This window comes from Muscardinus avellanarius, assembly GCF_963383645.1.
Source record: "Muscardinus avellanarius genome assembly, chromosome: 2".
Classification (NCBI taxonomy): Eukaryota; Metazoa; Chordata; class Mammalia; order Rodentia; family Gliridae; genus Muscardinus; species Muscardinus avellanarius.
In genome coordinates this window covers 25,602,386-25,674,474 of record NC_137787.1, presented here as the reverse complement: position 1 = coordinate 25,674,474, position 72,089 = coordinate 25,602,386, and positions in this window count along the sequence as shown.

Below are 72,089 nucleotides of genomic sequence, written 5' to 3'. Positions count from 1 at the left end.
CATATTTTTATGAGTACTCTATTATTCATAATATGTACAGCATGCCACTCATTGAATGATTACTTTAAAAATGGTAGCTAGTATCACTAATGTAATGGAGAATCACTATACGTTTGTGATGACTAAAGCATTAAATCAAGCAGGATATAGATCAAAATCTCTCATCACAGCTCTGCTCTTCCAATGAGATGGGAAAGAGTATAATAGAAGTGAATGCAGGATAGGCACTGGCACCTTGGAAACCGAGATGACTTAGCTCAGCATTGAGGAGTAGTATTAGATTCCAGAGTCAGAAGAGTGTAGCAAGTAGTGTCGACTGGACTGGTTGAATTAGAAGAGGTCACATGATTAAAGCTCTGGATGGAAATGAGAGGAGGTGGAGTGCGAGGCAAGTTTATGGTCCAAGAAAGAAATGATCAGGATGAAATATTAATAAGTCTGGACCTTATAAGGATGCCATCTGTAAGGTTGGTCATGATGGAGAACCATGATGGGGAAGACATAGAAGAGTGGACTTGAAGGTCAAGTCTTTTAAATTCATTACACCACATCAATTTCAAAGAATTTAACAATGTTGAGGGCAACATCTAACTTTTAGATATTAGGGGAAAATATGTGGCAGATTCAGAAATTTTGTAAATAATACAAAAGTGCCAGTGTTTCCTGAGGGGTGGAGGCAGAGAGAACGAAGGAAATGAAAAAGGGGAAAAATGATACATCTGGATGTCTAAATATCAGAGAAAGAAATTCGATTACTAATGGTGAGTTGAGGATCTAGAGACCCAAGAATCAACCATTTTCTTTTTTCCTCCTTAAATTGATAATAGAATGATAGTCAGAGATGCTGTATTTACTAAAGACTTAAATATATGCTCTGGTATTTTCTGAACAAGTCTAATCTTACTTAAGGGAAGTGAGAAATTAAATAAGGTTAGAAAAAGAAATTATAAATGAAGAGCTGTGCAAGGGGGGTTTTACATGGTAAAACAGAAATTTCATATGATGTAGAAGAGAAATGGATTAACCATGGACAATGAAAACAACAGAGTTGAATCACAGTTGAGAGTTGGGAAGCAGTCAGTAGTGTCGAGAGGGGAGTTTTAGACCTTAGGTAGCTAGCATGAATAATAGGAATTAGGGAAGAAGTTGGTTAAGAGGGCTTTGAATAATATCAAAGATATTCTGAAGCATAGAATTATCAGGAGAGGCAACCCTCTCCACAAACATGGGCATGCAAGAGTCAGTTTCAATATCTAGAAAAGAATGTCCATGGTACATTAAGCACCCACCCTCACCCTTGGAAATAATCATGTTTCAATTCTGGAAACTTGACGTTCAGAGATTACTTGAGGAAGTGGAAAAAAGAAGAGAAAATTCGTCATAGGATGTAGGAGCCAAACAACTCTACCTATGGAATAGCTTTCTCTATAACTGTGGGAGAATAAGAATAACTAAAATATTTTCATTTCTTCATTTTAGTAAATTGAATGTGATGATGTCTAGAACTTACCAAAAGATCCTGAGGTACCTTCTGAAATCTTCAAGCAAAGAATAAGTAGTTGTTTATTTGTTTTCTACTTTTCAATGGCCAACTCAAATGGTACCTCTTCATAAGGGAATGAGGGAATGCATGATGCTTGGCATGTACTGCAGTAGACAGTCAATTTCCCACTAGTTTTCTTTATATGCTACCTTCATTGTCTAACAACCCCATGTTTGGGGTAAAATTAAGCTAGTCCAGCTTCGCTAAGATTGGACACTGATTAGTGGATGCCAATTCAAGTGACATAATCATTGAGCAGGGATTGGTTCATAGATGGGGCCTGTGAATCAAGGCCCAACTTACTGCAAGAAATTTCTCTGGTCAGACAGATCAGCCTAGGGTCAACAAAAAACTTAAGTGGTCCAGTCCAAGGGAAGAGATTAAGACTTTAGTTGATGCTTGAAGGACAAAATTTATCAACCAAATCAATCATTCTCTCACTTTTTCCCCTCTCACTCCTTTATGATTGTTATTGATAGATAGTGTATGGCCATGATGTTAACCTGCTTGGAATAAATTTTGCCACAATAGAATGAAAACTGGAGAAACAGAACTGGTTCTTCATGAATACCACAGAGCTACTAGAACTCTCTTGCTTGCAACTTCCACTACTAGGAATATTTTGAGTTTGTACGTCAATACATTATCTTTTGTTGACTTAAAATAAGTTCATTATCATAGCCAAGATACATTTTTGAATTATGTTTACTCTCACTAAACACTTGATTTTTCTCACTTATTTTAATCTCACTACTTGCTACTTGCACTGAATTTATCTTTTCTCACAAACTTTGAGCTCCTTAAGAGCAAGGAATTTGCATATTTCCATTTTATATATCCCCATGTTTTGCATAGCTTTCAGAATACTTCTTTGCATGAAACAATGCTTTGAATGAAACATGTTTATAAAATAATAAATCAGATTTGGGAATATGACCTCAGTACCATATTAATCATGTTAAATATTGAATAAACTGAACATAAGAACATCATTGGTTTCATTGTTTCATTTTGTTTTCTTGGTTTTTTTCTGCTTATACAAATACTGAAACAGTGATTTCTATGTTTTATGTTTTTCACCATGGACCACAGGAATTCCTAAGATACAATGACAAATCATCTGAAGTTCTAAAGATTAGCAAAAATAATCATTGTGACGGTTTTATAGACAAAGCTAATATTTTGACATTTTCGTTAGCCAATGAGGCCTTATCTTGGCTAAAAGAGAGAGGAGGAATGTTTACAATGGGATACACAAATGTCACTAAAAAAAGTGCATTGCTTTTTTTTGGGGGGGGGGTGCTGGATATTCTACCTCTGATATATACCTCCAGCCCTATTTTTATTTTTTATTTAGAAACAGGGTTGCCATAAGTTGCTGAGGGTCTTGCTAAATTACTGAGGCTGGATTTGGACCTGTAACATTCCTGTCTTAGCTTTCCTAGTACTGGGATTAGAAGTGTGAGCCACCAGGCCTGGATTTTGCCTTATTTTAACTTAAATCTTGACACTTACTATATTTAATCTTGATGTGTGTGTGTGTGTGTGTATGTGTGTGTGTGTGTGTGTGTGTGTGTGTGTATTGCATATATCCTATATATCACCTTACTATAGTTAATATTTGATCACAGAAGAATCATTTTATTTCTCTTGGTATTAGTTTTCTCATCTTGGATTTTTCTTTGTAAAAGTTACTTTTTATTTTTTACTTTGAGATTAAATAAAATTGTATTTGCTGTTTCACAATAAAAGTAAATCTTTCCATGTACCTGCTATAGAGGAAACCTGGCTAGTTTTCTCTTAAGTCACACACCATGTAACAAATAAGTATAGATAGAAGAAATTAATAAATGAAACTTGTCCTAGTAGTGAATATGTTAGAAAGCTATAGAAAATAAATTAATTATATAAATAAAAAACACTTCTAAGTAAGATAAACACATTGCCTTTTAAAATAAATGTAACAAACAAAAAGGAGGTGTAAGAATTTATTTATTTATTTTTTGGTGGTGGTACTGGGGTTCCTTGAAGCCCTTCTACCTCTGGGCTACACTCCCAGACCTATTTTATATTTTTTTATTTGGAAACAGGGTCTCTTAAGCTAGCGAGGTAGGCTTTGAACCTGCGTGATCCTCTTGTCTCCGCCTCCCAAGAGCGGGGATTACAAGCGTGTGCCACCAATCCCAGCTAAGAATTCGTTTGGTTTAAATTCACTGTTTAACAGAGTTAATTTACACTTACATAATTACTTTTGACTGAAATTTCCATTGAAATAATGTATATATGTATATTCACATGCTTTGGGGAGAAAGAAGAGAGAGAGATGCTTTGTGCATTTTTTTTGTTTTTCCCAAGGACGACATCTTGCAAAACCATAATACAATATTCTAATGAGACTATTAACATTGATGCAACCCAAAAAATCTTATTCAGACTTTTCAGCTTTATTTGGACTCATTTGTGAGTGTGGCACATGCACAAGTGTATATACCTGCATGCATGTAAAGTTCTCTATAATTTTTATTTTTTTGGTACCGGAGATTGAACTCAAAGGCATTCTACCTCCTTGCTACACCTCAATACCTTATTTATTTTTTTATTTTGAAACATGGCCTTGTTAAGTTGCCGAGGACCTTGCTAAATTGCTGAGGCAAGCCTCAAGCCTATTGTTCTTCTGTCTTAGCCTCCCAAGTCCTGCGTTGCAGGCAGGCACCATCACATCCAGTAGTTTTCAACAAGTTTATCACCTGTTTTAATATCTATATCTATCATCACAGTCAGGCCATTGAACAGTTCCAACACCACACTCACCTCCCTCTTGTACTTCCTATACTTACTTTTTGAACTAAAAACCAGTTTAGAAAAAAATGAAGAAACTAACCAAAAAAACCCTTATGAAATAAGCACCCCTTCTACCACGGGATATTTCTACTCCTAGCAGAGAAAACCAGGTTTATTCGCTAACTGTAATAAACTTCTGATATGCATTTCTCTGAGCAACACTCATTAACAGATACATCTGACTATGCATTTCTTTGAATATACATACAGTTCTCTAGCCTCTACACATTACTTATCTCTGTCTAGAAAAGAACTGAGAATATAAGGTATCATTAATATTTTTATTAATTGTCCTTTATTTGAATTACAGGGACCTATTCATTATTATTAAAATCAAACCAGTTGCCATCTCCCTTAGGAACTCCAGAGTCTACTTTTACCTTTTATATGCAGCATTTGGCCAATGTTTTTCAGAAGTACACAACATTAAAATCACTTATGGAAAACATTAAAAGTAAAAGGCACAAAATAGTTAAATATAAAAGGCATTTAAATATTATTTAAAATATAAAATGACAAAAGACATTAAAACATTAAAAATAAAAATTGTATATAGATTTTTGATGCCCTCTAAGCATAAAATTATATTCAGAAATGACTATCAGCCAATAAGTACATTCACTGATCAAGGTATAAGAAATTACAGAAAACAAAAATTTATGAGAACATAAGAGAAATCTGGCAAGATGAACTCAGAAGGTAGACTGTGCATGCTTTAAAGAATGTCAGTACAAAGAGAGAGGCCTTCAGGAACTACTCTGGAGACACTTGACCTAGCTGTGTTCTCTTCCCAGTCATCGGCTGTCAGCTGACTGGGTCTCTAGAGGTTTTCTCACCAGGAAATGGAAATAAGCCCATTATTTGTAAGAGATTAAATATTGATCACAGTTTTATATTTGTTTCATATTAAAATCTATATGTAAGTGCTTCATTATTGAGTTTAGTTTCTGTATGATTGTTCAGTTCAGAAAACAACACAATAGAATTTGCTTCTACTGTAAATATTAAAAGAATGTAATGCTGCATCATATGAAATGATGAAGATGACTCTCAGTGTAAGATTCATCTCAAGCCACAAAGTAAATGTTGGTAAGAGAATAAGCAACAGGACAAAATATTGGAGACAGAAAACTAAAAGCAAAATGACCTTAAGAATTCTTGGCTCTGCCACTGACCAAGCAAAACTGTCTCTCTGGGCCTCAGCTTCTTCACTGGCAAAAGGATAATAATAACAGAATCTACTGTCTAGGGTTGTTGTGGGAGTTGTTATTTGACACACATCATATTTCCCAAGAGCCGGGTGTGATGGTGCACACCTGTAATCCTAGTACCTGGGAGGCTGAGACTGGTGGACTGCAGGATTGTGGCTAGCCTCAGCTACTTAGTGAGGCCCTCTGCAACTTAGTGAGACCTTTTTTCAAAATAAAGAATAAAATATAGGGCTGGAGGTGTAGTCAGGGGTAGAATGCTCCTGGGTTCCACGAAAAAAAAAAAAAAAGAAAAAAAGATTTCCAAGAATACAATATTTGTTCAATAAATGTGAGCTGTCAATAAATGAGATATCTTTCAACATTAACCTCAATTTTTATCCTGAGTACCTTATGTAAAATTACACTGAAAATAATTGGCATTTACAATTGCCCAAACAGCAGTCTAAGAGAACTTGCAATAACACATTGAAACAATGATTAAAAATCAGCTGATTTTGCCATTAGAATGACCATTTCTTTATCCTAAGAGTTAGCAGCAATATGACTGGCTACATACAATAGAATTACTGTGAAACCTATATAAAATTTTTCTAACTAAAATGTTTTTTTTTCTAGGTATGGTAAGAAGGAACAATCTCCAGAGATTTCAAAATGTTAAATTTTACAAGTATATGATCATTGTAGAGGGAATATTGAAGTAAAATGGGTATATAGACTGTTAGACTTGTATGAGACTTCAATTTCCTTTCTTTTCTTTTTTCTGTCATCATTCTGCTTGACATTTCCCAGCACCTTGCAATCGGTTATTGCTTATTTATCATATACCATATTTAATACCGAGCATGACGTTGTATTGATCAACGCATTATGTCTTCCCAGCTTGTCTATCTACTCTATTCTGATGGCTTTACACATCAGCTCTTTTGAATGATGTTGTAATTTGATTCAAAGTCTCCTGGTACATACTACTTCTTGAGAATATATTAGATACTTCAGCAAGCTGCCTTGGTTCTTTCTGGGCAAACAATAGTAGATTTTGCTTATACCTACAACAATTTTTCTTTTCCAAGCTTTTCTTCTTCTGCCTGTCTTTTACATGTTTTTTTTTTCTTCAAGATTCTATTGTAGGTTATCTCTAATTATTAATCGTCATAGTCTGCCTTAAGGTTTGGACATAGAATATTCTCCTAAAACTCATGTGGTTGCCAATGCAACAATGTTCAGAGGTGAAATAATTTAATAATAAGAGCTACAACCTCATCAATGGATTAATTATACAAATTAATAATTATTAAGATAGTAATTTGGATTATTGGTTATAGGGTGTGACTGGAGGTCTTGGGTCACTGGGGAACATTGCCTTGAACTTTATCTGCCCCTGGTCTCCTCCTCCTCCTCCTCTTCCTCCTCCTCCTCCTCCTCCTCCTCCTCCTTCTCCTCTTCTTCTTCTTCTTCTTCTTCTTCTTCTTCTTCTTCTTCTTCTTCTTCTTCTTCTTCTTCTTCTTCCTCTTCTTTCTCTCTCACTCTTTCTCTCTGTCTCTCTCTCTCTCTCTCTCTCTCTCTCTCCCCCTAAACATATACATACAACTTTCTTCCACCATGCCTGGCCAGAGAGCTAGCCAACCATGGACTTAACCTCTAAACCAAAAGCCCAAATACACCTTTTCTTCTCTAAGTTGTTCTTGTCAGGTATTTTGAGCATCATGATAAAAAGCTGACTAATACAGTCAGTCTGCTTGGGTGATTCCTTCTTTAGTTACTCAAATTATAAGCTATCTACTAAATGACTCCGAAGTCTAAACCTCCAGGTGACATCTCTATATTGAGTATATCTAGCTAACCTGAAGATATCTTCCTGTGTATGTCCTACTAGCATCTAAACTCAGCATGCCCACACAGAACAATCACTTTCCTGAACCTGTTAGTGCCTACTGTAGAGAATATTGCCTATGAATTATCTTTAATTTGATGCCACACTCCCCCCACTCCAGTTTATCAGTCACCATTTCTGTTGAATCTATTGCATAAATGTTTTTCTAATTTTTTTCTCCTTGGCCACCAGTGTCTCTTACTTATATTGTAATTATTTCTCTCCTTCCAAAATATGCTTCAAGATATTGTCAAAGCAATCTTTCTTAAATGCAGATCCAATTGTGTCACTCTTCCATGTAAAATCCTTCAATAACAGTAGTACTGAACCTCTTTGCTTTGAATCTTGAGGCCTTTAATGACCTTGAACTGTTTCAGAAGTCAATCATTTAGTGATAAAACATAAGTTTTGAGTCTGTATGCCTGGATTTAAATCTTATCCATCCATTTATCCATCCATCCATCTATCTATCCTTTCTTCCATCCATCTATTTTCTAATGGTATGCCTGGCACAATTTTTCCAGCAGCAAAAAAAAACAAAACCCTGCCCTTCTGAAGCATTGGTTCCAGAGGAATAAGATGAGCAATTACTGAGAGAACCAGTTTAGTATGTCAGAGGACAGTACAGTGGTCTAGAGCAGTGGTTGTGATGAGATTGATGTGTATATTTAATGACATTCTAGAGATGAAAAAAGACAGTAAATCTCCACTGTAGAATATTGAAGAGCTTATTCTTTTTACTAGGATCATCTTGGTGCTAAAAGTTTCTAAGGTAGTCTGCTTGCAAATTTTATTATCTAAAAGCATGTCTAGCTGCCAGGTAGAGAAAAAAACAGAAAAAACATGAGTGGCAGCCGAAAAAAAAAAAAAACAGAAAAAAATGAGTGGACCATTAAGAGGCTATCAACAATTATTCAGGGCAGAGACAAGACTAGAACTGTAACAGTGACATGATGAGGGGTGGTCTCACTCTGAGCATATTTTGGATGACTTTTTTTTTTAAAACGGGTCTGGGGATGGAGAGTCCTCGGGTCTTCCTTGATAGATTTGAGGATAGGAGGATGTGAAGTGTCAAGATGACTTCAAGGTTCTTGAGAAACTGCAAAGAATTGAATCATTCATTGTAATGGGGGAAAAATGAGATCATTTGGATTCTAGAGGGGAGAATTATTAAGAATCTGCTATTTTGAGATGTCTGTTACATACTCAAGTGGACATGTCAAATAGGAATCTGGCTATAAAAATATAGGGTTCAGGTGAGTAGTCTGAACGAGGATATAACATTTCCTGTCATTTGTAAATAATGATTTTAGTCACTGGACTGAATACGGATACTTGGTGATGAGTGTATATGAGGGGTATGCTAAAAATATTTGATGAATGGCTCATCTCTAAAAAGATGTATGTGTATAATTTTCTTTCTTCTCTCTTTCTTCCTCCCTTTCTTTCTCTTTTTCTTTCTCTCTCTTTCTCTTTCCTTCTTTCTTTCTCTCTTTCTTTTTTGATACTGGGGGTTGAAGCCACTATTGAGTTACACTTCTATCCCCTCCCCCTTTTTTTTTTTTGAGACAGTGTCTTACCAAACTCTCAAGGCTGGCCTTGGAACCTGCAATCCTCTAGCCTTGGCCTCCTGAGTTTCTGGGATTAGAGAAGTCTATTCCTTTTGACAGGACTTGCTTTTTCTAATTTGTCACAGCTCCTTTACACACCCAGCAATATGTATTCAATTATACAGGCCCTAGTCAGTCATCTATACAGCTTCCTTCTCCTTTTTGACAGTGGACTTTGCTAGACAGCAACAGCCTTTTAAAAATTTCTTTCTGGGTACTTTCCATTCTGTTTATTCAATGCATGGTATATTGCATGCTATTTGTCTCAAATGCCACCTTACTGGCAAAATCATCTGTCATCAGTCCCCACTTCCTTAGATCCAGGCCAATGTCAAATTGGATAGCAAAGGGACAAGTTAGAAATACCCCACTCCCTAAATATGGTTCTCAGTGCATATAAAGATGATTCTCCATCAGCTGAAAATTCTTTAATATCTTCTTGTTTAACTGGGAAGCTGGTATACTGCATGTAACTGCTGGAATGTCTCAGGAGTTGTGTTTTCAAGGAGAATTACCAGGTTGCCTTGAATATAATATGTAAGTTTTAGATATCCTAGAAGTTGAGACTAACAGGTCAAAAGAGATTTTTTTAAATTCTTTCAAAATATGATAAAGAAGACTTACTCAATCTCTCTTAAATTTTTAAAGTAAAGCAATAACTTCAGATATAATAAAAAGAGCCCCAAAGTAATTTACTATGGAAATGATTTCAGGGTAGAAAAATTAGGTATCAAATAGCCATGCACTTGATTTGTCAGCAGGCGAACTTAAAGATCAAGGGTTGCGTCGTCAGGGTGCTGAGCGCTGTCTCAGTTAATTGCCCGCTCACTGTGGCCCTGAGGTTAGCTCTCAACCATATGCCATATTTTTTACGTGATTTTTTCTATGGAAGATGTATGAAATATAACTTAAAAGCAATGAAAAATATTTCACATTAAAACCAGAATGGTTGTTTTATAGCCAACTGGCAGTCATCATTTTCTCTCTTTTAAAGTGTTTTCTGTTCTCTTTCTGCTCTGCCTCCCTTCCTTCTCATGGGTTTACAAGTCTTGTGATATTTTTTCTTTTTCCCGCAGAGCACAGTTAGTTTCCTGTGTGGTGCTCAATATGTCCACGACCTAGAATGCTCCTTGAGAGGTATGGTACTATTTTTGAGGCAAGTTATAGCATAAAACTGCATTAGCTGCCTCATTTGTGAAAATTATACCAAATTCCCAGATATGTGGTAAGCAGTTGCTGGTAAAAACATAATCCTAATGGTTTTCATAATTGATGCTTGCAAAACCAGAAATAATTCTGACCATGTTCCATACTCCTTACAGGAGTCCAGTGGTGAAAAGGGGGTTCTGCATTTTAGGAGGTTTAGTAGATATTACATTTAGTCTTTTTACTACTGTATTTCTAAAGCAGAAAGTAAATTATTTTTTCTTATACTAGTTGGTGGGTTATTAAAGAAATGTAGATATATATTCCTATTCTTATTAGAATTCCAAGAATGATGTGGCAAGTTATTTTATATGAGGTATGAACATTTTTCAGCTAGCACTTAAAATGCCTTTTAAGAAAAGATATCATTGCCAGGTGGTGGCACACTCCTGTAATCTCAGTAGTTGGGAGGTGAGACAGGAGGATAGCAGATTTTAAACCAGCCTTAGCAACTTAGCCAGATCCTGTTTAAAGAATAAAGTAAAATAAAATAGGGTCAAGGTAGAATGCCTTTGGGTTCAATTTGCAGTAATAGCAAACAAACAAACAAACAAACAAAAGTGAATAAAGAAGACATCATTGTACCTTTAGGTTTCCCTTTTTACATTGAAATATAAGATTGAGTGAGCTCTCTAAGTTAATTTTTAAATTATTTGTCCTGCTTTGTCATGCTTCTTGAATTAAACCTTCTGCAATGTTTATTGGCCTGCACATTAATCATAAACGGCTTGACCTTAATCAATTTCTAGTCTATCTTTTAGTCCAAATTCATACTTAGTGTTTAAATAACTTCAGGAACATGATCTCGTTTGTGCAAAGCTTCCATTGACTTTTGCTGGAGTCGGCAAAATTTTGTCTGCCATCCAGTATCTAATTCATTGCCACATCCCAGAATACAAATGGGGGCCGAGAAACTGACAAACTTTGTGCCATATAGCATGGTAATGTTCTTTTAATGTTTTTTTCCTGGTCTCTATGGGATTTTTTGATAAACACGTAGCATTTATAATGACATTTAGATTCCTGGTAGATAAATATTAACATAATGTATACATATATTTAATGATTTTATTGTATAAAATATTAATATTACCACTTATTATTACCATCATTATAATTTTCCTTTAGATTTACTTTTAGGTCCCCTGATTAAATGGAGTCTATGTACAGAAACAGGAAAGATTTTCTGATTATTCATTCTTAATGCATTTAAGCATAGTTTTAATGATGATAAATGAGATCTGAAACTTTTCTCTCCTAGAGAAGAATTAAAAATTAATTAATAGCTGAATGTGGTGACACATGCCTATAATCTCAGTACTGGGGAGACTGAGATGGAGGATTGCAGGTTTGAGGCCAGCCTGGGCAACTTAGTGAGACTTTCAGCAACTTAGCAAGGATTCTGTTTAAAAAACAAACAAACTAACTAACTAAAAATGGCTGAGGCTGTAGCTGAGGTAGAATGGCCCTGAGTTTAATCCCTAGTTAGGAATTCTAGAATGATCTAGAATGATGGTAGCATAAGGACATATATTCTATTCCCAACCACAAAAGGATGTCTGTGAGCAAAGTAAAGCAAAGGCAGGTGCAGTGAAATGGTCAGGGGGTGAGACTTCATTGGGAATGACACCAAAGAGAGACCATGAACATCAAAGGATTCCTCCCAGACATGGTAGTGTTTAGTAGCAGGCTTCTAGGAAGTTCTGGAAAACCTGCTACCACTGTAGAAACAAAGTTGGAGCTTCAGGCAGGCTAAGAGAAAGGATGGAGCCTCTGGGCTTCTTTCCCACCAGAGTTCAACAACATTCCAAAGCCAAGCTGGCATCTCTGGAATGTAAAGTGAGCACCCAGCCCTGCTTTCTTTGCTTCTCTGATCTGGCTTTGTGATAGTTCCCAGTTGCTAAGTTTCCTCAGGTGAAGGAGGGAATCGCCTTTTCAGGAGGAGCCGAGCTCTGAAGTGGAAAGGAACAGGAATGAGAAGGGAGAGGAGAGAATATTAACCACAAGGGTGTGTGGGGCCTGGGGGAACAGCATAAGGCAGACTGGACTCCATTCCAGTGAACTCATTCCTGGATGTGTGCTACTGGGTAAATTTTCTAACCTGTTTTCGCCTTAGTTTTCACATCTGTAAAATAGGAATAGCAAACTGGGAGTAGTGGTGCATGCCTATAATCACAGCACCTGAGAGGCTGGATCCTCCTCAGCAACTTAGCCAGACTCTGCTTCGAAATAAAAATAAGAAGGTCTGGCAGTGAAGGACAGTGATAGAGTACCCCTGAGTTCAGTTTTTCAGTTTTCAGTAACACACACACACACACACACACACACACACACACACACCTACATGTGAGTATAAAATCATGTCGGTTATATACAAAGGGATATGATAATACCTAACACACAGCAAGTGGTCTGTAAATGTTGATGGGATTATTAAATTAAATAATTCAATATATTTATATATATTAAGTTTAAACTGTTAAATTAAATATTGCTATTGTCATGTCCTGAGGGGTTCCCAGATTTAGAGATGGGAAACTCACCTCAGAATCCTGGGGTTTTTGGCTTCCTTGGTGAAAAAGAACTTCAGCACGTGCCAGTCAGGTAAAGCCAGGGATTTTATTTAGAAAAAGTGGGGAACAAGTTTAAGGGAGAATGTGGGCCACCTCGAGAGTGTGAGAGGCCCTTAAGGTCCTTACGATTCTACTTTTGCAGCAGACCCCTAGAAGGGGTGGCTAGGGATGCGTGGCAGGGATGGGGAGACACAGGGTGGTCAGTCTCCTTTCTTTGAATCCTTAAGTTCTTGCCATTTCATAGGTGGGTGCTGGGTGATGCCTGTGATAAGTAAAATAAAAAATTAAATGCGAGTAAAATAAAAATAAGTGAGTACGGCGGAGTGTGAAAAACACGAGAGAGGTCCGGTACACGTGGCATGTAAAGTTTTAATGGCACGGCTCTCCCGGGGATCAGGGCGAGGCACCGTGGGGCCCGCGCGCCTGTCCGAAGCTTGAGGACGCGGGCTCTCCTTTTCAAGGTATGCATCTCGCGAGAAGAGGGTTTACTCGCGGGAACGCCCAATTCTCGCGGGGTTTCAGCCCCTCCCTTGCCCTGCAGAGGTCATGTGACACAAAGTCACATGAGTGCAGGACCCAACTTAACAGCCTGGTCTTGACAAATGGCAAAAACTTTCTGTGGCATTTTTTTTTTTCTTTTTTTGCCAAGCATCCTAGGAAGTTCATGTTGCAGTTTTGGGAGTATGGTTGTGAGGAGACTATTCCCGGGGACCCCTGTTAGGGTCCTGGACGCACTTTCCCTCAAACCACAACAAAACTCAAAATGACCCAAAACAGAAAATTACCGCGGGTTCTTGCCTAAGTTAAGGATAAATATGCATAGCTTGGACAGTTGCTGAAGATATAAGGAAGTTTATTAAAAAGATAGAAATACAGAAAATAGAATAGAAAGTACAGAAAATAGTTACAGCCCCATGCCAAAATGACATGAGGGAGGAGGGTGGCCCAGGCCAACTCACCACTCCCCAGATACAGCACGTGGACCAGAATTTTTATACCCATGACCTCCATCTTGTTTATGTAATTTTGACATGGTGAATGTCCCTGTAAGGTACCTCCCCTTACCCTGTAATGTACCTCCCTCAGCGAGGTGTGGCAGGGTGTTTCCTTTCATGAAGGTCGACCCCTTCTACCATCTTAGCCAGCTTATCCAATCATGTAGATCTGTCTTTAGAGAAAGGCCTAGTTCTCCTCTCCAGAGAAAGGCCTAGTTCTCCTCTCCTATGGACTTGTTAATCACTTTTCCCTAGGTTAATTTACATTAGAAGAGTTGCCTGCTTTTAGGCAGAAACCAAGTCCTTGCACAGATTTGCCCCTCGCCCAATTTTTGAAATATATTAATAATCATAGCTTTCTCAAATCTTCCTAGGCCATTCCCAATACTGGTACAGTTCAGGTGTGAAGATTGGCCATTATGATTAAAAAGTGTAGGCAAGGCCTACTGAGGACCTAAGAAAAGGGCCACTATGATTAAAAGTGTGGCCCATTAGGGCTTTTGCCTAAGAAAGAGCAGACCTTGTAAAGTGAAGTTAAGGATTATAAAGATTCTGTTACGGTTTGTGTACCAGTATTGGGAATGGCCTAGGAAGATTTGAGAAAGCTATGATTATTAATATATTTCAAAAATAATTGTGTCAAAATGGTGGCAGACCTGGGTAAAGAAAGGACTTGATTTCTGCCTAAAAGCAGGCAGCTATTCCAATGTAAATTAACCTAGCTAAAAGTAATTAACAAGTCAATAGAGGAGAGCTAGGGCTTCCTCTTTCTAAAGACAGATCTATGTGATAATCTAGGGAGGAAGGAGCAGGGGGTTGACCTTCGTCCTTTATGAAAGGAGACACCCTGACACACCTTGCTGGGGGAGGTACCTTACAAGGTAAGGGGAAGTACCTTACAGGGACGTTCACTACGTCAGAATCACGTAAACAAGATGGAGGTGATGGATATAAAATGTCAGGTCCACGTGTTGTATCTGGAGGGTGGCTAATTGGCCCAGACCACCCTCCCTCCTCATGTCATTTTGGCATGGGGCTGTAACTATTTTCTGTATTTCTATCTTAATAAACTTTAAATCTTCAGCAAGTGTTCAAGCTATGAATACTTATCCTTAGCTCAGACAAGAACCTGCGTTTTATTTCTCTTTTTGGTCATTTTGGGTTTTGTTGTGGTTTGAGGGAAAGAGTGTCCGGGACCCTAACAGCTTTCCCTGTGAACAGTTTCCCCACAACCGTATTCTCCAAATCTGTAACAATTTGAGATGATATGGTTTTTGGGAAACTGTTGCCAGGGACCCCTGTTAGGGTCCTGGACACAATTTCCCTAAAAACACACAAAAAAACCCAAACAGAAAAACTGTGGGTTCTTGTCCTGAGCTAAGGGTGAATACACATTAGTCCAGACTCTTGCTGAAGATTTAAAGAAGTTTATTAAAAAGATAGAAATACTGAAGACAGCTAAAGCCCCATGCCATTTAGAAATGGCACGGTGGTGGTGGTGGGGGTGTATTCGAGAGAATTCACCAAAAGTCCCTGCATGCTGAGTGTTCTTATCCAGACCAAGTCTGCAGCAGGTCCTTTGATATGTAGATATGCTGCCCTATATCTAGCCCAAGTAATCTGCTCTGTCTCCATCCCAGCCAGACCCGCCTCCTCTGAGGGGGGGGGCAGCTCTCTCTCCAGCCCAGACCCCCAAACCTTTTGTTACACTCCCAAGATGTGTTAAGTTGCTTATCCAGAATCTAGGATTTCCATATCTTTGAGGAACCTTGAGTCTTTAGAAATGTAAAAAGGCCCTTTTCCTGAGAAACTTTGCCTCTCTTTAGAAATATAAAAAGGCCCTTTTCCCTGATGCTCCTGGCTTTCTTTACTACCAAAGATATATTTTTAAAATTAGAAATCTTTCCCACTACTGGTACATTACTACATTTTGAAATCTCTTCCCAATACTGGTACAGATTCTAGAGTTTACAACTATAGTTTCTCTTTTCTTCCCAGTTTGTCTCCTTTCTACCTAATATTTTATTTCACCTCTCCTACTTCACTATGAAAATGGGATAAAGTAACTCATTTACTTAGTAGATAAATCCTTATGTTAGGTAAAAAAAAATCAGTCTGCATGGTGTGTAACAGAGACAACTAGAAAAAATGGTGCTTGACTTCAGCATCTAGCTCATCACTACTGCCTGGTCACATGGACCCCTTGGGAGGGTATCCCAACCACAGGAATAAAGGCCATATTCTTTGGCCCACCTTTGATTATAGCTCACTTATTTGGGTGCAGACGGGTGATGACCAAAGATAACCTGGTGGCCTCTGCTTTGTGTCCTGGCTGATAAAGTCTTGAGAGAGGATCAGATTTATTTATTTTTTTTTTATTTGAGAAATGTAATAAAGGAGCTGAATACAATTGTAGTGATGGAGCTTAGAGGCAACTTCCTGTAGCCTCAAGTGAAGTATAGAAGGGAAAGGGAACATGGATATGCACCTGCGCTAGGTTGTTAGGTGGGAAACTGGGAAAAGCAAGTGGATTTTCTTTGCATCTGTAGGTTATCTCTGTCCTGGTCTCTGCTCTGAGAGCACTAAATGACTGCAGCAGACTACTAAGTTGTATTTCTATGTGTGATGTTGGGATCCTGATAGGAAGTAGCCTTATCCTGGAGGAGGGGGCAGCTGGGGATTTTGGGCATCCTGGCCTCTTGGAAGCACTTTCCTGTGCAAGCCCCCTCCCACCTGTGATGAGACATGCCGTTATAAATCCATCCTGTGACCAAAGCTTGGAATGCAGCACAGGGTTTTGGAAATAAGCAAAGGCAGATTAAGGAAGAAAGCCTCCTTACTGCCAGTTCAAACTGATGTTTCCCTTCAGGGCCCTGAGGCTTAAGCCTTTCTGTCTAGAAGAATGGGGAGGGGAGGAGCTGGTACCATTTGTTGCTAAGCGACCAAAGCTTTCCCAGGTCACATTTGCAGCTATTGAGAATCAGTGACAAGGTGGATGTGGAAAGACAAGGAGAAGCCACTCCTTTCAAGATTTCTGTTTCTGTGTTTTAAACCACAGAGTTCTCAAGGACAGAATGGACAGGAAGCTCATCAAAGTTCCTCAAGGATGGTGTTTTTAGAAATAAGCCAAACCTGAGAAGAGGGGATAAGTTTCAGACAAACCAACACAGCAGGGCCTTATCTTCCCCTGCAAAGTCCAGGCTCCCTACAAAGGATGATAAGGATGCATTTAACAAGAAATATAGGGAACCTGTATGGAGAAAACCCACAAACAACCACAAGTGAAGGAGACATAAAAGGGTATTGAAATGGGGTTTCTTGAGAAGAAACTCAGTGTTTCCTTAGGATGAAATGGGATTTCTTGAGAAGAAACTCGGTGTTTCCTTACTGGATTCTTGTCTGCGGTGAGCGGAGAATGACACCCACAGACCACAGGAAGGGGAGTAAAAGGTTTATTGGAAGCAACAGGGAATAGGAAAAAGTGGCCGAACACCCCAAAGGGCTATTGGGGCTCTGGTGTCCAGCAGCTGCCTTCAGGTCACTACCTGAGTGTATCCTGGGCCAAGTGACTTCAGTTGCAAGCTGCTTTCTTCCAAAGTCCACACGACCTGCCAGAAAAGAATAGGGGAAGTGGCAGAACACCCCTAAGGGCTACTGGGGCTCTGGTGTCCAGCAGCGGCCTTCAGGTCACTACCCAAGTGTATCCCAGGCCAGTTGCCTTCCGTTGCAAGCTGCTTTCCCCCAAAGTCCACACATCAGCCAGAAAGGAAGTGCAGGTCACCTCTAAGGGCCCTGGTTGGCCTTGATGTCCAGCAGAGGCCTTCAGGTTACTACCCAAGTATAGCCTGGGCCAAGTGACTTCAATTGCACCCCACCTTCTCTCAAAGCTAACGCGACCAGCGAGAGAGAGAGAAAAGCTCCCCAATGGGGAGGGGTTCCCAGAGTGGGTAACTGTCCTGGTGACTGGTCTAGGGGTTTATATATTTCTGCATGTCTTCTGTTGGTTGGAGTCTGGAAGGCAGTTCTTAAAATCTGCATAGGGTATTTGCATGTCCTTTGAGGGGTCTCCTTTCAGTAGGGATGTCAGACTTGCTCCAGGGATGTCTCCTGGGTTTGTTGATTAGTAAACAAGTGAAGTTTTGGTCATTCTTATCTCTGAACCTTGGAAGAGCTGGTCTCTTTTAGGAGCTTTGGAAGTTAAATAGTATTTGTCACCCCTCAGGAAATTAAGTTTTTCTACGAGGCCTCTTCCCTATCTGCCTACTTCCTGTCTACCTCCTCAGTATGAGAAGGGATGGAGCCTCACTGTTGCCCTTGTTAGGAGGGCAGATATTGTAAAGATGGGAGTTTCTTACAAATGTACTTGCAAATATATTGCAGAGATCCCATTTTGTTTTAAAGACGTGATCTTCATTTATTTGGAAGACTAAATATATAGAAATATCCAGAAACATTCTGAGAAACCAGATTAAGGAGAAAAAATTTACCTATGATATATTACAGAGTAAAATATTAAGGTATGAAAATAGAAATAGTGTGATAGTGTGTGATTCCAGCCTCAGAAGCAAACAGATTTTTGGGAGAGATTAAAAGGTCCACACCAGACACTGATGCATATCTGTAATCCCACTGCTTGGAAGGCTGAGACAGGAGGATGACAGGTTTGAGGACAGCCTCAGCAAGGAGTAAGACTCACAAACCTAGTGAAACCCAGTTTCAAAAACAAACAAACAAAACAAAACAAAACAAAAAAAAATAGGGCTTAGGGCTAGGCCGGGTGTGGTGGTACACGCTTGTAATCCCAGCATTTGGGTAGCTGAGACAGGAGAATCACAGTCCCTGGAAAGCCTCAGCTACTACTTAGTGAGGCCCTTTGCAACTCATTGAGAGCCTGTTTCAAAATAAAAAATTAGGGGTGGGAGTGTAGCTCGGAGATAGAATACCCCTGGGTCCATACCCAGTATCGCCAAAAAAAAAAAAAAAAAAAAAAAAAAAAAAAATTGGGCTGGTGGTGTAGCTTGGAGGTATACTTCTGGTTTCCATCTTCAGTAACACATAAAACCCATAGGAATTTAGCAAGCTCTATGGATGACATTTCAAATCAGTGTATTCAGTAGACTTTCCAAAAAAAAAAAAAGTTTTGGAATAAATAGCTAGTATTTGCAAAAATATAATGTTGTAACACTACCTCTCACTTTACTATATTTTAAAATTTGAAATAAGAGGTTTATTTTTGTTACTGGAGATTTAACCTAGAATATTCACCTCTGAGCTACATGACCAGCCCTATTTTCTTCCTTCCTTCCTTCCTTCCTTCCTTCCTTCCTTCCTTCCTTCTTTCTTTCTGTCTTTCTGTCTTTCTTTCTTTTTTGGTACTAGATACTGAACCCAGGAGCACTCTACCTCGGAGCTACATTCTTAGTCCTATTTTATTTTTAATTTTTAAATTTTTAATTAATTAACTAATTATTTTTGTCATACTGGAGGTGGAACCCAAGGGCTTTTCTACCTCCCAGCTATATTCCCAGACCTATTTTATACTTTATTTGGAAACAGGGTCTCACTAAGTTGCTGAGAGCCTCACTAAGTAGCTGAGGCTGACTTAGAATCTGTGCAATCCTCCTGTCTCAGCCTCCCAAACCCTGGGATTATAAGCGTGCACCACCACGCCTGGCTTATTTTTTATTTTGAAATAGATTTTCACTAAATTACTGAGGCTAGCCTCAAAACTGTGATCCTCCTGTTTCAGCCTCCCAAGTACTGGGATTACATGTGTCCACTATCATACACAGCCCTATTTTTTGTTTTTTATTTGCTGAGGCTGGCTTTGAATTTGCCATTCTCATCTCCACCTCCCAAGTCCAGGGATTACTGGCCTGCACTACTGCACCCAGCTGAAATAAGTTTAAATGAAGCCAGGCATGATGGTGCACACTTATAATCCCAGTACTTGGGAGGCTAAGACAGGAGGTTCAAGGTTCTCAGCCGGCCTCAGCTACTTAGTGAGGCCCTTTGGAACTTAGTGAGATCCTGTTTCAAATTAAAGAATAAGAAATAGAGCTGGGGCGGGGGGACTTAGAGGTAGAATGCTCCTGGATTCAATCCTCAGTACTGCAAAAAAAAAAAAAAAAAAAAGTTTAAATGGATAAAAATATTCATAAAGTAACAGACAAAAATTTACATTAACACTACTAGAATTTTAAGGTGAGGTGTTGAAGTCTTCTTAGTCAGCTAGGGCAGCCATAACAAAATGCCTGTGGTTTAAACAACAGTGATTTATTTGTTCAGCTCTGGAATCTGAAAGTCCAAGATCAAGGAGCTGGAAGATTTGGAGGTCTCTTTCCTTTTGTGTGGTGTATCTTCCTCTTCCTATAATATGGCAATCGTATTTGATTAGGGCCCCACACCTATGACCTCATTCAGTTTTAATTGCTTCTGTTGAGGCCCTTGTGTCCAAATATTGCCACTTTGAGTCTAGGCCTTCAGCACATGAACACAGAGATACATTTAAGTCCCTAACAGGATGAACTTTCTAAGCACTATTTCAAAGGCAGAAAAGTCACTCATTTCACCAGAAACAAAAGGAATTAAAATTAAATAATAAAAATATCAGTTTGCATTGATTTGATTTTTGAAATATTTGTAAGTCCCACTGTCAGTGGGAGTACACAGATCTGAACGTTATGCAGGACAATTTGGCTATGTGTAACATATAAGAAGGTATAGTTTTTAGATTTTTGTTTGAGATTAAAAATTAAGATAAAATCTAGATTTCTTACATCTTATTTTATAAGGAGTCTTAAAGATGAGAAAATGCATAAGACTGTTTTATATAATGAAAACAAATTTGATGTTAATAAATAGGAGATTGAATGTGCCTTTAACATATCGGTTATGCTGGGCACAGTGGCAGACACCTATATAATCTCAGTACTTGGGAGATTGAGATAGGAGGATCACAGTTCCAAGACTAGCCTCAGCAATTTAGCAAGGCCCGCAGCAACTTAGAGAGATTGTTTCAAGCTAAAAAATAAGAAGGGATGAGGGTGTAGCTCAGAGATAGAGTGTCCTTGGATTCAATCCCCAGGACCCCCCTAAAGATATCAGTTGGAATACTCTTTAATCCTTAAAAATATACAAAATAGTAGATAGGCTTTCTGGATAGGGACATAGAATCTCTAAGAAGTAATGTTAAATGAGCAAAGTAGGTTATAGTAGGTTTCCATTTATGCAAAAATATAAATAGAAGTACATAATGATGAAAACTAGTTATATATGGTCTGAATTATTTACATTGAACCTACAATGTTTTGCTAATTAGAAAAGAAAGCTGTTTTCATTTTTAAAAGTAACCATTTGCAGGGAGGAAAAGCATATTTCACATATAGGAAAGCATATTTCACATGTAGAAAAACATATTTTAAGAGTAATAGAAAACAAAAAATAAAAATAGATAAAACACTTTTATTATAAGGATTCTCCAAAACTAAAGGGGAAACACCTTCTACGAGTTTAAAAATTTGGGAAGCACACTTAGTGCTTTCCTGTGCAAGTCTTAGGCTATCTGAAAAATGGATGTTATAATTGACACTTGAGAATAAGTTTGAGAAACACAATTGGTAGTAGAAGGAAGATATTCTACCACCAACGAAAAGTTTGCCTCCAAATTTTCTCTTAAAGTGTAGGCCTATCCAATGTCAAAAAGGGTGCCTCAGATTTTCAGTATTGGTGGCACATTTGTTCAGATTAAAGAAAGTTATAACTTCTTTTTCATAATACATTTAGTATTGTTTGGTTACAGTATAAAGTGTTGCCTTCAATTTCTTTTATTTTTTAAATTATTTATTTTTTTCCTATTGAATGCAGGGGCATTCTACTTCTGAGCCATACCCCCAGCCATATATATATATATATATTTTAGAAAGAGTTTCTTCTTAGGTTGCTGAGAGCCTCACTAAGTTGCTGGCTGATTTCAAACCCGCAATCCTTCTATCTCAGCCTCCCAGGTACTGGAATGAATTGATGTTTTTTTTTGTTGTTTTTTTTTTGTTTTTTTGGTGGTACTGGAGTTCCTGGAAGTCCTTCTACCTCCGGGCTACATTCCCAGACCTATTTTTTATATTTTTATTTGGAAACAGGGTCTCTTAAGCCAGGGAGGCTGGCTTCAAACCTGCATGATCTTCCTGTCTCCACCTCCCAAGCGCGAGGATTACAAGCGTGCGTCACCACGCCCAGTTAAATGTATGATTTTTAATGGACACATTTTAAAAGATCAGATATGTCACTGGGTGTGGTGGTGTATACCTGTAATTCCAATACTTGGGAGGCTGAGACAGGAGGATCTCAGGTTTAAAACCAGCCTCAGCAACTTATCAAGACTCTCATCTACTTAGCAAGACCCTGTTTCAAAACAAAACAAACAAAATAAATAAATAAAAAGGGCCTGAGGTATGGCTTGGAGGCAGAATATCTCTGGGTTCAATCCCTAGTAACACACACACACACACACACACACACACACACACACACACACACGATCAAATATGTTCATATTATATTCACAATATATATAGTAAAGGAATTTATTTATATTATACTTGATATTATGTAACTTTGGTCAATCTTATTTTATTTAAATATTTTACTTTCTAACAAGTAAAAAGTCTACTTTAAAATGTGCTTTTTATCAACTCAATGCCCAGTCTGTCGTGTCGATCCCGCTCTATATCCATGATGCTAAAAACCCTTTGCTGGTATTTCCAATGAGAGTGTAGCCGCATACTGAACTACTTTCAACAAGTCTAGTGCCAAATGACAAATATGTATTTATATGTATGTATTTTTATATTTATCTGAGTCCCTTTAAGTACCCTGTTGGACTTCTTCATTCGGTGCTGAAAAAATATCAACAAAAAAGAATGCTTTGGGGGTTTTGATTGAGCATGCGACTCCCCCCATCTCATCTTTCTTTGTTCTTTATGAAGGAGGTTATGTGCAGAGATGCAGCCACATCTTCAAGTTTGCTTTTGCATCTCTTGGATGAGGCGTTTGGCATAAGGATGTAACAAGAAAGGGTCGGGAACTTCCAAAGGGAGGGAATTAAGTGCAAAACGGGAAATAAACCCTGGGGAAGGTGAGTGCCAAGCTCTTAAAGTCAGAAAAAAATAAAATAAAAATGACAAATGAAAATGGCTCTAAGGGTGAGCACTGGTGAGTGCAAGGGAACTTTCTTATTTGGAAGCTTCTTAAGGCAGCCACTGCCCAACCTTTCCCCAATGCAGGCCCAATAGAACTGCTTTTTCCTGAAGAATGGATTATTTTAATTCATGATATTTTGAGTTAAGTCCTGTATGCAAAAGTTTCATGATATGTGTATGACTTTTAAGAAAGATAAAAATTGCTCACTCAAATATATTTTGTATAAATCTAAAATTAGCAAAGGCATTTGAAAGAGAAATCAAAGCAATGTCGGTTACTTGTGCTATTAAGAAATGTAAAAGGACACAAAAATGTAAGAGTAATGGAGATTTCAAAAGTAAAGTTTAGGTGGGCATGGTGGCACATGCTTCTAATTTCAGTACTAAGATAGGAGGATCACAGGTTTGAGCCCAGCCTCAGCAACTTAGCCCTCAGCAACTTAGTGAGACCCTGTTACAAAATAAATATAAAAAGGGATGGGGGTGAAATTCATAGATACAATGCCCCTGGATTCAATTCTCAGCATCAACAAAATAAAATAAAACAAAGTAAAACAAAAAACAAAGTAAAGTTCAATAAGGGAAGAATTAAACATTTTTCAAAATCATAACTGAATAAAATTAGAAGTGAGTTCTTTAAAAATGTTTTATGTTCGCCGGGCGTGGTGGCGCACGCTTGTAATCCCCGCGCTTGGGAGGCAGAGACAGGAGGATCGCGCAGGTTCGAAGCCAGCCGCGCGCGCTGGTTTAAGAGACCCTGTTTCCAAATAAAAATGTAAAAATAGGTCTGGGAGTGTAGCCCAGAGGTAGAAGGGCTTCCAGAAACCCCAGGACCACCAAAAAAAAAAAAAAAGTTTTATGTTCTAGATACATATTTAGTTTGTAAATTAAATCTGCACGGGATTTAGATTATTTCTTAAATTGTATGCTAGTGCATAATCCAATCTTGACCCAGTAAATTTTTCATGACTATTTTGCATTAAAATAACTAATAATTACAAAATAAGATTTGCATTTCTAAAGAAAAATAATTAAAAAAATTTAGCTAGAATGGTCTTTATAGTTTGTACAGTTGTATGGTTTGTAATTTGCTAACAAAATTTATCATTTTTAAGTTGTAGAAGGAAGCATCTTTTTTATTTTTTTGGTGGTACTGGAGATTAAACCCAGGGGCATTCTACCTCTGAGTGACCCCAAGCCCTATTTTTAACTCTTTATTTTGAAACAGGGTCTCACTGGTTTGCAGAGGGCCTCACTAAGTAGCTGAGGCTGCCCATGAACTGCGATCCTCCTATCTCAGCCTCCCAAATGCTGGGATTACAAGCATCCACCACCAGGCTCAGCTAGAAGACATCTTTTGAATCTACTTGCACATTGCTTTTTAATTGGTAGCTTCAACTTTTTTTGCACTGCATGCTCTTTTGTTAATGTGGAAATAGTATCAACATCATTTTTTTTTTTGGTGGTGGTGGTACTGGGGTTCCTGGAAGCCCTTCTACCTCTGGGCTACACTCCCAGACCTATTTTATACTTTTTTTTTTTATATTTGGAAACAGGGTCTCTTAAGCCAGCATGGCTAGCTTCGAACCTACGCGATCCTCCTATCTCCACCTCCCAAGCGCGGGGATTACAAGTGTGTACCACCACACCCGGCTAGTATCAGCATCTTTAGAACATTATGATCAGTTTTTCTGACTTTTGCTCTACTAATTTAATAACTGTAACTTGCTGTTTAGCTTTGTATACTTGCTCTGTATTCCCAAATAAAGTATATGAATATAGCTATCCATAGAGCCTAGGTTGTAAAGGATATCATATTTGGGGAGAGGCTCCAAGATAAAGTATAGTCTGGGAACAACTAAAGGATCACACAGACCCACTTTGGATTTGGGTGGGAAAGAGCAGAGGAAATGGTAAAGGAGGAGTTAGGAGAAATATCCAGAGGATATACTAAAGGCTTTGTATATCATGTTAAGTGGGCTTCATACTGAAGGGCATAAATCAAGAAAACTCATCAGCTTTAATTATTCTAATAAAACACCACTAGAATGCTTTACAGAAGGGACAAGATTGTAGGTAATACCTACAATCTTTTAGGACAGTTATAATAAACCAGATATAAAATGGTAAAGATCCCAATTAAGGTAGAAGCAATGAGAATAGAAAGAAACCATAATGGCTTTATTCAAGAGATTAAAAAATGTTTTATTTGAGAATATAATGCTAAATTTCACAATGTAAACAAGGCAAAGTGGAAAAAAAAAAGAAAACTTGAGTACATAGATCAGATATCCAGAGTCATTTGTTAAGACTCAATATACCAAAAGGATTTTGGAAAGAATGACTTAAGAATAGCCAAGACTACCTTTTAAATTGAACAAAGAAAATGGGAAGCGTGCATTGCATTAAAACAGCATTAAACTGTCATAATAAAACAATGTGATTCTGACATAGAAAAAGCCATCCTAATGGGCTCCAAAACAACCGCAATAAGCCTTGTATGTTCGAAAACATCATAAGCAAAATTAAAAGGCAAACAGCAAAATGGAAAAATATATTCAACATGTAAGAAGATAATGGGTTTATTCATAACTGCAATGAATAGAGATCTCTTGAAGCTTCATAAAAATAGTTATAACAATGACAAAGCACATAAACTTCTGCAAAAATAAATAAGTGGCAATAAGCCTATGCTTACCGAATAAATCCAAATGTATTCTAATGTAGAAAAATATAAAGATCATGCCATCTTTACCTATTAAAGTACAGAACAGCAAAAAATGATGCTGATAATTAATAAATGTGGGAAAATGGCTACTGTATATATTCCTCATGACACTGAACTACAAGATCTTTCTGGAGAATAACTTTGGCAGTGTTTACTTCAGGCCTCAGTATGCTTTGATTCAGCAGGTTCCACCTGAGAGAGATCTGTGAGGAAATGTAATGTCTTCACCTGGGTGCCCCCAGTGCTTATGGGTGAGGATAGGGGAACAGACTGAGAGAGGAGGGAGAGCCAGAAAAAGGACACAATATCCATTCAGCCGCCATCAGGGACAAGAAGTTTCTTGGTATTACAGGATCATCTGGGAAATTACATGAAATACATCTCATGATGTCCATCTGAAGGAGAAAGGGGTATATGTGTTTATCTCCTCTTACTGGCCCCATCTCTTACTGGACAAATGTTTCTCCTACAGGGAGTTTAGCACGTTTCCAGGTCACCTGAGCAGCTCCTCCCAACCTCCACCCTCGCGGTATCCCAAGGTTATGCTTGAAGGTCATTCTGTCAGGGTTTAACATGAGAGGCCTGTTGGCATCTGTCTGAAGTTGATCAGTGTCCATCAAGTGCCTGAAATACAAACCGGAGAGGATCCAAAGTGGTGACTAGGAGATATTTAGTGAAGTCCAGCCCTCATGGCACTTAGATCATCAGTGTGCCCTCTGTCATATGTATCTCCCTTCCTATGTCACAGGGCTTTCCTTTTTTTTTTTTTTTTTTTTTTTGCTTGTTTATTTAAGAATATGTTGCCCTCACTTCTTCCCTGCAAGAGAGAAAGAGGGAGGTACAAATACAATATGCCATAGACCCCTTCATGGTGGAGCAGCCATAGTCTCTGCAAAGATGATAGAAGATGAGTAAACCACAACCAGCTGAAGCGAGGAAGTCTACAATGTCCATCCATGCAGCTGGTCCCAAGATTGTAATGACTTTTTTTTTTTTTTTTTTTGGTGTGGAACTAGGGATGAAAGCCAGGGCCATTCTACCTCTGAGCCCTTTTTATTTTTATTTTTTATTTTGAAATAGGGTCTTCTTAGGTTGCTTAAAGTCTCCTTATCTTTCTGAAGCTATCCTTGAACCTGACATACTCATATCTCAGTCTCTCAAGTACTGGGATGACAGGTGTGCACCACCACTTTCAGCTATAATTACTATTTATCATTTCTCTCCTCCAACTGGACACTTCCCTTACTTGTGGTCAGTACTTGGACCCCAGAGAGCAGGGGATTTAATGTAATTAACTGGGGAAAATCTGGAAAACTTCTCTCGTCAAAGATTTCCACTGCTGGCAGGTTATCTATTCAACTGCAGTAGCAGTTAGGTCAACCTTGAGAAGAGAGAGGCTATCCTGTGGGATTTATGAGCAGTCCTCACACTGCCACTCTACCACTGTATTCGTGCACCAGTGTGATTAAGAGGAGAGTCAAGTTGCTGTCCATGGAAGTCAGAATGTTCTTTGTGGCAGATATGCTGTGGTGGACACCGATGTTAAACACAAATTGGTGCTAGGTACAATCACTTGCCTCTTTCACAGATTTCCTCGCCATCAATTTGTTAACTTCATTCTTTTCAGTTCACTGAATACCCAGCCTAGCCATTTGCTGCTGTTTAAGAATCCATGTATATCCTTACCCTAGATGACTTTTCCTTGCATATAAATTGAATGTCAAGTGTACTGCTTCCCATGGGGAGAATGTCCCTTACCACTGTCATTTGGGTCATCCCTGCGTTGTGCTGTAACACAGCACTAGTCCATTTTTAGCTAATACCAAAATATCGCACTGACCTATCTGTGATCCAGGCCCAATTACTTTCTTTCTTCATAAGTTGTACTATAGAGAAGACCTTTCTCCTCCTTGAACCATGTTTGAATGAAAAAGTAGGAATATTGCTGAGAATGGCTGACATATCCTCATTTCTTTACTTAAAGAAAATGCTCTATGATGCCTAGATCGATGGGCCCATAGCAGCCTTACAGTTGTTGCAGGTCCCTATGTTGTCATGGGGTTTATCATCCAACTTTAGACATCTATCATCTTTCTAACAGACATAGGATACTTGCCCTTTGTTGCTCAGCAGGTCTACTTAGTGTGAGGTCATCTATATAGTAGATCAACTACCTAACCTTAGAAAACTTGTGTTGGCAATTCTGCAGCATGATAGTCATGGAAATAGATATAAGCCAGCCTAGATTCCGAGGAAGGGGATATAGACACCACCTCTTGATAGGAAAGTGGTTAAGTTTCAAAAATAACCTATGGGCTATTTTTTAAATTTATTTTTGGTGGTACTGGGGTTCCTCGAAGCCCTTCTACCTCCGGGCTACACTCCCAGACCTATTTTATACTTTTTTTTTTTTGGAAACAGGGTCTATTAAGCCAGTGCGGCTGGCTTCAAACCTGCATGATCCTCCTGTCTCTGCCTCCCAAGCGTGGGGATTACAAGCGTGAGCCACCACGCCCGGCCAACCTATGGGTTATTAAAAGACTATGTTGTAGCTATCTTTGGAAAATGCTCTCATGCCACACATTCTCTAGATGAACATAAATGAATCCACTCTTACATTCCTGCCTCCACGAATCTTTGGGTCACTTTCTTGACATTATTCCAAAAAGTTCTGTTGCTTACAATCATTTCACTCGCTCTAGGTCAAGTTTCAAGGACACATTCCAGGAGTAATAAGGACCATCCACATGGACACTGAATCTTGTTCTAAATGAATTATATAGATAGAATTACAGATGAATACATTCAAGTGGAAAAATCTTATCTAGAGTTTTTTTCTAATACCCTCATTATCTATAACTCGAGATTCCTCCTCACATGTTCACTTGAATTCTACTATTATCTATTATTCCAGGTCTTATAATTTACCAGTGTGTAAGCTATTTCTACTGTATACAGAAGCCACTGTATACAGAACCAGTGTGTAAGCATATTCTACTGTATACAGAAGCCACTCAGAGATTTGGCCTTAGTCATGGGCCTGGAGAAAATGAGGTATTTCAAAGACAGGTCTTGTATTATCTTGCAAGGCACCAGCCTCAGATAAGGTCACTGCAGATTCTCTATGCAAGGAAAGACACCAATCTTCTGACAAGAAATGCGCATCAGCAAAATTGAGGATTCAGGGTAATGTTAGGGCATGTGATTCTCAAGCTTGTTAACCCAAATGTCCTCACTTAAGCCCTGATGTCCCACCTTTTACCTATATGGGCCCATGTAGGGGAGCCCTTATTAATGTCTGACCATGAAGCAATCCAGTTCTAAAGTCCTTATTCTGACACTCTACTTTCCAAGGCCATTCCTGATAATATCTTTCATGATCTGTTTTCTTTAGAGAGCAGAACCTAAAACAAAGGCTTTTGTGTATTTGCTTTGTTTGAAGAAGTAGAAGGATGAAGAAAGCAAAGCAAAGCAAAAGAAATCACTATAAATGACTGGTGGCTAAATCCTGTGGGATCATCCGAGAGACTAAATAAAAAGCATGGTAGGTCTTTCTATTTAGAAAAAGAAAAGTGATAAACATGTATTAAACAGTTTTCATCCTCAGTGGTCAAAATTCCACCCAGTATGTGAACACCAAGTGATTCTCTGGAGTCTCATGCCTTAGAGCCAATGAAGAAATCTTAGATGAAAGAGGATGCTTATCACAGGGGTCTGAGCCAAGATGCTATCTGTATACATCAGTGTAAAGTTGGTCAGAGTATTGATTATCACAGATGAGTCTCAAATAAAGATATGTAAGAGCTAAGAGTGGTGGCACATACCTATAATCCAAGCTATTTAGGAGGCTGAGGAAGGAGGATTACAATGTTGAGGCTAGCCTAGGCAATATAGTGAGACCCTATTTCAAAATAAAAGAATAAAAAGTGTTGGGTATGAATCTGAGTGGTAGAGCAATTACCTAGCATTTTCTAGGCCCTAAATTCAACCCCAGTACTGTAAAACAAATACAAAACAAACAACACCCCCAAAACACAGATAAAACCAAGGGGAATTATTAAGCGGTACAAAGGACTATAGTCACAAGAGCAACCACTCATCTTACTATGAAACTAGAGAAAATAAGGTTAATTTTCATCACACTAGGATTTGTTAAAGAAATGGCAATATGTACATTCAATGAAACATTGTAAATCTCCAACAAAATGTAGTAGAATACAATAAAATATAAAATATTCGCGATAAATATTATTTTAGATAATCCAAATAATTGGTCAATTCTTAGAAATGGCTCAGCTTTTAAGTACTTGCTTTATCTTTCCTTTTTTTTCTAAACATATTGCTAGATCCTCTTGGGGGTATAAGGTCCTCCTGGGATGCTCCATTTAGGCTATCAAAGATCCACCCTTCCTTCCTTCCTTCCTTCCTTCCTTCCTTCCTTCCTTCCTTCCTTCCTTCCTTCTTTCCTTTCTAGAAATGGTGTATTTGTCAGCATTCTTGCAGCCATAATTTAAATATCTGACCACATAACTTAGAGGAAAGAATATTTTTTATGTTTTTGGACTCAGTCCATGTGAGGTTGGGACTGAGGATCTCAGGGCAAGGTGGCAGTAAGTGGAGGAAGAGCACATGGGCTGTGCTTTTTACATCACAAAGGCCAAAAGCAAGAGAGCAAACAGGGAGAGGAGGAGCCATTAATATAATCCCCAAGGCCATACCCCAGGGACCACCTCCGTCAGCCATACCCTGTCTACCTACAGGTGCCACACAGGTAAATCCATTAGCGTGGACTTATCAGCTTCTGAGATTATAGCCCTCATGACTCAATTACATCAGCCCCAAACACTAATAAACAAGCTCTTTAGGGAACATTTTATATCTAACTATAACAAATGATTTCTAAGTTCTTAACAATACAGAACTCCCAGTCTATTAACAGTTCTTCTCATCCTCCCCTTCCTTTGCCCTGTCTTCCTGTTTCTCCTTCTATTTTTCTCACCCCCCCCCAATAGATATTCCATTAGCAGGATATATGATGATGAATTTGAATCAAAGCCACAATATCTGAACTTTCTTACCAGTCACCTTCCCCATTCAGAGTTATTTTAGATTGCCATAGACTCTTTGAATATTATGAAGTTTAGAATCTAATTCAACCTTTTTCTCAGAAGAGTTCCCAGTTATAGGATTCTTGTGAAACGATGGTGCTGTTTTATACATTAATTAGCTCTTAGACATAGAAAGCTTAGTACCACAGAAAAACTTTTTAAACGATGACATATTTGCCTCTGTATGTGAGAACAATGTTGAGGACAAGTAATTTTAAAATATTAATAAGAGTGACAGGTGTAGTGGCACATACCTGTAATCCCAGTACTTGGGAAATTGAGAAAGAAGGATCACAGATTTGAGTCCAGCCTCAACAACTTGGCAAGAATCTCAGAAACTTAGCAAGATCCTGTTTAAAAAAAAAACAAATAAAAAAGGGATGGGGGCATAACTCAGAGGGAGAGTGCCCCCAAGTTCAATTCCCAGTACCACAAAAGTATTAATGAGAGTAATACCAAGCACTATAATGCTCTTTGTGATAGACATAGTTCTGAACACTTTTCACTTGTTAATATATTTAGTACTTGCTCTAACCCTTTAATGTGGGTGCTATTTGTAACTTCATTTTACAATAGAAGAAACTGAGTCGTAGAGAATTTAAGTAACTAGTCCAAGGTCACATCCTTGGTTAAGTGGAAGAATGGGGGCTTGACATCTCACCATCTGGCTCTAGAGTCTGTACTCTTAAACATTATATAAAGAAAACAATTTCTAGAGCCTCCACTTTTATTTCCTTTTCTCTCATTTGCTGTTGCTCCTTTATTTTTCATAAGGTTTCTATGATCTCTAGGCCAAATGAGATTCCAAAAATAACAATTTTAATTTCCATATCGAGGGCATGATTTCTAAATGGACCAAGTTATTTTTGTGAACCCTACATAAAATCCAGGAACAGAACTTTGGGAAAGAACTTCCAGATGGCAGTAAATCTTCACAGTTCAGTAATTAAGCCTTTTGAGAATGTTACTCTGTGATGGAGCCACTGCCTGATTAACTGTACAATATCAATTATATCAAATGGCACTACTTTAATTCTGTCAAAATTTAGAGAAATCTGACATGCTGACACAAGATTCTGTGAAGTGTGATAATGAGCTGCCAAGTGTCATAAAGTGCCATGGGGGGGGCACCCTTGCTTTCATACTAAAAGGTGCCTTTTTCCCTTTATTCATATTAGGGTATGTTTTATTCCATACCATGAACATCCAGATATACACACTGGTGCTTTTTGAAATGAGTAGCCTAATCCTTTTTAGTTTTTATGAATGAAGTTCAAGCAATGTAAGTTAAGCTTACTGAAGAAAATAAGTTTAACACTTAATTTTTGGCTAAGAAAGACTGCTTGTCTAGGAAATTAGGCCCTGATTCATTTTGTCCCCTCATTTCTGTGAATCCTGGTCCTCTGAAAGTTGACTTTAACTTTTCAAAAGTTAAGAAGTTTGACTTGCCTAATTTTACAGGGACAGAAACTTGTCTGGTCATTAAGGACAAATCCAGGCTGTTTAAATAGCAAAGCTGGAGTTATTAACTGACAGGATCTTTCAACAATATTCAGCTTTCTTGGGAAAAAAAAAGTCATGTTCTTTTCATAAAAAGTAGAGGAGACTTCATTTTAAATACAGTACATCAAATATAGTAGTTTAGTTATTCATTAATGAAGTAATAGAAGAGCTCAGGGACACAGGCCACCATGTTTTGGTCTTCTTTATTATTACTTTAATGTGATGTGTACATATTTTAATGATCTGTTGGGTCCTAAAGGAGAAAGATGAACCCTGTACCATGACTTAGTTGGATGTCTGAGTGTCCGTAATGAGCACTCTGCCATGAAGAATTAATTTATGTTCACATGCAGTATTTGGTGCTCATGTCTCTGAGTGACTACCATATCTATTCTCCTTGACCTCCTTTTTACCTTCTTTCCTAAATTTTCAGTTACCTCCTGGACATTTTCCTTTGGAAATCCCAGCGGTGAACTTGAATATCTAAAGCCCAATCCACATTTTTTCCAGCCTCTCTCAACTGGTCCACTCTCTTTTTTTCTTTTGGTTAAGAAAAAAATAATCATTTTCCAACTTATCCAAAGTTGACATTTCAGTTTCTCCCTTATTTTTTCTTTGGCACACCACTCTCAACAGTCTATGGTCTTATAAACTATTTAATGAACCTTTCAAACTCAATATAAAACAAACTAAAAACTTGTCTTTCTCTTGAATCATTGCTTCCAGCTAACAGTCCAAACTTCGCCATCTCATATGGCACTTGGAGACGATTCTTTCCTCCTAGAGCTGCCTGCACAGATATTGATCAGGCTTTCTCTATTCTAGCACTCTTTATTTTCCACTCTTAGCCCCCATGGCCACTCTCCTGATGTTCTTCTTGCCTTGCAGGGTTTTTCTGTTGTAGCTGTAGTTCTGGTTGTAGTTGTAGTTGTTGTTTGGTTTTTACAGACTAGTAAGATCATTTGACCCTTGCTACCTTCTATTTATATTCCTTGACTCCAGGACATTTGGACATCTCTGCCATTACCATACCAAATAATAATAGAGGTGGCTGACACACTGCCTTTGTCCAGTTCTTCATATTCAACTATTTTTCTTGGCGCTGGTAGGATTAGGCTGAAACAACAAATCTGCTGCTTAAACTGGATAAGATGTCACTCTATTTCTGGCAGGTGCTTCAACATTTTTTAAAAATCAGTGGTTGAGTATTTTTATTGATCTTTGGGAAAGAAAGCACCCATCTTATTGTCTTTTTCCAGCTACTGGGAGGAGGGTAAGTAAAAACCACAGTACTTCACCCCTTCTGTGCTCTCTGTTTACACAGGGAGGCAGGGTACAGCTGGGATGATAGCAGAGGAGGAGAGGATTGCTGGTCCAGCTGCTTCTTTATCTCCAAAATGGGTATCTAGCTTCTGTGATTTACTCAATTACTTGCTACTATATTTAGAGAGTCAGGCTACTTAGGGCTTCTTTTTCCTGAACTTCAGGGCTTAGTTACCACATCTGAGTAACTAACTGAGAGGCTCCCACTTAAGATCCTATTACGAAGCAACAAATTGTTTTGATATTTTCTTCAAATTATTTTTCACATCCAAACTAGGGTCAAGGACATTATCTTAAGAGCTAATATAAGACATTGGTGCATGTGTGTGTGTTGGGGTCATGGGAGGACACTGTTACTTAAGAAAACCTTTCAGGTGTCTTTAAAATAAAGTATAAGGTGCACGTATCTACTGTTGGCTAGCCATTTTTTTTTTCTTTGCTGTCTATTAGGTAATTCTGCCTACTTGGCTCTGGCCCTTCAAGATCCTATCATTCCTCTTAAAATTAGGAAGTGCAGTTCAGTGATGGCATTTCTCATTATTTCCTCCAGCCTACGGTGTTAGTTAGCTTTTTGTTGCTGTGACCAAAATACCCACCAAAAACAAGTGAGGAAAGGGCCAGGAGAGGGTAAGTACTTCCAGGTCACAACCCAGTGACTTACTTACTTTCTCCAACTAAGTCCTGAATTCCAGTAGGTCATTCAGCTCTCAGTGGACTAATCTACTGATGGGATCAGATCCCTCATGATCGATTCTCTTCCCCATGATCGATTCTCTTCCCCAAAGCCCTGACTCTGAACATTGTTCAGGTGTCCCCCATTGCATGGGGGACACCTGAGACTTTGGGGGACATTCCAGACCAAACCTTAACACCTGCATAGATCATATTTACAGAGCTATTCAAAGATGCTAGTGGACCCTTCTCTTGCTTTTCAATGATCTAAAGAAGAGAGTATACTCTGGAAAGGAGGATGTGCAAGACACATACCACATATGCATGTATGTACTTTGACATGTCTATCTTCCTAGACATTATTTCTCCTATATTATGCAGGGAAAGTTTTTTTTTTTCGAGTACTGGGGATGTAACCTAGGGGCATTCTACCTCTGAGTGACACCCCCAGACCTATTTTTTATTCTTTATTTTGAAACAGGGTCTCACTGAGTTGCAAAGGGCCTAAGTAGCTGAAGCTCTCTGCGAACTGCAATCCTCCTGTCTCAGCCTCCCGAATTCTGGGATTACAAGCATGTACCACCATGCCTGGCTATGCAGGGAAAGTTTTAGAATCTCACTCTTCTTACCCGTAGTCTGTAACTGAGCCTAGGTTTCAGTGAAGCAAGACAAAACAAAACAAAAAAGAAAATTAAAAACTAAACCTAAGTATTACATCCAGCTGTTGGACCTTATACATTAAACTCAGAATTCTTGAAAAGTATATCATATTGATAACTTTGGCCTGGTCCAGTGTTGTATTCCAACCCATCTGTCTAACACTGTTAGTGTTCACATTCCCCCCCAAAATTGCCAATATAAATAGAAAACTCTCACAGCTCCTTGGGTGTGATAAGACTTTGTACTTTCTTTTGGGGCATCTTTGGATGTGACTGTGGTTATGGGTTTGGAGGCAGTAAAGGCTATTGAAGGGAAAGCGGTGGAGTAGAATTTTCTTTGCTCTAGTGAGGTTATTATGCAGTTGTGTTGCTTGCTTGCTTGTCTTCTCAGATGGGGAAGGAATGACTGCTACTACTGGCAAAGGATGTTAAGGGGATTTTACAGCTCCAATCCTCAGTTTTGTCTGAGGATACCCAGAGGTGCTTACTGAATGTTTCAGGGACTATTCATTTCTAATAGTCCCTATTTCTAATAGTCCTAATTATAACTGCTGCACAAAAGACTTGGCAACAGGTGTGTGAAATCAGGTTGCTTTAATACTCTTAACTACTCTCTTAATTATTAAGTCTCAGTTCCAGCTATTTCTGCTTGTTATCCAGCCAAGTTATCATTCAAGACACATTTCTAGCCAAAGACAGGGAGAATGAACCATTTGAAAATTCTTGTAGGAAAAACTATGTACTAAAATATTTATTTTACTAAGAGGAAAATTGAACTCAGTAAAAAAGAATGACTGCAAAGAGCAATGTTTGGCAAAGAAATGTGGATTAAAGCAAATAAAAGATAATTCTGAATGTTGAAAAGAGACTAATTTGGGAGAAAAGTAAAGAACTAAAATAGCAGGTATGATAGATTTATTATTATTTAGCAAGGATTCATTCACTCTATACACACATTCATGGGGAAAACAAACTTTACCTCACTGATGTCGGGCTTGCGTTTATAACTTTCTTTGGTTAATGAGACGTTAACAGATGTATAGAGAGAAAAGTTTAAAATATATAAACCCTTTGCATTTTCTCTTCCTTTCCTGCTTTTTGCAACCAGAAGATTAAGTTTCACTTAGCTACTGGTTCAAGGAAGAAGAGAAGTATCAGAAGCAGATCTGAAACCAAGAAACCATTAGGACCCGATGTACAGACCTGTCAAATCTAGCTGGCACACACATCTCATTCAAAAATACACAACTGAGGAATGATTGTTTATTGTTGAATACTCCTGGGGATTTTTTGGTTGTTAATCAGGGATCCCACTGAACCGATATATAATGATAAGGTGCAAAATCAAGAATATTGCTTTAAAAAACACTGTAAGTCACTTGAATTGTTCTCAAGAAAGGGTATTAATTAACTTTAAAAATTATTATTGCCTTTTTGTAAATGTAACATATGTATATTATGAAAAATTCAAAAGGTATAGAGGATATTCAACGAAAACTATTTCCCCCCTCATACCTGCTTAATGTGTGCCTGTCTCCTCTCTTCAGAGGCGACCACTCTTACCAGCTTTATAGGTATATGTGCAGAGATATTTTGTACATATTACTTTATTTTTGTATATAATTATGTGTATGTATATATTTGCAAAAATAGTAACACATTACATAGACTCATAAACATTGCTTATATTTTCTGATTAAGCTGCATAATTGATAATTGTTCTATATCAGCACATACAGGACAGCTTATATTTAGTACATATCAGATTATCTGATAACCTGTTGCTTAAAAAATGGAAATTATTTATAATAAGACCCCCTCATAAAATATTATTGCTTTAAAGCATTAGTAATCAAGTAGATATCTTATATATTTGGGACAATTATTAAAAATATCAAAAAAAAATTCACTTCTAAACCAGTTAGGGGGAAAAGAAAAAAATTATCAGTTCATTAGAATACAAGAAGGGTGGCCAGGGTGGTGGCGCACGCTTGTAATCCCTGTGGTTGTGAGGCAAAGATAGGAGGATTGCGCAGGTTCGAAGCCAGCCGCGCTGGCTTAAGAAACCCTGTTTCCAAATAAAAAATTATAAAATAGGTCTGGGAGTGTAGCCCAGAGGTAGAAGGGCTTCCAGGAACCCCAGTACCACCACCACCAAAAAAAAAAAAAAAAAAAAAAGAATACAAGAAGGATGGAAAAAAGATGCAAATAACATAAATAACATGTGGTAAACAAAAAGTTCACATAATATTGTAGAAAAAAATCCAAAACCATCAGGTATTATAATCATAAGGAATGCTAGTAATATTTTTCAGAAAAACAACAAAGATTTTCAAAGTAGAGTGCTTTGAAAGACCAGAAAGATCAGAAAAACAACAAAGATTTTCAAAGTAGAGTGCTCTGAAAGACCAGAATAATATATTCACTAAAAGCATGATTGAATGTTTAGGGATGAAAAATAAGAAACCACAAAATAATTACAAAAATAATAAGGCATAAGTATATTAATACTAGATAATACAGATATCAAGAAACTATTATTTTAATAGTGCATATAATTATGCATAAAATTACCAGAAAGATAAAATATCTCTCAGCCTATGAAATATTATCAACTCAAAATATGTAAGCAAATATTGACAAATTTATAAGATTAGATCAAAATTATATAATTTAGCACCTACCTTCCTTGAAAGTTAATAATTTTGAACTAGCCAAAGGTGATGATGGTAAATAAAATTTGAATAAAATGTTAAAACTTAATGTACTGGTCAATATAGGCTCTCAAAACAAGTAGAAAGTACATATGCTTTCAAAAACACATATATCATTTACAATTCTAACCCATCTTTCAGGTTTTGAAGAAATCTTCACATATAACAAGAAACTTGTATGGACTGAATTTTTAGACTGAAATGCAATTCATTTATAAAATAAGTAAAAAATAAAAGTTCTCACTCTTATCAAACTAAAAAAAATCTCTAAATTGTAAACAATTTATGAGTCAAATAAGAAATAGTAAGTAAATTATGACAATTAGAACTAAATTTCAGCAAATGCACTAGAATAGAAATTTTGCGGACCGCATTATATTTTTAGACGTTTTTAATTCCTTGTATGCTCTGTGTATTTGTAGGCGAAAACAGGAAGAAATAAGGTAAAAAATGAGCAAATGCACAAATTAATGAATTAAACTATAAAGAAATAAAGAAGTCTACCAAAATCTAGGAGCTAGTTGAGAGTGGCAAAAATTATTCCAATAAATAAATAAGTAAATAAATAATAAATAAACCAGAAGGTAAAATAACCAATTTCAGCACTGAAAAGGAGGACATAACTAGAATACATGAATAATAGATGTTCATTACGTTCTGATATGAAGGTAGAGTTAATAATCTTTTGTCTTATTCTAGATTATTCAACACTTGTTTTATTCTATTTAGTTTCTTTTGTTTGTCTTCTGCTAGATTCATGCTTGTTTTCAGACTGGGAAGGACTGTCAGGTTCTCTTCAAATGGCACTGTGCCATCTGATCAATATCCCTGACAAATGATCAGAAAGACATTTTGGACACAGAAATTTGTGTTCTATTTTGATGTTCCCTCAAGTATTTTATGTACTTCAAAATATAATGCAGTATAGCTGAGGTTCTATATTGACACAGGGACAAATGTGGTGGTGGACTAAATGTTTGTACCCTTCTGAACTAAACTCATATATTGAAATCCTAACCTCCAATGTGATGGTATTAGATAGTGGGACCTTTGAGAGGTAATTAGGTCTTAAGGGTGGAGCCTTTATGAATGACATTAGTTCCCTTAGAAGAGGATATAGGAGCAATGGCCCACACCTATAATCCCAGTAGTTGGGAAGCTGAGACAGGGAGGATCACATATTCGAGGCTAGAATCACAACTTAGTGAAACTCAGCAACCTAGGATAGCCTTGTTTCAAAAAAAAAATATGACAGAGCTAGGCATGGTGGCACATAACTGGAATTCTAGTACTTGGAAAGCTGAAATAGGAGGATAACAGGTTCAAGGACAGTCTCAGCAAGTAGTGAAACTCTCATCAACTTAGCAAGACCCTGTTTCAAAAATAAAAATAAAACAGAACTGGGGGTATAGCTTGGGGATAGAATGCCCCAGGTTCAATTCCCATGACCACAATACATACATACATACATACATACATGCATGCATACATACATACATCAGGACTGAAGGTATTGCTTAGAGGTAGAACATTCCTAGGTTCGATTCCCAAAGGGGAGGGAGGGAGAAGAAACAGTAGAGTATGTTCTTTCTCCATGTGAGGGTACAATGAGAAAATGGCCAGTTGCAAACTAAGACAGTATCTTCACTAGATGAATGAACACTGGATCATATAGTCCTTTAATGTATCACCTTGCAGCCTCAAGACTGAGAAATAAATCTCTGTTGTTTAAATTGCCCAGTCTCTGGCATTCTGTTATCGTAGCCCAAACTCACTAAGAATTGTTAAAATGTTAAAAGGTTGATCCCCTTTATTTTATTTTATTATTTGTTAGATAAAAATTTAATTTCCTTTTGGGATCTGTATAATCTCTCATGATGCTATGAATACAGTATTGAAATGCCAGTACTGATGATCATTTTCAATTTCCTGTGCATTTAATATTTTCCTCCATTGACCACTTATCTCAATAAGTTATACAATAGGAAATACAATCAACTAAATTGTTTATAATTCATCATCACTTAACATAGTAACTTCTCAATGATTATTTGCATAGAAGAAAGAGCAAATCATGTAAATGAGATAAATTATGTTATAACTGATAGGGATAAAACAGTAAAATAGGTGAAAGAATTTTAAATGAGTTTTCTTAGAAACATCATGAAGATTGTTTCCATTAGAAGCTAGCCCTATCAAACTCATTTCGTATAGGTCTAATGGACTGTTTATAATTCATCCCAGTTCAGATTGTACGACTTACAAAAGCACAGAAGTTGTACTTGGGAGAAATTGTAGTTGAATGAATACAAATCCTTCCATATAATTAAAAATACAAGAGACTTAAAAATCAACACCCGTTCAAGTTTAGTTTAGATCTGGCTGGCAAAAGCAGAGAAAGGAAGAACAAGAACTAGTCTGGGCAAGTTGAACTGCGGAGTGAGTCACTGAGAGCTACAGTGCTAATCTTTTTTTGAAATAACTGATTGTTTCCTATTCAGTCCTGTTTCAGGGTCAAACAGAGTTTCAGCATTCCAAGAAGCAAGATGGAACTACCTCTGGTTGTAGAACATTTTGTCTTCTTGTCACAAATATAGATGTGTATATTAAACCAATTGCTATTACCTGACAGGAATTTAAGACTGTCTTCTCTTTTTACATTTCATGTGAAGAAAATAGTACTGTCCTTGAAAGTAGCTGTTTCTTCATTAGCACAGGTTTTGTATCTGGTCACTTTTGTATATTGTAAATGTGAAGAGCAGGATCAAATATAAAGCAATTCTGGGTACTAAATAGACCATTAAAATGTTTCATTAGGAGTCCATGTCAGAATCAAGATTAGGACTCCAGAATGTACACATTTACTTGTGAAGATTTGGTTTTCAAAAGTTAGAGCAAAGATTAGGTGAAAGCATCAAGGTTTGAAACCAGGTCTTGTACCTTTCTACTGTAACACATGGCTTCTTCTAGCATCACAAAATGGACAATTTAATATTATCATTTTCCATATTACAAAGAAAAACATAACTTTTAGTTGCTGAATGAGCTTTGTCTACTTGTAGATATGTGATACTTTTCATGTATGATCACCTGCAATTTATTTTGAGGGATTTTGGCATGTGCTAGTACTTGTTGAAAGTCATTTGATCACAGTTTTGGTCCCATTTCAGGCAGAGACTTATTTCACCAAATTCTAAGCAGGATGGATTCAAATTAGATTTAAATATTAGAGTTTTTCACAGTGGTATGCCAGAGCTGGCCAGATTTATAAATATCTCTCCCCATCTCCTTTTAGTGTGGTTAGTTTGGTAGCTTGAAATCAGCTATGGCGTGTTTATTTACACAATGAAGCTTGGAGGGTTATTGGTCAAACATTTACCATCACTCTACTGGTTCTGACAATGAGCCAGCTGTACACTGAATTACTCTTCCTAGCATAACAACATGTGTGGCTCCTTGCATCTTCTTCCATTCCAGCTGCTTGGAATGGGGAGGTAAAGGATGCTGCTGATACAGCCTTTTTATGTAATAAAGTTGAGAGGAGACTGGGTCCTTGATGACTTAGTAGAAGAACTATACCATCTGGAGGCTTCCAGGTGGTGCTGACATTGCCAGTATGGAGAATTAAGACTTTGCAAACCACTGTGGCTTTGGATTGTTTGTTGTACACAGATGAATCAAAAATCGATTCTGTTAGGTAATTTGGGTGAACTAGAGAGGGGAAAAAAAGTACTCATGTTCAAGCTTTTAAAATTCCAAGCTGGCCAACAATAAAGATTTTCTGGCTTTGTTAAGCAGAGGAACACAGTAAAAGGGAGGGATGCCACCTTGAACCGCAGGGTAGCACTCCAATGTCAGCAACCGATTGTCCCTAAACCCACCCTCACTTCTAGGATACCCAGAGAAGGAAAAATGTAAGGAAATAAGTAGAAAATAGATGAGGACAAGTATAGGTTTCAAGTTTAAACAGTGACACAAAGCAGCACCATTGCTTGCTCTGGGTACTTCATGTATTTTCACTCGTAAGTTGCCAGCCTATGTCTCTTTATTGAAGGACTGGCTTAGGCTGCCAGAACCTTCTTGGTTCTATTTTATTAGAAGAGCCTGGGGGCTTATATTTCTCCAGAATCAGTTCTTAACCAATTACTGACAGGTGCAGGGATTAAACTATTCCATGTACTTTGGATTGATCAGGATAAATTTGCCTCCAGATAACTCCTATAGGAGAGAACCAAAATGCCCTCCATGAGACTTTGCTTGGAGACATCCGTGCTTGGCTTCTTGCCTTAACTCTCCTGGGAAGTACGTCCTATTTGTGTCATTCACATGAATTCTATCTTATTTCTGAGGAACCCAACTGAAGGCAGAGGAGACAACAAGGCTTTTAATCTTCTTCTCAAGTGGGCCGCACCGAAGTAAGATCAGATTTCTTTCATCTTGAATTTTAGCTTTCTCCATTTACATGTCTCAGATGTGCTTGGGAAGAAAATCAACTCATTTTTGGACATCCAGATTCATTTAGGAGGATGGTAATGTATGTCTGGACCTCAGGAGAGAGGTCAGACCCAGAGATATATTAAAGTAAAACAAGCAGGGTTGTAAACTTATGTATGAATTATGCTGATTTACTTTTCTATGAGCTCCTTGCCAATCCTTGACTAATTTTAAAATTCAGTACAGCTGTGAGTTTCATTAAATGTTTATGATCCTATTATAGGATATATTTTTAGCTTTAATAAAAGGAAGTTGATAAAGCTTCATTATCTGTCGTTTCAGAGGAAGAGTAAAAAAATCTAACATCTACCAAGTGAGTCTATAATATGTCATCGTAAATCTTCTATTTCTCAAGCCTTTGTCTCTCTCTGACATCAAAGATAAATGACTATTACTAGAATTAATATCTCTTAAATATATCATGATTCTTCAACATTATTACCAAAAGGCTGCTATGAAAACTTAACTAAAATAGAATTTGATTTTCTCACTATGAACTATAAGGGTGACTGATTTTTTAGTACCTGTAGTGGAAGTGTCTTCCATGTTAACTCAGCAGGTTTCCTTTAGAGGAATAAGATTATGTTATATGTGAGAAATGAGATTACACAATATCACAGCAGAATTTTTCTATTTTTTAATCTTTTGAAAACCACTGTCATTTAAATCATTTTGCTAGAAGTTAGTGTCATTTCCAGGCTCTGAATATTGCTTTAAAAAGACATGAGCCTGGTTGCAAAATAATACAACTTAACCGACATAGGGAGAGCTCTTAAGAAACACTCTTGAGATCGTTGAAGTGCTCCTGTTTCTCGTACAGAAGCAAAAGATAATTTTACTCTGAGTATCTTTGTACCACTGTGAGTTAAAAACATAATTTCTCTAGAAATGTGTGTCTATGTAAAAGCTCCTGTAACAGTTGCTATGGAACTAGTTTCTAGTACTAACATTATCAAAGCTCATTTTAGATTGGGAGGATATTCATCTGAAAGACATAAAAAAAACTGCTTCTGTAATTTAAAGAGTGGCAGAAAATGAAACAAATTATTTGTAAGACTTAGTTACATATGAAGGTCCATGGATTTTTAATAATAATTAATAATAACTAAAAAGTATATACTTCATATGATTATTTTCTACCTCCGGATCAGTTAAAAGATAATTCCTGGAATGGTGAGATTTTTGTTTTAAACATTATACAATGATTTGAAAACATAGCTCACCCGAACAATACTGTCTCATATTAAGTTTTAGAAATTTGTTCCTTTCTTTTCAAGAATATACCACTGGAGGCAAAACTGTAAAATAATTGAGGAATATTTACTTATCCTATGTCCTTGAAGGGTTTAAGGATTTTTGTGCTTTCCTTGTGTTTTCCACTACAAAGACTTGTGTCTAACAGCAAGGGGATCTGTTCACATAAGAGGAACATCGCTGGCTTCAAAGAATTCAGACTTAACATGAAAACCACCAACCCTTTTCCCGACTCCACTTTGTGTTTACTCTCCTCCCACCCCCCTTGTTATGTTCCTACTCACCCCTTTCTCGATCTGTTTTGAGATTACACTGAGGTATGAATTAATACATAAATAAAACTAGACCTAAGTGATAAACAAAGACCATGTAAAATTAGTATCATCTCAGTTTCATGAGTAAAAAAATAATAGAGCAGAGGGAGGCTATGTGACTTTCTTTAACTTATTTGGAAATTTTTTAAAGTTGCAAATCAGCACCTAGAGCCCAGACACTTCTAATTGAGGACTCAGGGTTCCTTTGAAAAGGAACCCTCTCTATTCACCTCAACCCCCACTTTTCTGAAGATGTCTGTGAAGCCAGGTTGGTGGTACTGAATGGAACACTGTTTTCATTTTCGTTTGAAAAGGACAAGTATTGGCTTTTTGAAACTTATCTCTGTCCACATTTCCCACCATGATTTTAAAAGTAGGTCACTTTGGTGTACCATCAGTCTCTTCCTTAATATGAATGAATCCCTCAGGCAGAAGGAGAATCCAGGTGAGTCTCACCATTTTAGCAGGCTTACAAGGAGGAGCCTCTTGTTAGAAAGGCTGGTTACTGTTAGGAAAAAAGCTGAAAGGAAAGGACTCCTTTGTGTTGAGATAATTACTTTTCTACTAAATCATTGTCATATGACCACACAAGCCCCTGTTTGGAAATTTGTGTTCTGTTCACATAGTTGAAGTGTATAATATACAATGTAATCTAGTTTCTACATTATCTTTGAATTTTACTTTTAATATGAAGAGCAGATGTATGAGAGGATATGTCTTTGGTTAAAATTACAGCTATATTGCATTTGAAAGTTTCAGAGTTTTTTCACAATTTTTAATTTTCTCAGACTTCCTGGATATTCAGTTTGATACACTCCATACTCCTGCAGATTTTTACCATAACATGGTAGATTTTGAACAATTTTTCTTCATAATGCTCTTTTTTAAGCCAATGCTTACAATTGAAATAATATTTTTAACAAGTGTGTCAATAAATAACATTGCAAAATAATGAACTAAACAATCAGAGATAATGATGATATGCTCATCAAATACAGTGTTAACTATTATGAAAGAAATCTATTATGTTTTTAAGGAGTCAGTAAAAGTATTAGAAGAAACATATCTTTATGTTTCTTCTATGAATAGGTATTTCCTTATTGTTGAGATAATTTATTAAACCTATGTAATAGTTTCATTATTTTTCTGACCACACTTGGAATTTTTTTACAAAGTTTTCCTTACCAGAAATGCTATACATTTTGTATATATCACTACCACATGTATTTTCCAGAATATGTGTTGCCTAATTAAAGTAGCATTTACATCCCAATATTTAGTCTTTTATTCATTCTGAACCTATAACTATACGTATAATTAAAATGACTATACTCTTAGAAACGCAAAACATGGCTGAGCGTGGTGGCGCACACTTGTAATCCCCGCGCTTCGGAGGTGGAGACAGGAGGGTCGTTCAGGTTCGAAGCCAGCCTCTCTGGCTTAAGAGACCCTGTTTCCAAATAAAAATATAAAATAGGTCTGGGAGTGTAGCCCGGAGGTAGAAGGGTTTCCAGGAACCCCAGTGCCACACAAACCCCCCCCCCCCACAAATTATAGAAGGGTATATTTTACATATTCAACTTGGAGGAGATGTTGAAGAATGAGGAATTTAATATAAATAAATTTAAAACTAAATATGATTTTAACTACTAATTGCTTACCAAAGTCATCATTATAAAAATTTTTAAAAAGTAGTTATTTTAGCATATCATTACTATATCCAGGCATCAGTTTTTCAAAAGTAAAGGGAAACATTGAATTATTTGAGTTCCAAAGTCTTTTATAAATTTAATCTTACAAATGACTAGTTAATGTTCTCAGTTAAAAAAAAAACTAAGATACATAATGGTAATACAAAATATTCTACTCTCTATCAGAACCCAATATACTTTTGAACAAAGTACATTAGATTAATCTGGTCAGGCTGTCTGTTTATTTTGTATTACCTAGGGGCCAAAGTAGTTGAAAAGGTGATTAATAAAATGAAACTTCCCTTGTGACAAAAGGAAGTATATATGACCTGAGAGGCTGAGAAGGAGAGAATTCATTACTAGAATACACAATGAGAGGATTTGATGATCCTTAGTTTAAAAGAAACTGAACTATTATTAAGAAACAAAAGGTAAAGTTGTGCACCTTAAAAAGAGGTATTCCTTCACAAAACTCTATAGAATTGTGGAGAGTATTTTTGGTGGTATTGGGGTTCCTGGAAACCCTTCTACCTCTGGGCTAAACTCCCAGACCTATTTTTATTGGAAACAGGGTCTCTTAAGCCAGAGAGGCTGGCTTCGAACCTGCGCGATCCTCCTGTCTCCGCCTACCAAGTGCAGGGATCACAGGAGTACGCCACCATGACCGGCATTGTGGAGAGTCTTTTATGAAACAAAAAGTTTATAAACAAAATTATATCATATTCGTTACTGGGCTGACTTTGGAGTCTGGGCTCCTATCCCTGAGCTTGAAACTTTGAACAGATTCTTTTTTTTTTCTCCCCTGTGAAACTAGAGTTGCACTCAGAGGCATTTTACCTTCGATCTACATCCCCAGATCCACTTTATTTTTTATTTTGAAATGGTATCTCACTAAATTATCAATGGCTGGCCTCAAACCTGTGATCCTCTTGTCTCAGCCTCTCAAATACTAGAATTACAGGCGTGTACCACCACACCCAACTCTGGACAGTTCATTTAATCTCTCTGAGCTTCAAATTCTTCATTTGTAAAATATAGATGATGATAACATCTACCGTATGTATAGGGTCATTGTTTCCTGGCATAAATGGGTGCTCAGTAAATATTAACTAGTATTGTCACTGTATAGTGACATTAGAAATAGTGTATTAGAAAAAAACAAATAAAATGAATAAATTATATTCATCTAGTACAAATGACAAAGCTGAAAGTTAAGTACATATTGAGCTAAAAATCTTATTTCCTGAACATAAAGGATTTGATAGGTTTCTGTCTTACCTCACTGATAGTTTCTTCCAGAAAAAGGTAAAGCAAGTTATTAGGGAAATTATTACTATCAACCTATGCACTTGCATATTGGCTGGTTAGAAAAAAAAATCAGAACAAAGTACTGAAAGAAACCAGAGTAACTACCTAGGAAATTACTGACAAGATCAGATTTTAAATTGGTGAGACATAAGAAGAAAGGCCACATACTTAAATATTATGATGATACTGACTGTCAGGATAATGTCAGAGGCATTAAGGTCTAAAATAAACTGTGATGTATGAAAAATGTTAAGGTTAACAAAAAATTTAAAATATGTAAAGGGTATCTAGAGAAGCAGAATTAATATATGTGATGTATATTCTTTGGCAAAGGTTATTAATGAGAAAAGTTTGAAGCTTGCTGGTGGAGGAAGTGATAAAGCCCAGTGGCTATTTAGAAATTGAATCATGACCCTGAACTCCTTCCACATGTGTCTTAAAGTTAAAACTTTGAAGGGACAACTGGGATGCTAAGTCAGTACTTTAACTTAGGGATTGCAGCATTTAAAGGCAATTTCTGTTTAAGATGAAGTCACCATAAAAATAGGAAGAAATGGGGCTGCTAGGATGAATTGGTGAATTAGGTCAGGTTGGTGAATTAGATGGATGATACTGAATTCATGAGGCAATGGAATCTCTCCCTATTAACTTTGGGGCAAGCTATATGAAGCTCAGGTAAAGATGAATAAAGGACTTTGACAGTCAAGGTGTCAGGAAACCATAATGAGAGAGAAATGGCATTTATCCTTGGCAGCCCTGTCAACAGGCAAGGAAAAGATGCTGGGGGGACTAGCCACATGGAAGCATGTCTTCATCTAGACAGACCTTTGTGTGTGGCGACCCTATCGGAATCATGGCTGCAAACCCCAGGCAGTTGCCGTAGACTGTGATTCCTCCAAACTTAAGAGATCGGTATAAGATCTTGGTTGATTACTGAGATGATAAAATCAAGTCTGGCCCTGTGAATATTAATAAAAATTCAGGGAGAATCCAGGACTAGAGGAGAGCAAATAGACTCAACTTCCTTTTTATTGAAGGAGATGTAACCTAGAACAAGTCTTTTCTAACTATGTTGAAGAACCTTATTTCCCCCACTCTATCAAGGACAGATAACTTTGTAAAATATTGAAAATAAATTACTTGAAAAATAAAATTAAAGAACACCAAAACAAACCCAGACATGATATCTTCCTTCTTCTTTCCTTCTTTCCTTCCTATCTATCTGTCTGTCTGTCTTTCTATCTTATCTATGCCCTAATTGCAATCTACTGGTTGTTCATTGAAAGTGTGTACACCAGTGGTTGATAAAGACTGTTTACACACTGAACTGGAGTACTGAAGAGTGTCTTAACTGGTGCTTCCCAATTTGTGGACATAGGGTATATATTGAAAGTGACAATACTGATACAGTGTCATAGAATAAATAGAAATTGCTTAGACTATCATAAACATCTCCTGTCTGTCCCAGGGCTGATCTTGAAGGGAAAAAAAGACAAGGGTGTTGGGGGGGTAAGCCCATGTAGTCTCATAAAAATATACTGAAAGCAGCCAGGCGTGGTGGCGCACGCTTGTAATCCCTGTGCTTGGGAGGCGGAGATAGGAGGATCGCACAGGTTCGAAGCCAGCCGTGCTGGCTTAAGAGACACTGTTTCCAAATTAAAAAAATATAAAATAGGTCTAGGAGTGTAGCCTGAAGGTAGAAGGGTTTCCAGGAACCCCAGTACCACCACTACCACCACCACCACACACACATACACACACACACACACACACACACACACACACACACACACACACATATGGAAAGCAAGGTTCTTAAGATGTCTTTCTCTGTGTGTATGTGGGCACATGAATTCACACTTCATAAGAAAATGCACTTAATTGCAATCTATATTCATTGAAAGGCTTATGGTCTGTGATCAACTGCAGATGAAACAAGAAGATTTGAAACAAATCTTGTTCTACATAATGTAAGTGTCTAGAAACTTGGGTTAACTTGCAGTTATTGAGAACTCTCACAAAGAATGTAACTATACTACCTCCAGCATGCTGCAGAGGACCCATCTAGAAACCTGAAGACTTGTAATGTTGAAATTTTTTTATCTTATTGGAATACACTGTTCTTAATATATTGCCTTTCATGTTAAAAAGACTTAACACTAAATTTTATTTATGCAAGATTTTCATTTTACGTTTAGTTTAATGAGCGGTATCAAATTTTATGGTCACTGTTTTTCAATTTTTAATACTCAAAGGACATTGGTAATGTGCTGACTTGTCACAAGGATCTCAAAGCAGCAAATGGTGTGCTCAGGTGTGGAACTCTGCAGAACCATAATCCCAAAGCAAAGGTCCTGTCAGATAATAAGAAATCAGATCTTCCTCTCTCCTCTTCTATGACTCAGCCTGGATAAGGCCTTTCTAATATTGCAAAAGAACTCAAGGCTTTAAAATTCTGGGGACAGGGAGCTATAAAACAAGTTTATAGATGCCTTTTGTGGAGCAGAATGATGGGAATAAAATACTCAAATACATAGCAGAGTCAGAAGCACTCTGTATAAGATGCTAAAGGGTTGGTACTCCAATTGCCAGAACAGTGGATCTGAGTCCTGGAATCACCACTCGGTGTCAGTTATTTATTATATAGTGAAGTTATTTAACCTCGCTGTGCATCTATTTCCTAAGTGTAATGTTCCATCTTTATGATTTAGGTTCGCATTATCTCCTAATAGGTCCATGTGTTGAAACATGTCCCCAATGCAACAAAGTTCAGAGTTGGGGCATGACTGGCGGAGGTGGGTCACTGAGGACATGTTCATGGGGACTATATATGTCCCCTTCATGGGGACTATATATGTCCCCGTTTGTCTTCTGTCTCTCTATCTGCTTCTGGCCATCATGACTGAGAATGGCTTTTCTCTACTACCACACCCCAGTACTGTGGTTTCTGCCTTGAAGCTATCCGACCATAAACTAACCTTCTCCAACTGTGAGCCAAATAAATCTTTCCTTCACTAAGTTGTGCTTGTCAGGTATTTTGATCACAGGAATGAAAACAGGGAACTCTCACAAAGAGTTGGCTAGCTCTGCATTGGCTAAAACAGCATCCTTCTTGACTGTATTATGTTGAGAATTAAGTAAGTTAGTACACTTGGCACCCTGATAATAGTAAGTGCCAGTAAGTGTTAGGTAAAACCAATTTAGGCCTAAACAAAATGAGCAGAAAGTCTGTCAGCATTAATACACTATTTGAGGGCCTGTGATTGGGCAGAGGCTGCTCTGTGATTGGCTGTGTGCCGTTGTTGATAATGGAGAAGGTAGGAGAACAATGGTGCTGGAGCCTTCACTGGGGTCTCACACAGTGTTAGGCTTTCTAAAATGGCAGTGCTGGTATTTATTGATTACTGGTTACATGCCAGGTGCAAAACCGAACATTTACATATAGTATTATCTCTTTTTGTCCCGACAACAAACCTGTGAGTTAGGAACAATTGATATAATTTTTAAAGCAGAGGAAATGTTAACAGATTCGAGTGATTTGCCTAAGGCAAGAGAGGTAATGAACGGCAGAGCTACTTTTTAAACTTGGCAGTTTAATCCCAGAGTACCTACTTATATACTCTATTGCCTCTTAATGAATCTCTTAAGATTGCCCCCCCACCCCGCCCCATATTTTGGTGCTGGGGATTGAACTCAGGGGCATTCTGCCTCTAAGCTGTACCTCAAACCCTTTTTACATTTTTTTTTTTTAATTTTGAAACAGGGTCTTGCTCTATTGCTTAGCCTGGACTCTAACTGTAATTTTCCTGTCTCAGCCTCCCATATACTAGGATTACAGACATGTGCCACTACTTCAACATTTGCATTAAGGGTAAAACTGAGGTTCACTATTGCCCATTATTGAATTTTTCTCCCCTTTTTGTGAAGGAACTTGGGGGTAAATCTAAATTTAAACAGACTGCTTAAATAGAAAATTTCCATTATTCAAGAACTCAAGTTTTCATTTGGTAAATCAAGGGGACTCAGTTCCCTTATCTATAAACTGGGAATAATATCTATCATGTAGGGGTATTGGGACCATTACATAAAATAATTTCCCAAGTAGTTAATGTGGTGCCTGGAGGACAATAGTAGCTGTTAGCATGGTTGCATCCTTGAGAGCTATATTTCCTTGGGGTAAGGGAAAGTAGAGAGCAGAGCTTGAGTAGAGAAAGAAAAATATTTGAAGGAATGCATGAGTGGTTTAAAGAGAAGACTTCAACACACTTATGCCCGTGGCATGCAGATTTTTATTCAGTTCTAGGGTTATTCAAATTCTCTTTCGTGCCACTCTCCTTGCTGAAAGCTGTGTCCTTTTAAAGCATATGGGTAAGTATCATATTGTGTGTGAAAATCAAAGAGACACTAGTCTAAAAATATGTAACCTGGATTCTATTCCTGGCCTAGCTACAGACTCCTGTTAACTTATTAATATGTGTATGCCTCAATTTCATATATATATATTTAACTCTTTATCTCCAGCTTATAGGAATTTTGGAGGATGATGGAGTACCCAAAAGCTCCTAAATCCTCTTGCAGTAAATGATGTGTATAAGCAAAAGTTGTGTTAGTAGGTCACACTTGCTTTGATTATGAAAGTGTTCTGGTCCTGGAAGATGGGAAGGGTTCTCTATGACCAAACACAAGAAACAGTGTTCACTGAATTGGAATTTACTTATTCAAGGAGGATTTTACTTTTCTTATAAAAAGGTTCTCATATTTAACTTTTATAAAATTAAATATTATTGCACACTGACAAAAGAACTTTAGCAACTACTCACTTTACCTCACCATGGTAGCCTAATTGTAAGGCAGACCTGAGTTAGATTAACATTATGGAAAGGCACAAGTTAAGTTGGTTGTCATATGAGATTTGGTAAGTGCAGATAAATAATCTTAATCCTTAATTCTCAATTTTAAAATTAGATAAATGAAATGGAGATTTATAAATTATGTTGCCATTAGATTTTATTTTTTTACCATCCTAGGTTCCCATACAAATATGATAATCAGGGCATTATAATTACCTGTAAAAATTAAATATAAACATGTTTAATATTCATATGCATGGAGGGCTTTCTCCCGGTTTCTTTAAATTCTGCACAGGTTACCCTGCTGAGGGAAATATACATTTAGAATGATCCCTGGGTAATTCTAAAATGTCTTTTTTATTTCACAGACCTTTGGAATCTGAGGGTAACATTAGTGTTTTTTAGGTATTGGCAGCTACTGCTGTAAAGCGAAGGTACTATTGATTTCTCAGAAATCTTGTTTCCCAATCTTCTGTGAGTTTGGCTAAGGTGGAATATAAGGAAGTGTAATAAGAATGAAATAGATTATTGAGGGACATCACTGCAGATGCCTGTGTGCAAAGTAGAACTCTTTTGGGGAAGTCTTGTATGTTTATTCCTCAGGAATTTTTTTCCAACTGCTGAGTGAGTTGTTGATACTGTTAAGTACTAGCACTTAAGGTCCTTGTTAGAGGATGGCTGGATAACATTCCATGATGTCTCAGTTCAATGTAGCACAAATATGTTTATTATACAAAGTGGTTTCTTGGACTTTGATATTTTCTTGTTTGCTTTATACTGTTCCTTAAATATAAGTTTATATATATATAATGTATATATACAATGTGTGTGTGTATATATATATATATATATATATATATATATAGTGTGTGTGTGTGTGTGTGTGTGTGTGTGTGTATCTATGTGTCTGTGTAGTACTGGAGATTGAACCTAGGGCCATTCTACCTCTGATCTACATTTTCAGCCCTATTTTTATTTTTTGTAGAGGGCCTCATTAAGTTGCTAAGGTTGGTCTCGAACCTGCGATACTCTTGCCTTTGCCTCCCAAGTACTGGGATTACAGGCATGCACCACCACACATGGTTTATAATACCTTAATATAAGTGTCATAATATCTTAAGTGTAAGATGGACTTCAGAAGGCAATCATTGCATAAAATTGGCCACCAATGGGCAAAGCACTTTGTAATTTGGAAAGTGACATACATGATGAATCTAATTAAGAATGACTTGCACAAATTTAATAATCCTTAGGATGTTGATCTTTGAAAGACATTTGTCATACGTACTTAACCGTCACAACTTTTGTTAAAAGTTAAGGCAGCTTTCTTAGAGAATATAGTTCACCATCATCAGAGGAAATTGACCAAGATAATTACGAAAGGAGACATTTTAAAGAATAATTATGAAAGTAGTATATTGTGATTGTTAACAAATGCAAACACTGCAGATATGTGAAAAATAAGGAGTTGCTTCTAATTCTAACCACCTGAACTTCAAGTTCCAGAGGCAATGAACATGTAGTTGTGCATTATTCCTGGTTTTTATTGATATAAACACACACACACACACACACACACACACACACACACACACTCACACACTTTGTGTCTGTCTCACCAGAAACTTATTTTCCTTTTAAAAATAATTATCTTTTTACACATTCAAAATAGTTTCAACAAATGTTTTAAGGCACTTCTAAGTTGAATGCCTAAAGATCAGGACACCGTGTGATGTGCTAAATTATTTTTGGATTCTGATGATATCAAGAGTGAAATGTTCATACCCGATTTTTCTGAATGTCATGGAAAGGTCCACCTGTTTTCATGTCTTTACATCTCTGTTTCTCCTGGATGTGTGTGGGGGGGAGCTTTTACCCAGGGGATTTCTGGTTAGGGGAAGAGGGTCTACACCACAGTCTCACTCTAAGTGATTATTATCACACCAGTAAGTTTCCACTGTGGCTGCTGCGTGCAGGCTGTGAACACATTTGAAGTCAGCAGGGGACCGTTAGAAAACTCCCCTTTGCTGAGCCTGAGCTGTAGAAACCTCTGCTTCGCGAAAGCAGACTCACAACCTGCGGTCAGTAGCTTCTTTTTTCATCCAGTGCTGTTTTAAACTGTCTTCTATCCCACAGAGCAAAAACATACCCAACAACAAAAACAGTAACAAACAATCCCCATGAGGGTTTTTAAATGTTCCTCTGCTAATCTTGTTGTAATGCTATGAGGTCGTGCCAGGAGCCATTTGTGGTTTAGACAAACTAAATAACATAACATTCACACATTTAAAAACAATTAATATGAAGTATTGAATCAAAGGCTATTTGATGCAAAACCTAGATTAATTGACTTTTTCTACCTCTCGTATGGAAAAAGTATTTCATCCTCTACACTTTGCTGATTGCTGTTATAACGGGGCATATTTACTAATCTGTAAAAGATATTGAGTACCTTACTTAATGACATAATTGCATGAATTGTATACTAAGCTTGCACATTAGATTATCAGTAAAAGATTATTCTGTTTCAAGTAAAACCGATCACTATAGTGAAAAGTTCTGTACTGATGTTTGTTCTTAGCTGGCAGTAGACTTAGCAACACTTTAATTTCTATTTTGTATAAATTCAAATTATGTCCTTGGTTGGAATTATTGATTTATTTTTTTCAAGTAGAGTTTAGGTAAGGTTTTCATTTTTTGTAGAAATTTCAAGACAAGTGCAAAATCAGATAAAAAAGGTTTTTTTTTTTTCTTTTTTCTTTCATTTTTTAAAACTGGGATTGAACCCAACGGGTGTTCTACCTCCAAGTTCCACTTCCAGTCCTGCTTATTTCTTTTATTTTGAAACAGGGTCTTGCTAAATTGCTATGAGTGGCTTCAATTTTCTTGTCTCAGTCTTCTAAGTACTGGTATTACAGGAGTATGCTACCATGCCTGGCCTAATTTTTTTAAAAAATATTTTAACATTTATACTGTATATAAAATATGATATTGAGAAATTTGTGTTGTTATAGGTGGTAACTCTTCTTAAGAAGTTAAAACTAATGGTAGAGACCAATCAAGTCCCATATTCAGAGATTTACAAACATTGGTAGATCATAGGTGGTGAGGTACTTTCAGCAGGCTATTGGCTTTATTTTTTTTATTTTCCTATTAATAAACCCTAATAGTATAACTCATAAACCTTGAAAAACTATTGAAATTAGAAAAAATAATAATTTTATTACTTACCATATATTTAATCTTAATATTTTTAGTTATTATAGGGCATTTCAATTTCTTATTGTTTTTTTTCCTACTTTTACATATATTTTTTAATCTACTGATCAATATATTTACATGCTTGTAGGTCTAGCACTTGGGAGACTAAGACAGGAAGATTGCAGGTTCTAGGCCACCCTCAGCAACTTAGCAAGATCCTCAGAGACTTAGCAAGACTGTTTAAAAATTTAAAAGACTTGCTGGGTGTGGTGGTGCATGCTTGTAATCCTTGTGCTTGGGAGGCGGAGACAGGAGGATCATGCAGGTTCGAAGCCAGCCTTGCTGGCTTAAGAAACCCTGTTTCCAAATAAAAAAGTATATAAAAAAATAGGTCTGGGAGTGTAGCCCAGAGGTAGAAGGGTTTCCAGGAACTCCACTATCACCAAAATAATAATAATAATAAAAAAAAATTAAAAGACTCTGTTCAAGGCAAAATACCCCTGGGTTCAATCCCCAGTACCAAAATCAAACAAAACAAAAACACCAGAATCACTAGTTAAATAAACCATCACCTTGAAAACAGAATGTATTGGTCATTAATATTTCTGTGTCATTAATTTTATCTTTGGCATTTGTAATTTAAAACATCATCTTTGGCCAGATGTGGTGGTACATGGCCCGCAATCCTAATACTTGGGAGGCTGACACCGAAGGGTTACAGATTTGACACTGGCCTCAGCAATTTAGTGAGACTCTAAGGAGCCTCATAAAACCCTGCTTTAACACACACACACACACACACACACACACACACACACACACACACACATAAATTGAAAAAAGAGGTGTGGGGGTATAGCTCGGAGGTAGACTTTCCCTGCGTTCAATTCCTAGTACCAAACAAACAAACAAAAGCAAACAGTAACAGACCCTACCAACTACATTATTTGCTGTGCTAATATGACTGATAATGAGGATTCAGAATTTTACTATATCTTTTATGTGATTTTTGAGCCAAATATTTATGTTTGTGAGTTCCAAGGGTCTTTCTCTGAAAGGGATTCAATTATTTCTATCTCATTGGCTTGACTTTAAGAAGAATGAAGGCTTCTGGGCAGAAGAAGAAAGCTCTTGCTCCCTAGGGAGACAGTTTCAGTCCCCAGGGAGGAGTGGCGGTGTGACCTTCTGGGTCTGAGTTTCTCTTCTTTACATCCATCGCTGATGCTCCTGATTCCTGGGATCCTGGTGTCTTTCTGGCTCTTCCCTCCTCGCTGCAGCGGTTCTACCTGAGCTCCTGCCCTGTGGAACTTCTGCGAGCACAGTCTTCCCAATTCTCATGAAAAGGGAAGAAATGATGGAAAAATGCGTGACAACTCTGCCACTCTTAGCAGGCAATTGAGGGTAATATGCTATTTAGGCTTTCTGGTCTGAGGCTCTCCCATCTTTATTGAGGGAATTCTTGGAGGAAGGGGGTAGTGAGTGGGAAGAGAGAAGTCTCCACATCATTGGCTGCTTCTCATTTCTCCATTATTTTATTCATGCTATGGTTAGTAGTGATGCCTTCAAGAGACATTCAGTTAGCTAGTGGATTGTAATCTCTTGTCTGTGCCGTTGGGAAATTTGATTGTTTTCTGTGATTCCCATGGGTATTTTTTATTTTTATTTTTTATTTTTTCGGTGATACTGGTGATGGAACCCAGGGGCCTTCTACCTCTGGGCTACACTCCCAGACCTATTTTATATTTTATTTGGAAACAAGGTCTCTTAAACCAGCGAGGCTGGCTTCGAACCTGCGCAGTTCTCCTGTCTCAGCCTGACCAAGCATGGGGATTATAAGTGTGCGCCACCGTGCCCGGCTTCCCATGGATATTTCATTGAGAAATATTTCACTGAAAAGGCAGGGGACAGACTGAGTCACATAGGTGAACTAACTGCCAGGATGAACTCGAGTCTTTAGAACTGAAGACAGATTTTTATATAAGTAACATGTATTTCTTGTGAAAAATGAGATGACATAAACATGATTAAATGCCATGAATTTATTCTCACCATCTTATATGGGTGTAATTAAGATTTTATTGCATATTCTTCTAGGATATGTAGTTCATAAAATAATAGATAACTACCTATTTCATATTGTTGATATTGTTATATGTAATATAATATTTATGTATTATATGACATAGAATATACAATATAGAAATTGATTTGTAACTTGGTGTTAAAATTTAGTGTAATATAACCTGGGCATTGTGGTACATGTCTGTAATTCCAGTACTTAGGAGAGTGAGACAGGAGGATCATAGGTTTGAAGCCAGCATCAAAAATTGAGCAAGTCCCTCCAAAACTTAGACTTTGATTAAAAAAGATAAATAAATAAAATAAAAAGAGGGCTGGAGAATGTACCATGGAGATAGAATGTCCCTGGGCTCATCTCCAGTACTAAAAGAAAAAGTTGACATCTACATCAATGAATTAATTTTAACAACAATATTGACGACTATACTAGGACATTCCAGTTGCCTATTGTTTTAATTTTTCTACTTTAATATATACTTTCAATTTATTTATCATTAATACTACAATTTGAGTCAGCAAATTAATGAAAGTTGTAAAGCATACAGATTTTTTTAATATTAAAATTCTGTTCAAGGTACACATGACACCTTTGGTATCACTTTTTAATGCTTTCTGCAGCTTGTGTATTTATGGTATAAATATTTTCTTGTCCAAATTAAGTAAAGTGTAGGTTTTACCATTTGTCACCATAATTCTGCATGGTTTCGCATTGCAGCTTGTGTATTTATGGTATAAATATTTTCTTGTCCAAATTAAGTAAAGTGTAGGTTTTACCATTTGTCACCATAATTCTGCATGGTTTCGCATTCTCAGCTGAACCACTCTGACTCCTAAAGTCTGAAAATCCAGTTACATTCATTGTGCATTCAACTTGAAGACCTCTCCAAATGATTAGGAATCATATGAATCTTTAACTATAAAGCAGAGTGGAGAAAATATAACATAAATGTTAATTAAAGCTAATTTTTCTTTGGCATAGCTAATTTTGAAAGTAATTGTAAATACTTGTTAAATAGGACAGTCTTTTGCTTACTTAAGCTTATTATGTTTATGGGTATGCAATTCTGTCTTAAATCACCAAGTTTATATTTTATCACTTGGTCAGTTTTAAAGATGAAACTCAGAATATTAATCACATTAGAGAGAATGAGAATTGGTGCTTCTTGCAGTATTTTGAGAAACCCAAAGAAAGGGTTCTATATCAATAGATACAAACTAGATTTATTCTCATTCTGTACAGGTTCCTTCCCTCACTGAACCATGAGAGAATGAATTTCCTGAAATGGTAACTTTGGCTTTTAAGAAGTCACTTTGTGTCAAATCATTCATTATTTTGAAACAACTCCTGATCTTATTCTGCTATTTCCTAGGCCTATTGAGAGACCTGACTCCACGTTTATATTACTAGAAGAGATTCTGAGTAACTAACCAAAAAATTGGTAAATAGTTTTTTTCTTTCTGGATATTCTCATTGAACAGAGGGATATTAAGGAAAAGGTGGCAAATACCATTTCTTGTGGGTCATCTATTAGAGTGTGTGTGTGTGTGTGTGTGTGTGTACTGGGGATTGAAATCAGGGGATTCTACCACTTATCTACACCCCCCACGGCCCTATTATATTTTTATTTTTGAAACAGAGGCTTACTAGGTTGATGAGAATCTCACTATTTGTTGAGGTTGTCCTTGAACCTGAGATCCTTCTATCTCTCAAGTACTGGGCTTAGAGCTGTGAGCCACCATGCTTGGCTTAGATCTCTTTTTAACCTGAGGAGAGTTTTACCTGATTTTTTCTTTTCAACTGAAGGAGTTAGAGGAGATCATGCAGGCACATTTATTTGATAATGGAAACAAGGGTCCAGTTGGTCTTCCCAGTTCTATGTTTGTGCATGTAAGTGTGAAAAGAAATCCATTACCACACAAATGCTGTTCGTTTCTTTAGCTAATCTAATTTTGCCAGAGAAAAAAACATTTAAGGCACTGAAATTCTTTTCACATGCTGATTGCTGATTACTACACTTATATTTTACTGTTCTCTATTTTAACGAGGGAGGTAAATAGTGCCTCACTTAAACTCCCCAAATAAGAGGCTTTGTTACAATTAAAATGAGCCAATTGGCTGTCGAGGTATTTCTGAGCCTCATTGATGAAGAAGTTATCTAGTTTGATGGATGTCTTTATTTCTGTCGTAATCACAGCATGCAAGATTAGCGATACGTGTGTTTTACTTTGGTTAATTACTCAGAACACACACACAAATGCAAGGCTTTACTTCAGTTAATTGCTTTGCATTTCAATAAATTTAGGAAAGACCATGTAGAAAGTACCTGATTGAATCCTTGGATAAAGCTAATGAATGTTTCAGAAATTTTATAGAACAACCTCCTCTAGGTCTAGATTTTCTTTCGTCATGGTGAAAAATCTGAAAAGATAAACATGTGGAGCATATAACCATAAATCAGATAATTGAATGACCTAATATCCTGTCTTTGGCTATTGTCATTACCTGAGGGTTCAAAGAGCAGTGAGAAACTATTAGATTAACTGTGCTGTGGTTGTAGGAAAAAAAAGAGATGAGGCATATATTCTTACTCATGTATCGATCCCTCACTTGTGACCCTCAACATAAATTTTATTAATGACTATTCTATTGTGCTGGTCTTGAAAAAAGTTTCTAGATTGAAGACAAGATTATGCTCTTGATACTTATTGACGCCGAAGTTCTAAACACCTCATAATTATTGTGTTGTACGATGTGAGCAAGCAGTTAAGAGTTCTTTCATCATTCAAAACTAGAAAGAATTTTTTGACTCTAGGTTATGGAAAATATTCAAAATTGAGAAATAATAATATTACTATGTGTACTACAGAGAAATAGACTAAAAAAAAGGCACAAGTAGAATAAAAGAAATCAAAGAGTCAGGTTCATTTATTAGAGACCAAGGCCAGTGGATGATTAAGTGTATATAGGAGAGAAGACAGGCACTTTCATAATGCTGGTGTTCCAAATAAGGGGAGCTCACAGAAATGTGACACCAAACATTAACATAATCATGCGAAAGACAAAACTTACTAGAACAGTTGTTTCTGAAAAAAAAAGAGAAGAAATATGGTGGGAAAAATAATAGGAAATATATATTAAATTAAGCAAAAATACCAATTCAAAAGCTGAAAAAATATGAGCCGGGAGTTGTAGCACACACCTATATTTCTATACTTAGAGGCTGACACAGAGAAGTGCGGGTTTAAGGCCAACTTAGCAAGATTCCCAGCAATTTAGCATGACTCTGTTTCAAAATTTAAAATGTCTCTGGGTTCAAACCCTGTTACCAAACCAAACAATATAAAATAAAACACAACAACACTTTCTGACTTCAGCTAGAAAAGCTAAATTCCAACATAATTGTTAAATGAAACTGTACAATCTAAATCTCTTCTAATTTACAATGGAATTTGGCTTTGGGTAAGTGACTTCATTACTCATCTGTTAGTTATTCTTTGAACAAAAGCAGTTTTGTTTCTCAACCTGGGATTAAACAGATAAATGTGTAACACCCTTTTGCACTGAGAACTGGGGTGCTGCCAAAGCCATTTTGAGAGTTCAAGAGTAATTGCCAAAACACGAAAGAATCAGAATATCAGAGTCATTCACATTTAGTGTAGATGAGCTGCAAAAATATATAGATCATTCCCCCTCGCAAGGTAACTTTAAATGGGAAATTTTACTTTTTTCTGAAATCAAGATGTCATGTACTCAGTTGGCATAAGAATAATTAGGAATAGCTCCCATTATAAAAATGAAAATCATTTCAAAATATTATGGAATGAAACAAAATATCATGGTCATTTTTATTCCCCAAATTATAAGGTACTATCCCAGTACTCAAGAATGCTTGACAGGTCATTTGTATCTGGTATACATTTGGTTCATAAAGAAACGATTGTGAATGTTAATTCCTCGTAAAGTTGCAAAAACAGGGTAGATTTATTATGCTATGTGTTTAGAAATGAGTGCTTGTATAAAGTCTTTTTATATAATAGGATAAAGTTAATGGTAGACGCTTAGGTTTTGATTTAGAAATAAAAATAAATACATATTTAAAAGTGAAATTAAAAAGGCACTTAAAAACTGTTGGCTTGGTTATTTGTGCCACTTTTATATGACCTAATGTTATTTTATTTCAAAAATACTGAACCTGCAAAATAAGTGAATGTTAAGAAGACCTAAAATTCTTTTTCTTTTGAGGGAGCATTGTTTAGTGCTCATTGCCTATTCCTTTTGGACATTTTTATTTTAAAACATTTTTATTTTTATAAAGCTCCTGCTCATATATATTGCATAGAATATGAAGATAGGTGTCAAGACACTGTAAAATATTTATAATTACAGGAGACTTTAAGTGTTTTATTTTTAAAAGCAAAAGTATCTACATGAATATATATATATATATATATATATATATATATACACACACATTTATAACGTATATTTATATGTAATTGTTCTCATTAACCCAAGAAAATTAGAAACAGTATGTGTTTTTCTTTTAACTTGTTACTGTCATTTTTGGGGCATTAGAAAATATTTATTGGATTTTAAAAATTACTTAAATTTTACATACTTAAAATAATGCTCGGTATTTGAGAGCGATTTCATGTATCATAGATTAGTTTTAAAAAGTGTTACTTTTCATTAGAAAATTTGTGTAAATATAGCTCAAGCATATCCATAATTTAAAAAAGACACTTTAATCAAGAAATAATTCTTACTTTTAGAGTTAAGTTGATATTGACTATTAGTCTTTTGAAATTTTTGGTATCTCCAGAACAGAAAGAAAAGAAAGTTTAATTGAGCCAAACAACCGTCATCATCATCATCATCAGTGTTCCTTGCCAGCCTTTTTTGCTTAATATCATTCTGCAGTTGGCAATGATAACTGTCCTCGGATAATGTGGATCAAGGGCAGGGGATTCCATTGTTTCAGGAGCCAGGCCTGTAAGAAACTGCTAGATCTGCTGAGTCGGTATGGAAATTGAGAGAAGAGGTTAACACACTTTTGCTTAAACGTATCTAAGCTGTCTTCATTTCTGAAAATACTGTGCTGCTCATACAAAACCATTGCCTCCTAACATTTTAGGTAGAGGGGCAAAATTAAAATAAATATGCAGCAGCAGCAGTCACCCCCTAATGGTGTCTGCTTAACAGCCGCACAAAATGATGTGGCTAATTCGTTAATGCAAATTTTAGTTCACGCTTGGAAATTCTAACTCTGTAGTCTCAGGGACTCATGTTTTGAATGCACAGACGAGTTCATATTTAAGAACTTGTTACAATCAGCAAAGGATAAAAATCAGATGGATACTTTAAAAATGATCAATTATCAGAAAGGGGGGACTGAAATCATGGGGTTTGCTGTAGTAAGAATGGCTAGCTGTCTGGCAGGCCTTAGGTTTTATTATTATTATTATTTATTATTATTATTATTATTATTATTATTATTATTTGCGGTACTGGTATTTGGGGATAGAACCCAGGGGCATTCTACCTCTGAGCTACACCCCCACCCCTATTTTTTGTTCTTTATCTTAAAACAGGGTCTCACTGAGTTGCAAAGGACCTCACTAAGTAGCTGAGGCTATCTGCAAACTGCGAGCCTCCTGTCTCAGCCTCCCAAGTGCTATGATTACAAGCGTGCACCACCACGCCCAGCAGGCCTTAGGTTCTAATATTGGCTATTACATATGTTGCATGTGACCTTTGTTCTTTTAATATCTAAATAGAACCAGGCATGGTTGTACATGCCTGTAATCCCTTGAGAAACTAAAGCAGGAACATCACATGTTTCAGAATAGCCTCAGTAATGTAGTGAGACACTTAGCAATTTAAAAAAGCCATGTTTAAAAAAATAGGGTTGGGGCCAGGCGTGGTGGTGCACACTTGTAATCCCCGTGCTTGGGAGGCGGAGACAGGAGTATCGTGCTGGTTCAAAGCCAGCCTTGTTGGCTTAAGAGACCCTGTTTCCAAATAAAATAAAAATAGGTCTGGGAGTAAAACCCGGAGATAGAAGGGTTTCCAGGAACCCCAGTACCACCAAAAAAAAAAAAAAAAAAAAAAAAAAATAGGGCTGGGAGTGTAGCTTAGAGGAAGAATACCCTTGAGTTCAATCCCAGTACCACAACACACACACACACACACACACACACACACACACACACAAATCTATCTATGTATCTATCTACCATCTATCTGTCTATCTATCTTTCTATCTACATACCTACCTACCTACCTACCTATCTTGGCACAATTTACAGGACAGATCAAGGAAAGTAAAGAATTGTGTGTGTGTGTGTCTGTGTGTGTGTGGTACTGGGGATTGAATTTAGGGGCATTCTACCTCTAAGTTACACCCACGGCCCTATGTTTTTATTCTTTATTTGAAACAGGTCCCTCTAAGTTGTCCAGGGCCTCACTAAGTAGCTGAGGTTGGCCATGAGCCGTGATTTTCCTTCTCAGCCTCCCAAGTACTAGGAATAGAAAGAAGTGTGCGCCACCATGCCTGGCTTAAAAGTATAGAATTTGAGGAAGTAAATTACTGCAAACAAATTGTGAATGGTCAGTGTCATTTTGAGTTCTTCTTCCGTCTATTCCCACTGGTTTAATGATAGCTCCTTGGGAGAGACATTGGTTAGAAATACTGACATTTCACTGAGAAGCACATGTCAAATGATCGACAGAAAAACTTTTCTTTTGCGATTTCAGGACTATCACCAGTAGGCAGTTATTTATATTTTATTTGCCCTCTAAATCTGCAGCTTTTAATGACGATCATGTTCGGTAAGGAAAACATTTTAGGCAGGGGTACAACACACTCATCCTACTCACCTTTTTATTTAATTTTTTCCACCTAAACTCTTGTGGTAGCCGCATCTGCAGTTTGTCACCCTCAGACCGTCATCCCAGGTCTAGCCACTGACATTTCAGGTTAGTGTCATTTCAACACCTTTATCATTCTCACAGACTATGACCTGGAGATCCTACAAAATGAAGATCGATTGGCCAGTGATGAGGAAAGCTTTGGCAGCTGGTGCAGCCCAGGCAGGTGGACCAATAGCAAGAGCAGAAGGGGTTAGGTGAGGGGCATCGGCTAGAAGTCCAGGTAGTCTGAGGTCAAAGTGAAGAAGGGACGTCAGCACAGGGATGGTTGTTGTTATTTGTTTGTTTGTTTGTTTTTGTAGTGCTGTGGATGAAACCCAGGGGTATTCTATCTTCAAGCTAAACGCCCAGCCCTATTTTTTATTCTTTTTTTTTTTTTTTTTTTGGCGGTACTGGGATTTCTGGGCTACACTCCCAGAACCTTTTTTTAAATATATTTATTTGGAAACAGGGTCTCTTAACCCAGCACGGCTGGCTTCAAACCTGCGCGATCCTCCTGTCTCCGCCTCCCAAGCACGGGGATTACAAGCATGCACCACCACGCCCGGCTATTTTTTATTCTGTATTTTAAACAGGGTCTCACTGCATTGAAAAGGGCCTCACTAAATAGCTGAGGATATCTGCAAACCATGATCCTCCAGTCTCAGGCTCCCAACTGCTGGGATTATAAGCATGCGCCACCATGCCCGGCTCTCAGCACAGGGTTGTGAGAGAAAGTCTCATGTGTTAGGGAAGTTGTGGGCGTAAGTGCATCCAGTACTATAGCAACTGGGGCCTGGATGAGAACCCAAGGGAAGTGGAACAGAAGTGGAGACAAGGGCAAGTCCTAAAATTTAAACCATGAACTTAGTTTTAGAAGCTGGGTTTAAGGTTAGAATGAGATTTGATTCTGAGCCTTCTTTGGGGATTCCTAAAATCTTACCAAGCTGGGCCTGGTGGTGTATGCTTTAATACTTGGGAGGCTGAGATAGGATGATCATAGGTTTTTGGCCAGCCTCAGCAACTTAGTGAGGCCCTCTGCAACGTAGTGTGACCCTGTTTCAAAATAAAGAAATAAAAAAGGGCTTGTGGTCCAAATCACAGGTAGAAAGCCCCTGGGTCAATCCCCAATAACACACACCACACACACACATACACACACACACACACACACACACACACACTATTCTTATGGTGTATCAAAGATTTGTCCCAGAAATAGGTAGCAGAAATCAGAGTTAATTGACCATTAAAGATCACAAGCTAATGAGGGCTATGGTTAAAAATCAGAGCTCAGACTTTCAGTTCACAGACCAGGGGTATTTATGCTGCTGGGAATGAAGCAGAAATTCAGATCAATGCATTTCATTGAGTGAGATGTGTTTACTTATTGCTTCTATCTCTTAATTATAAAGAGAACTACTAATCAGGATCAGATTAGTAGAGAGATAAGGTGAAGCTTTGCATGACATATATAAAATGTACCAGTATTGGGAATGGCCTAGGAAGATTTGAGAAAGCTCTGATTAATAATAGATATATTTCAAAAATAATTGTGTCAAAATGGCAGCAGACCTGGGGAAATAAAGGACTTGGTTTCTGCCTAGTAGCAGGCAATTATTCCAATGTAAAATTAACCTAGCTAAAGGTAATTAGCAAGTCAATGGGAGTGGGGAGCTAGGGCTTCCTCTTGACAGATCTACATAATAATCTAGTTCGATAGACCTTCATGAAAGGAGACACCTTGCCACACCTTGCTGGGGGAGGTACCTTACAGGGTAAGGGGAGGTACCTTACAAGAACCTTCACTATGTCTGAATTACATGAAAAAGATGGAGATCATATGTATAAAAAAAGCCGGTCCACGTGTGTCCCTTTGGTTTATTCACTCAAATTGCCCTCCACTGTGCCATTTCTGAATGGCATGGGTCTTTAACTGTCTTCTGTATTTCTATCTTTTTAATAAACTTCTTTAAATCTTCAGCAAGAGTCTGGGATAATGTGTTTTCACCATTAGTTCAGGACAAGAACCCACGGTTTTTCTGTTTTTGTTTGTTTTGGGTTTTGTTGTGGTTTGAGGGAAATTGTGTCCAGGACCCTAACAGGGGTCCCCGGGAACAGTTTCCCCACAACCATAACATTCCCACACCATAACATATTTTACCGTAACATAAAATATATAGGAATTTATCTTGAAAAGACTTGAAATTAACTGACTTTTCTGATTCAGTCACATCATTTCTATGTGTTATTGACTATAATTGGATATTTCAGATGAGAAATTTTATATTAAGGCAAATTAATAAATGAAACATAATTTACATGTATCCATTTTGTTGATAAATTTTTCTTTTCTTTGTTTCATCCAAACTTGGCATTAAAAATATTTAAAATAGTGTGTGTGTGTGTGTGTGTGTGTGAGAGAGAGAGAGAGAGAGAGAGAGAGAGTTAAACATTGCTGTTTTTACAGCTCTAATTATGAAGTTTTTGAATTAAAAGTTTATGCAAGATGAATCCCTATATTATTCAAAAATTCAACCCTTAATTCAAAGCTAACAATACTCTCTCTGGTCAAAATTGTATTTATAATTGCATGTTCTATTTTTGCCTTATAACCTTTAAAGTTAGCATAGACTTCTCATACTTGAAATCATAGAACTATTCTTTAAAAAAATTCCACCTTAATCTTGCAGAACAAATAAAAATGGAATGTGTGTGTGTGTGTGTGTGTGTGTGTGTGTGTGTGTGTGTGTGTGTTACAAGGGATTGAAGCCAGGGGCATTTTACCTCTCAGCTACATCCCCAGTCCTATTTCATTTTTTATTTTGAAATAGGAGCTCAGTGAGTTGCTGGGGTTGGCCTTAGACCTGTGATTCTCCTGTCTCAGCCTCCCCAGTACTGGGAGTACAGGGGAGGCTGTTACCCCTGTCTCTGATTAATTGACCAAAACATAAAGACAAGGACTATTTTTTTTTTTTTTTTTTTTTTTGCAGGTCTAGGGATGGAACCCAGGGGCATTCAACCGCCGAGCTACACCCCTTGCCCTGTTTTTTATTCTTTATTTTGAAACCGGGTCTCACTAACTTGCAGAGGGCCTCATTAAATAGCTGAGGCTGTCCGCGCGAACCGCAATCCTCCCATCTGTGATTACAAGCATACGCCACCACACCCGGCTTGACAAGGACTATTTCAAGGTTGTACAGAATTTATCAGATAATGCTATTTGGTGAGGAAATGCAGTATTGTAGCATACCTGCCTTGGCTATCTCCGGATTTTGTATTTAAGCAGAAGAAATTTTGTAAATTGGCAAATCATTGAGGTTTCTGCCCTTCATGAGCCTATGACATTGGTATTACAGTTTTATTTGACTACATAGAACTACATTGAAGAAGGAGCTAGAGACCAAGTTCTAAAATCAGAGTGTGGACTGGAAGCTGCAGGTGTGCTAGTGGAAGGAGAATAGGCCAGGGAGAACTTTCTGAGGAAATTTGTATCACATGATAATAGTAAATCCACAGTAACAGGGCACTTTTATCTTTATTTTTTTACCACCCAAGAAAGAAAGAAAGGTGGAAAAATGAATAGCATGCGCAGAAATTGGGAAAAATATTTAAGAAACCAGAAAGAGAAGGATAAAAGATTTTGCAATGATATCTGTATTCAAGTTGAAGTCCACACTCTTGTTATCGGAGGTGTAATTCAAGAACTTGCAACCTAGGAACCAACTGAGAACTTAAACATGCCGGCTCCTGGGCCCTGCCTGGCCAGATAGAAACAAGATCTGCATTTGAAAAAGAGTCCTGAGGGAATAATGAGGATATTAATGTTTGAGATGAAAATTTGGCAAGCCTGTTTTTTACATTAACAAGAATAAAAATATGCATTCAAAGATCGGAGCCTGCCGAGGGGTTAGGCTGGTGCTGGGGCCAACGAGGCCGGCATTGGAACCTGCCATGAGGCTAGGCCGGTTCTGGGGCCTCCAAGGCCGGGATTGGAATCCTGCCAAGGGGTTAGATTGGTGCAGGGGCCAATGGCCAGCATCGGAGCCTGGCGTGAGGCAAGTTCACTCCTGCGGCCTCCAAGGCCGGGACCAAAGCCAGCTTAGGGGTTAGACCGGTTCAGGGGCCAGCGAGACCAGAACTGGGGCCTCCCATGAGGCAAGGCCGCTGCTTGAGCCAGCGAGGTCTGGATCAGTCCACTGAGTAGCCAGGCCACTACTGGGACCATCAAGAGTGGGATTGGTACTTGCAACGCAGCATGCACAGAGAAATATCGCAGAAAATATAAATCATACGCTTCTCTTAATCAGCAATAACTAGGAGGATAAGGGCAACAGGAAGAGGTTGAGCTATAGAAAGGGCCCTATAGTGAAGCAACTAATGTGACCAATCAGAGGGTATGTAATACTGGAGGATGGAGCCTCTTTAAAACGCAGGAGGTACATAAACAAATGTATCAAAGTAAATCACCAAAGAAGTGTGGGATGGAGGGAGGGGGAGGGAATGGGATGGGGACTGGAGGAGGGCTAATTGGATGATGTGTGCTTGTATATCCTCTCAAGTCTTGTACTCCAATGTGATTGATATATGACTACAATGCACCAATTTAAAAAAATAAATTAATAAAAAAAAGAAAGAAAAAAAAAAGAAATAACCACTTGTAAGGTTTGAATGTAATGTGAAAGAGAATATCAAAAAAATTGCTTAAAAACACACACACAAAAAAAACAAATATTATCAACATTATTTGTGAAATTTTTCTTTCAAACTTGAATTTTATACTTTGAGAAAAAAATATTGGAAATCTTACCAAAATTTGCTTTTTTTTCTTTGTTTTCTCTCAATTTCTTCTTATTCAATATTTACTTTTCAAGCTATTTATAAAGGTATTATGCTTAACTAAAGCATTCAATTAAATGTTTCATTATAGTCAGGTGTGGTGGCGGCACACACCTATAATCCTGGAATTTGGGAGGCTGAGACAGGAGGATCACAGTTCATGGCCAATTTCAGCTACTTAGGGAGGTTTTTTGCAACTCAGTGAGACCCAGTTTCAAAATAAAGAATAAAAAAATAGGGCTAGGGGTAGAATGCCTCTGGGTTCCATCCCCAGTATCACAAAACATAAAATAAAATTTAAAAATAAATGTTTCATTATAATATTAATATATTTTGATTATTTTGCAGTACTGGGCATTGAACCCAAGGGTACTCCACCACTTAGCCCCCCCCCTTTTATTTTGGTGGTATTGGGGTTCCTGGAAACCCTTCTACCTTCGGGATACACTCCCAGACCTATTTTATATATTTTTTTATTTGAAAACAAGGTCTCTTAAGCCAGAGAGGCTGGCTTCGAACCTGTAAGAGCCACCTGTCTCCGCCTCCCAACCGCTGGGATTACAAGCCTGCGCCACCACACCCGGCCTCCCAGCCCTTTTTATATTTTATTTTGAGACAGGGTCTCACTACGTTGCCGAGAGCTAGCTTCCAACTTGTGATCCTCCTGCTTCCACCTCCCAAGTACTGAGATGTTAGGTGTCGTGCCACTGCTCCCAGCTTTTATTTAAATTTTTAATGGATTGAAACACACTAGTTTATAGTGTGTTTCAATTACAATCTCAATTTCCCAGGTTTTGTTTGGGGATGATGTATTTTCTTTTAAAAACTATTTTGAGTGAATTTGTGAACACAAACACCGAGATTGCTTTGGAATTTTAACTGACTTGATAATAGTTCTATAGGTGTGTTCAGGTTGTCAAAATTAAGCTGCATGCTCGTGATACATATCCAGTTCTGTGTGCATATAAATAATTTAAATTATGATTGTTTTTAAGTCAATAAACAATTCACTTTATCAAATCAATAAACACTTTAATTATAGAAGACATCTATAGCAACAGAGCATTAAATAAGGGGTCTTGCAAGACTTTACACATGCTCCAAAACATTGCAGTTGCTAAAATCATTTGGAAAATGTCTCTTTGATGGTTTTAGAATGACTTAAAAAATAGCCTTTAGAGTTCATTTATATTGACAACACTCCTCCTCCATGCTTAATAGATTATAGATCTCCGCACCTTTTAAAGGTAATTTTATTTTTTTCACCATGCAATTACCCATTAGTCTTGGTTGCAAATAACTTTTAATGTTCTTCAAAAAAAATTCAAATCTATCACCAAAAGCAAAGTTTTGTCCTAGAAACAGATATTCAAAATATATGCTACCAGCATAGAAAGCACTTTTAAAATAGAAATTCCCAATTCTATTTTGGGCAAGGACAACTGATTTTCTTAGGTGTTTGCTTTCAAGAAGTTTACATTCATTTAGACACATCTATTTCCAAAACAATGATAAAACACTGATTTTTATGGTCTTAAAAAATGCTACAAATAGCCGAAGAAAGAAAAAAGGCTAAAATTCAAATTATACATTTTTCTCTTAATTTAAGATGCAAACCCGAGGCACAGGTAGAAATGAGATAAAGAAGATCTCTATAAAAATGATAGAAGGTTCTAGGTCAAGTTGACTATTGGAAATAAAGCCACTATCATGTTTCATCAAAGATTAGGACACAGTTCTAAGGGTTTTCATTATACACAGGGTATGAAGTACTTTATAAATCACCATATCTGCTGACATTCAATTACATTCAGCCTTATTAATATGAACTGCAGGGTGATTTTACGTGTCTACCGGCAGTAAAACTAGCCTTTTCATTAAAAAAGCTGGGCTTTCACACATGGCTCAAAGTTCATATAACATTTTTAAACATCTAACAAACAAATGCCGACTAGTTTGAAATATTTCAAACTGCAGACTAATTACCTGAACCTGAGAAATAAACACCTGTTCATCTACTGAGGGTTTGTCTGAAATGTGATAACAGGCCTGCAAGTCAGGCAGTTACTTTCCCAAGAAAACACAGTCCTTCTACATCGCTTTCTATGTGGTCTATTTTTAATTTTGCACAGTAATGTGCTTTTATGAGACTGGCGTGTTTGTAAAATCGTTTGCAAATCTCTAGTAGACAAAACACCTGGCCTTGTTCTTATAATTCTACCAAAATATTCCTCCAGGCAGAAAAGTAGTGTTGAAAGATAAGAGTCAACATTTCACCATTCTCCAACTTCCAGGTAATGTGGGCTCCTCTTTTTTCTCCATTTTATATATTTTTTCCAACCAAATAATTGTTATACACACTTTTAAATTAGAAGTGGAACACTAGCTATAAAACTGTGTGTTCCTTTACTTATTTTCAGAAATTTTGGTCAAAATCTTCGTGGTGACATTCAGACAGGGTCTGATTATTATTGTTGGTAATATTAATATCATTAGTGACTTTAATAGGCGATCAAGGTTGAACATCACTGTTGACCATGGCTGCTGGGAGCAAAAAGGCTTTGTATAATTTTGTAAGACAGAGGAACCATCCTTGGGAGGTGTTTGAAAACACCCACAAATTTTATGGATATTTGTAGGTATATTTGTCTACTTGTCTACTTGTGTACACACATAAGTTCCTGTGTGTTATACACAGTTGTTACATACATATAAATATTTTAATTTAGTTCTAAGTAATCTGTGTAAAACAAGGTACTTCAAACCTTAAAATTAGTCTCTTAGGTATGAAAGCGCCTTGTATGAGAAATTTCACATCTGACCACAAGGAGGCGCAAATGACCTGTGAATATAAGTAATGTAAAGCAGGATTAAAGTAATCGGTAACTATGTATGCATTTTGAAATCTTTTTCTATTGGCATTTTTTTCTCAAAAAAGGTTATAATTTATAGCAATGATAACATACATTTTCCCCATGGATGTAAATAATCTACATGCCCGCCATACAGTTATGTGTTCTTTTACTTTAGAAAATATTTTCCTATAGTGAATTCCTTAAAAGTTTCCATTTAAATGCTTGGCTACTATTTTAGTACAAAGTCAATAGATGTGTTTTAAATGGACAAATAAAAACATTTTAATGTCTAATTTTTAAAAATATTCAAATGTCTAATTTGTTTTCTATAAAAATATTAGTTTAATTAGAACAAGAAATAATATTTAGTTTTTATGACTTGAATGACTGTGGAAAGACTTATTCTTGATGTTTTTTCTTTGTTTATGAAACTCAGAGTGTGCTCAAAGGTAACAAATGTTAAAATTGGAGTAAGCGAGGCATAGTACTGTAATTCCACTTGGGAGGCTGAGGCAAGAGGATTGCAGGTTTAAAAAAACAA